We start from the raw sequence: 71,637 nt of genomic DNA on the forward strand, positions 1-71,637 counted from the left end.
TACACCAAATAGAACTCCAAGAAGATCGAGGAGAACTTTGTATTGAGATACAAAGAGAGAGAAGAAGCCATCTAGCTAATAACTATGGACCCGAAGTTCTGTGGTAAACTACTCACACATCATCGGAGAGGCTATGGTGTTGATGTAGAAGCCCTCCGTGATCGATTCCTCCTCCGGCGGAGCGCCGGAAAAGGCCCCAAGATGGGATCTCACGGGTACAGAAGGTTGCCGCGGTGGAAATAGGTTTTCGTGGTGCTCCTGGATGGTTTCGAGGTACGTAGGTATATATAGGAGGAAGAAATAGCTCGATGGAGCCACGAGGGGCCCACGAGGGTAGGGGCGCGCCTCCCTGCCTCGTGGCCTCCTCGTTGATTTCTTGACGTCCACTCCAAGTCCTCTGGATCAAGTTTGTTCCAAAGATCACGCTCGCGAAGGATTTATTCCGTTTGGACTCTGTTTAATATTCCTTTTCTGCGAAACACTGAAATAGGCAAAAAAACAGCAATTTGCACTGGGTCTTGGGTTAATAGGTTAGTCCCAAAAATAGTTTAAAAGTGTATAATAAAGTCCATTAAACATCCAAAACAGAATATATAATAGCATGGAGCAATAAAAAATTATAGATACGTTGGAGACGTATCAGGGGTGCGCGTCGACTCGATGCGGGTACACGGGAAGTTTTCGATCGGGGAGGGGACGCAGGTGTGTTTCCCTTGTCACATTGTGCTAGTAGACAGGGCGCTGGGTTCCGAGGCGGAGGCGAGGCACGACGCGCAGATCGAGGCGGAGGAGGAGAGGAAGCGTCGGGAATGGAGGAGGATTAAAGCTGCGGCGCGGTGCGGTGCAGCCATTCCCTCCCCTCTCGACGAGATCTACTCCCCTCCTCTCCCACAAGCGAGCGATCCGTCAGAGGATAACCATGGAGCCCTGGAAGCTGAGACTCGAGGCGAGGGCTCGGGTGTTTGCAGACGGGGACGAATCGAAGTTGTCGAAGCTGATGGAGATCAACTCCAGGTTCTCGACGGAGAGAAATCAGAAGGAGGCAGCGGGGGTGGCCTACAGGAAGCTCACCGAGGCGGAAGACTGGCGCCTCACACCGACGGCCGAGCCGGTGGGGACGCTCAGGATGCTGCTGTGGGCGATGGAGGAGGCGGAATCGGACGACGCAATGCAAGCAATGAAGTGGGTGTCGTTCCGCTCACGCCGCCGTGCTCCGGCGGGCCCATCGGGATTCGTGGTTGGTGCGGTGATGGGCCTCCCTGCACCGGTGCCTGCGGTGGCCATGGCGGCGAGGCCTGCTTCTCCGGTGGCGGTGGAGGCGCGGGCAGATCTGGGGATCGGCAAGGGCGAGGGAGGAACGAAGCCTGGTTCGAAGAACAAGAAGCTGAAGATGCCGGTGATTCTGAGGAGGTCGTCGCGCTTCCCCCGCCGCTCACCACGCCTGCTCAGTCTCACTCGCACCCAGGGTCGGGGGTAGGGATCTCACCGGCGGGCAGTCGCTTCTGGCTGCTCGCTGGAGAGGATTCCGACGAGGAGACTGGGCTCCCGCTGGAATCTCAAGGTACAATTTCCCCCAATTCCAAATATTCTATTGAACCTACATCAATAGGGGGGACAGAAGAATCAAAAACAAAAAAAGCGGCTGATAGCTGCAAAAAATAGGGATAAATTTGAGGATAAATATGGTGATGACTCTGGCTATGAGAGAGGGGATGAAATTGAAATTACACCAAACCAAGCTCTGCTTGGTAAAATTATCATAGATAAGATGAGCAAAAAGCAATATGCCCTAATTCCAGATTTCTGGTCTAATGAGGATAGGGTAAAAGTTTTATTGATGAAATGGAAATTGAGATGGGTCTGGGATGTTCTGGTGAGGGTAATACTGTCATGAAAGAAGGAATCATTGATGGAGAGGAAAAGGGGCAAAAGTGGAAATGTGGGGAGACGTCTTCTACAAATACGCTTTCTAAAAGTTTTAATAATATAACTAGCGAACCTCTTTCCCTGTGGGGAGGAGAGTGTGATCCCCTCGAGGATTTAGGGTTTCCCCCCTCCCGCCGCCACTAGAAACAGAGGAAGTAGACAAGATGAACAGGTGCTTCGGTGGGAACCGGGGTGGAGGAAGATCGAATCAAGGAGGAAGAGATGGGTTCCACTACAGAAAGAAAGAGGAAGAGATTGACAAATTCAAAGGGGATCCTCAACAGTTTAGCAGGGCTTCCGATGGGTTTGGACCCAGATCCGCACCTGGCTCTTCAAATTATCAGGAAAGTGGAGGAGAGGAGATGATATCAGAAACAAAGGGAGCTACTGGAGACAAAGGGAGAGAGAGAGGGGGGAACAGAAAAGAGGTTGGTCGTGTTGGATCTGAAGACAAAGGTAAAGATCCTGTCCAATTGTTCAACCCCTCTTTTGAATTTCTTCAGCAACAATAGTGGTTTGGGGCACTCCTTGCCCAGATGGCACAGCAGGGGGCAGGTGCAGCTACTGGAATAGGAAATCAGGCCGATGGGGGGAAAACCTGAGGGTGACAGTGAAAAAGGAAATTACACTCATAACAGAGAGAATATCAAAGGAGGAGAGACTGATGCCGGGTCAAGATTCAGACAAAACCAGAACAACTGGGGGGGGGGGTGCTGGAAGAATGACACAGAGAGAGGGGGCTGATCTGAATAAGGGTGGTAACAATTTTAGAATAATGTGCAACAAATGCAAAGACTTCAGACACCACACTAGGGATTGTAAACTACCAAACTGCATAATATGTGGGAAAAATTCTCACATCATTGAGGATTGCAACTGGCTGAAGCAAATAAAGCCTTTGCCTAAATATGTTGGGTATGCAGCCAGAGGACTGGGAGTGCTGCTGATACAAAATTCTAAGGAAGTGGTGAGTAGTGAGCAGATTAACCCAATGGCAATCGTCACTATTGCTTCTGGGGAGATTAATGAGACACAATTTCTTGAGGGATTCAACTACATGTTCAAGTGGGACTGGCAATGGGGATGCAAAAAACATGGAGACAGGGCTTATCTTATGAGATTTCCAAATAAAAGCAGACTGATTAAACTACACAAGTTTGGGAATTTCAATCTCTTAGGGACAAAGGCTATTATTAATGTTGACAGTTGGACCTATGACACTCAAGCTATTGGGAAGCTACACACTGTGTGGGTGAAAATTGGCAAGATGCCTGAATGCTTCAGACATTTTTTTGGTGCTTGTGAGGTGGCTGCTACCATTGGTCCAGTGTTGGAGACTGACATGACAACCATCCTGCAAGAGAAAATTAGAGCCAAGGTGGGGGTGAGAGACTTTGAAAAAATCCCTAAGCATACTGAGGTGACTGACAAGGATCTCATGATACAGAGTGGCTTTGGAGCTTGAAAGGGTGATGGAGCAGGGCTGGTATGAGGACAAAAGGAACCATGATGTTCTTGAGACAAGTAAGGAGGTTGACCTAGATGACATGAGAAAGAAGATTAAAATTGGTGGAGCTGATGCAGAGGGGAACAAATAAAACATATCTTTTGGAAGTATAGGGCTGAACCAATTTGAAGAAATGAAGAAGAGAAATGATGAAATTCTGATCACTTAGAAAGAATATCTGGCTGAGGTTGGAATGAGGAAAAAGGTGGAGGCTGATCTGGATAGAGTGCTACATAAACTGCAGGAAATGGAGGAGAACAAATACAAACAAGAGGCCTGGAGAGCAGTGGATGAGAAAAAACACATTTCTTGGGAAGAAGAGAAAAGCAGGATGGTAGAGATGATAAAAAAACAACAAGAACTGATAGATAGATGTATGGAAAAGGTGGATTTGTGGGATGAAAAAGAAATTTCTGAAGAGGACCTGGGAGAGAAGAATGACCCTGACAAAGATATTCCACAGGACCCACTAACTAAAGATAATTACACAGAAACTGTGGACTATAATGCTAGTCACGACTCTGTGGAGTCTCTGGGGTCAAAACTGGGGATTTCTGCCAAAGATGATAAAGACAAGGACAAGGATGGACCAACTAGAAGAAGTGATAGGAACTTGGACAAAAAAGATGCTAAGATTGAAGATTTGGCCAAAGAAAGAGCTGCTGAAAGACAATTATGGTAATTTTGCATCTACTTCTGAAGAAATAATTTCCTTATTTGAGATGGCAAATAAAGTGGGTGTTGAGCTAGGATGTACTATTGATTTGGTTAACCAAAACCTAGACCTGATTTCCAATATGGAACAGGCTAGAAGATATCTATATCTTCAGAATATCAAAAATCAAGAAGAGAAAGAAAAATCAAAAAGCTCTCCAGATCTTATTGATATTGCTGATGCTACATTAGAAGATTTATGCTCAGGGGATGATCACTCTGATGCAGAGTGTGAACTAGAATACTATGATAGATTGAAGAAAATATTTTCTAGTAGTAGGAAAATTAAGATTGGCACCTCAGCTACTAGTGCTGGGAAGCATGTCACATCAATTGGGGAGGGGGGGGAAGAGAAAAAAGAAAAAGAAACAATGAAAGGGATGTTCTGGAATGTGAGAGGGATTAGACAGGATATTACAAGAAATTTTATTAGGGAAACCATTGTAGATAAACACTTGGATATTTTCTTTGGGAATGGATTGCCCCTAGAGGAAAATCTGGGGGGATTTTAATTGGGATTAATAATGATACCTTTGATTTGTTGCAAGTTGAAAAGGGCACATACTTTGTCAGGACACTTCTCTTTGACAAAAAAGCTAAATTTAGCTGGAATTTGGTGACTGTTTATGGTGATTCTCAAAAAGAAGGAAAAGCAACTTTTCTAGCTGAATTATCCAAGATTTATCAAGATAACCCCCTTCCCTGTGTCATTGGGGGAGACTTCAACATTATCAGAAATAGTGCTGAAAAAATAAACCTGGAGGGGTTGATCACTTTAGTTTTGTTTTTAATGCGATAATTGAACATGCTGGGTTGAGAGACATTCCCATTAGTGGAAGGAAATATACCTGGGCAAATAATCTGCCAGAACCCACTTATGAGAAACTGGACAGAGTACTTATATGCCCAGATTGGGAAGACAAAAATCCCATGACCTTGGTTACTGCATTAGAGAGAGAGAGAGATTTCTGATCATACCCCTCTACTGTTAGACTCAGGGGAATAGAAAACTTCCTCACCTATATTCAAATTTGAGAATGCCTGGATGCACATGGAGGGCTTTAATGTATTTGTTGAAAAAAATTGGGAGGTGAAATGTAATGGGTCCAGCTTGGACACCTGACAAAAGAAGCTTAGGAATATTAGACAGAAAATAAAAGGCTAGATTTTAAATGCAAATGCTATATACAGGAAGAGGAAAAAGGAATTATTAAACATGCTTGATATTATGGACAAAAATGCACGCCCAGGAAAGAATTATGGAAAAATAATTGAGGAGAGAGTTGAAAGAGATCCTCAAACTAGAAGAAACCAAGTGGCTGCAAAGATATAAGGATAAAGAAATTAAAGAATGAGATTCTAATACCAGATACTATCATGCTAAAGTGAATGGTAGAAGAAGAAAAAACAGAATCATCAAATTGGAACAAGATGGGGAAGTGATTGAAGGAGAAAAAGAACTAATGGACTACATTACCACATTTTATAAAAACCTCTTTGGTCAAGCTGAGACTTCTAGTATAAACCTTAATATACAAGGGGCTACAGAAATTTCCCCTCAAACTCAAGAGGAATTGATTAAAAACTTCTCTATGGAGGAGATCAAGGAGGTAGTCTTATCTATGGAAAAAAACAAAAGCCCAGGTCCTGATGGATTTGCTATTGAGTTTTATCAAAACTTCTGGGACTTAATTAAAAATGACCTAAAGAATATCTTAGATGATTTTCACAGGGGGGTGGTTGATTTTGCTAGACTAAAATTCAGGCCCATTTGCCTCTTGAATGTTAGCTTCAAAATCATTACTAAAGTCCTAATGAACAGACTCAACAAGGTTGTCAATCCAATTATCTCGCCCTTACAAACTGCCTTTGTTAAGGGCAAATATATCATGGAAGGAGTGGTCATCCTGCATGAAGCTTTATATTCTATCCATACAAAAAAAACAGAATGCTATGCTGTTTAAAGTTGATTTTGAAAAAGCATATGATAAAATTAAATGGCCTTTTGTCCATAAAATTCTTAAATTGAAAAACTTCCGTGATAAATGGTGTGACTGGGTTATGCATACCATGAGGGGAGGACAGGTGGGGGTGAAAGTCAAAGACAACATTGGTAAATTCTTCAAAACCTTCAAAGGGCTTAGGCAGGGAGATTCTTTGTCTCCTTTACTTTTTGATTTAGCTGTAGATGCTCTGGCAATAATTATGGATACGGCTAGGACTGAAGGATACATAAAGGGGGTGCTTACTGATAATCATGAAAATGGGGTTAATATGCTACAGTATGCTGATGACACTATTTTTCTGATTCAGGATGATGAGGAATCAGCTAAAAACTTGAAATTCATTCTGACTGTCTTTGAACAAATGTCAGGATTGACCATCAATTTCCATAAAAGTGGCATTTACCTTTTTGGAGAAGCTAGAAACAAGAGTAATCTCTATCAAGAAATCTTCACATGTGCTATGGGGGAAATGCCACTAAAATACTTGGGTTTACCAGTTCATAATAAAAGGATTAGTAATAAGATGTGGAGGAATGTGATTGAAAAAATTGAAAAGAGGTGTGCTTGCTGGCAGGGCAAATTCCTCAATATAGCTGGTAGAGTCACACTAGTACAGTCCTGTCTGACCAACATCCCCATATATATGATGTCATTTTACCTGCTCCCTCCTGGAGTTAGGAAAAAAGTGGACTTCTTCAGAGCTAGATTAGTTTGGCAAACTGAAGAAGATAAGAAGAAATATCACCTAGTTAACTGGAGAACTTGCCGTTTACCAAAACAACAAGGTGGGCTTGGGTTGATTAACCTTGAAAAATTTAATATTGCCTTCCTTGCTAAATGGATTTGGAAGCTGGAGGCTGAGGAAGGGCTCTGGCAAGATATTATTAAATCCAAATATCTTCAGGACAAATGTCTTTCAGGAGCTAAAAAAAGACAGGGGGATTCTCAATAATTGGCCTATCTGATAAAAATTAAAGATTTGGTCTTCCCCCACATCAAGAAGAAACTGGGGGATGGGAGAAACACTAGACTTTGGGAAGACTGGTGGGTAGATGATAAGCCCCTGAAAGAGACTTACCCCTCACTTTAGTCAATAAGTAACGACAGAGAGATTACTGTCAGGGGGTGATAGATAAAGGGTGGGGAGCCATGTCTTTTAGAAGAACAATTTGTGGGGGATATGAAATTCTCTGGGATAGTTTAAAAAGGAGATGTGAAGAAATTATCATGCATGGAGGGAGAGATAAGCCTTTGTGGATGTTGACTGCAAACAGAATATTCTCTGTGAAATCCTTGTACTTACATCTTGTTAAAACTGATCTTCGCTTCCCACATAAATTTTTGTGGAAAGTTAAGGTGCCTGCAAAAATCAAGTTTTTTTTCTCTGGCTCTTGAATAAGAAAAGTATCTTGACAAGAGATAACTTGTTAACAAGAGGATGGAAAGGAGACAGACACTGTATTCTGTGGGAAAGAAGAAAACATTGATCACCTTTTTTTCTCTTGCTCGGTAGCTAGACTTGTTTGGAGCTTGGTAGGATGTGCTTTTGATCTCAATAACATTCCAAAAAATACAGATGATTGTTTTGGGGACTGGTTAAACAAATATAATAAAGAAAACAAGAAAATGGTCCTAAATGGTACCTCTGCCCTCCTTTGGGCGATATGGAATTGTAGAAATGATATTGTGTTTGGCAGAAAAAATATAAACGACCCAATTGGGATCGTCAAAAGAATGTGTAACTGGATCACTGACTAGGCCATTTTGCAGAAAAAGGACCCAGGGGAAAGAATGTTGACGCTGGGGGCAAGGCTCATCGAATAGGTGGCAAGTGAGATCTTCAAAGCTTCGCAGGGATGGCATTTTGGAGTTCCAAGGCTGCAGATGTGAACAAGCTTCGTGAAGCGGCGACCTTTGAACTTACCTACTGTTTCTTTGTGTCATTTGCCTCCTCCCTTTTGCTGTGAAGCTGTGATGTAACCTGGAATTGTTGTCACAGGGGTGCTAGGCTAGCTAAACTCCCCTGCTCTGCTTTATTTTTCTTATTGCTTTTGTGCTTGTATCGAACTGCTAGACTACTACTCGGCTTCGGCCTGGTTTCTCTAATGGAAATCGGAGGGGAAAACCTCTTTTGCTGAAAAAAAAAATAGAACTCAACTTTCTGATGGTGATCCCACCTAAGACAACCATTGGAAAAACAGGAAGGTTGACTCATTTGCAAAGCATAATACACCAGCGCTGTTTCAGAAAGTGTAGACAAAGAAATCAAGTTAAGGCAAACATACTTCTCTACTAATGATATGAGGTTTTCTAGTTCTTCTTTGGATGCTCCAACATCAAGGAAGTCATCAGTAACAAGTACGAGCGCAATAGCTTTCGCACATGCAATGCGAGCATCAGAGAATTCATGAGCGGATATGGTTGCAGCAGCAGAGAGATAACAATTTATCAGACTCCCCTTGCGTAGAAATCTTAGCTGGTGCAGCCTGTTTTGTTTCTCCCACCTGTCAGCACAAAGAGTAATTCAAATAATCTATAGAAACATAAAGAAATCAAAAGTGAAAAAATGATAGTCAAATTACCGCTAGAGGTGGCTGAGTTCATCCTGGTATATAGATTGAGAAATACTGAAATCTTCAATGGCAAAATCTAGAATATCTTGATTAACATGACACAGCCTGATCCAACATTTTTTTTCATTTATTGTGACATATATTGACATGATATCACAGACATTTATTTTTCAGAAAAGAGGGTCTTACAAGTTTTTTGTCTTTAGCTGCTGAGAATCACTTTCTTGCGTACAAACCACATGGAGATTTTGATTCCTAAAGGTACTTTACTCTTCCAAATATTAATTGATTTTGGAATTGGACCGTAGTACATTAGTTTTCTTGGCAGTGTAAAGAGTTAGGTGCTTGTTCTTAGCCCGTTTAATTATTGGGGCTTCTGTGAGTAGCTGCTGATTAAGTTACTCCTTAGTGCAGATATGATTCTGAATAGGTTTAGTTGGTTCACAGTTTTACCGATGCCCTGAATCAGCAGGCAAAAATGTTGTATTCACTTCAAACGTTTATATGTGCCTATTGTAGCGCCTGATAATTGCTTGTGCTTTGAAGCTTCAACCTGCATACTATAGTACAATTCGCCAAAGAAAACTCTACTATGATAAATAGTTGACTCTCCTCTCGCGACCGCGTCGCCCCCCCGCGGGCGACCGGCCGCGCGCCAGGCCTCCTCCCTCCAGGCCCTCCCTCCCTCCTCCCTTCCCGCCGCCGTCGCCGGCGCCCGCGGCCGGCTTGGCCCGGGGCTGCTGGTGGCGGCGGCCTCCTGGCCCTTCCCCTCCCGGTCGCTCTCCGGCGCGGTCGGAGCTGCTCTGGGGGGTGCGTTTAGGCGGCGGCGGTCTGGCGTGGCGGCGGGGTTCTGTGGCGCATGCAGGCGAGCAGCTGGACGGCGGCGCTGCCGTTGGCGGCGGGGCGGCGGGATCTGGCGTCGCCTGCTCGGCCCAGATCTGGGCCCTTCGGGCCCATCTGGGCCTGGGCGGGCCGGCGGCGGGGATGGTCTCCGGCGTGGCTTCTGGAAGGCGGAGGAGATGCGACGAGCGGCTGGGTGCCGGCGACGACGACGCCGGCCTGCTGCATCGCAGCCGGCGGGGCTTAACGGGCCCGCTTCGGGCCTGGCTGGGCCAGGGGTGGCCCGGCATGCCCCTCTGCCGCGTCCGGAAGGCTACCGCGACGGTGCCGGAGGCACGGGCCTCCCGCATGACGGCGGTGGAGGTGGTTCCCTCCCGCTCGACGTCGGTGTTGCTGCTCCCATCGTGGTGAGCTTCTCTCCGGTCCTCTTGGCCTCGTGGTGGTGTTCATAGTGAGGCGGCGTGGGTGGCGGCGGTACTGCGTTGGCGCATGGTGGTGGGCGACGGTTTGGCAGGTCGGTTCCGTCCGGTTGGGCGGTTGGGGTTGGAATGCGGGAGAAATCCCTGCCGGCTTCGGCCCCGACACGGTGACACCTGCGGGCGCCACCATTCCTTCCTGGAGGGTGTCGGTGGTATCCACCCCCCACCTCCCTCCGCGTGCCCGGGGAAACCTGAGGACTCGTCCGGGCAGCAGCATCGTCGGCGTCGCATCCCTTCTTGGAGGTGCTGCTTGGATCGCGGCGGATCGGAGCGTTGGTCTGTGGTGTTTTGTGTCCGGTGGGCGCCGCGGTGGCGGGTCATCCGCGCTTTGCCAAGCTGCCGTGGTTGGCATTTGTTTCTTCTTCTTTTTCTTGGTGTGTTGTGCTGCTCGCCACATCGTTATCTGTACTCGATGTTGGTTGCTTTGGAATACAAAGCGGGGGGGGGGGGGGGGGGGGGGGGGAACCCTTTTTCGGTATAAATAGTTGAAGACTAATAAATTTGTAGCTGTTTCACATCTTCACTGCAAGAGTAATTTTTTAGATAAAAGGCTCAAGCCCAGCTTCGATTGATTGCTACAATAAATTTGCTGGGCATACCAGCTTACAGTACAGAATAAAGTTTTTGACATCACCTCCAGCTGCCTGACCAAGAAGGTTAAGACCACATGACGGAGATCCTTGCTTGAGTTGCTGCCATTTCACTGTCAGCATGCATATCAATCAGGTACCGGTGAGCGATTCATTTGGAAGGCTCATGATTACTGCCGCTTTTACTCTCCTCACTTGGTATATTTCCTTGTCATGCATGTTTTATCAGGAAAATAGCATGAGGAATCCTTGATTATTTCTGGTTGAACATCCAAGGGAGGACTGGTAGTTTGAAGTTTGAGTGGCTCTGTGAATATTGCATTCATTGTCCAGAGCATTTCCTTGGGCGAGGTAAATCCGTCGGTGTGACGGTAGAACAAGTGAGCTGTCCTACAAAACCTCCAGAACAGCTCCTTGCATGGCCTAGGAACAACACGGTCTTCTCTAACAACCATCCTTAGCAGCTCTCTCCGGCATAAGGCTATAGACTCCTGTGTCGCCTGTTGAGCAGCTTCTATGGACATGGAACCTCCACTCTGAAGAACAAGCAGTGAGATGATGTTCGGTTTACCTTCACTTGACTCCCTCTGCAACAAGTAGATCATTTATTAGCAACTACCCAATGCCAAGATTGATCTGAGCGGCAGTGATAACTCACTGCTACAAATATTTTGTTAAAAAAATACCTCAAAGCCTTGAGTATCATTCAGAAGACGGCCACATGTGCTCATTAGTCTAAGCAACTCATTGTACTCTGGGTCTCTGATAATGTGCTCCTCGAGTTTTTGTTCCACAAAGTACAATGGTGCGAGGATAATGGGGCCCATTGCGAACGAGGCAACTGCTTCTGTCATGTATTCGTCAACTGTTGGTACATGTTGACCTTGTTGCCATTCCGCCTCGGTCTTCAAAGATCTCAAGTAATGTAGCCACTGCAAATGAGTAGGGATTTTCTTATTTATTTGTAGCTAACCACATCTGTCATGTGGTTCTTATCAATTTGGAACTCAATATAATGTATCTCGACCAGAAGATCACACACGAAACTCACTGTTTCCACCAGGTGCTTTGTAACATCACAGTTTTGTACAGCAGAAGCCATTTCTCCGATCTGCTTAACTGTAGTATAAATAGTAGAAAATACTACCTCTACTTGCTCAGAACAGAACTCAACTGTGTGATATTGATCCCACCTAAGACAACAGTTGGTAAAGCAGGGAGGATGACTCGTTAGCAAAGCATATCACACCAGCATAACTTCAGAAAGTGTAGATGAAGAATCAAGTTAAAGAGTTGTACCTCTCCACCAATTCAATGAGGTTTTCTTGCTCTTCTTTGGATGCTCCAACGTCAAAGAAGTCATCAGCAACAAGTACGAGTGCAAGAGTTTTCATTGATGCAATGCGAGCATCAGAGAGTTCATGAGCGGATATGGTTGCAGTAGCAGAGAGATAACAACTTATCAGGCTTCCCTTGCGAAGAAATTTAAGCTGGTCCAGCCTGTTTTCTTTCTCCCAACTGTCAGAAAAAAAATCATATAATCTATAGAATCATCATGAAATCATGTGAGAAAATGACAGTTAAATTACCTCTCAAGGTGGCAGAGTTCATCCTGGTATATAGATTGAGACAATCTGAAATCTTCAACGGCAAAATCTAGAAGATCTTGATTGACATGACATGGCCTGATTCACAAATAGTTGCATTTTTTTAAACTTATATCCACATGATACTTGATACAATTTTTTTTTCAGAAAAGAGAGCCTTACAGGTTTTTGGTCTTTAGCTGCTGAGAAACCCTAGAGTCAAAATGTTCAATGTTCCTCTTATGGTCTAGAGCTTCCACAGTTGCATAAAATGGAAATTTAAGAGTATATTCTACCTGAAATTACAAAAGAACAATATTAAATGTAAACAAAAATGCCAAATGAAATGGGGATTTAAATTCGTACACGCTTACCTCTCCAAGAATTGGCGTTCTTTTTATCCCACTACTGCACAACTTTTCTGTCAATAAGCGGCCTGACCAGTTACTTATGTTCTCCAGGATCAATTCATTTTCTGACAAACATAGTTTTGAAGCCTTGTATAACTCTAATAAAGATTTTGTTTGATTTAAATATCCTTCCAGTGAGTCATGGAAAGTGGAGGCTTGAGAAACATGGGACAACTCATCTGTACAAGATTAATTTTTAACTGCGGTGAGTAAAATCAAGGGCAAAAGAGAATGTTTGTTAGGAGACATGGAATTTTGATCAAAGTATCTACCTGACGAAACATCATATCCATTCATCCGTAAAAGGCGAAACGCCATTGCACATGTTTCTACATCTTGGATTATTTCCTCATCTCTCTGTAACCAGGAACTGCAAAGTGAATACAATCAAGTTTACATACTACTAGGAACAGATATCAAGTATTTATTCCCAATTATTACATGTACGCCTTGTCCAGGATACTGTTTATCTCACTGGAAAAGTGCCGAGATATTCCGATCTTTTCGAGCATATCCACCATTGAGAGCTGATAATATATATTCTGTGGGTATACTGTTGGTACTGTAAACGTATAACGACATTAGGTATATAGCAAGAATCTGCACCCTTGGAGATGCTTCAGAAAGAAAATTAGACAAACACGCACCCGTAGTACCAAATATACTGACAATGGAATTGAGGTATTGGAGAGCTTTATCATCATAGCGGTGGACTAATACAGCGGCCGTTGCAGCAGGAGAGTTGAACAACGACCCATTCTTTCTCTGGAAGTTCATAACTTCATTGCGGTCCAGCAGGCTTACCAACCCTTCTTCAGCAACAAAGGCAAGATATGCTTCTTTCCCATTAGATTCCTCACCAGCCAATCTAAATTAAAGCAAGTGTAAATATCTGTATTATGTTACTCATAGGTAATACACAAATTTTGATTGCTAATTTTATTGGTAAGCAAAAGATTCGGCGCCCAGGCCAACTAGACCCGCCCCTGAACAGTAAATTAGAAAAACAAATAGTAAACAAATTTAGAAAAATCTGAAATTTTTAGGCATCTAAGATGCTCAAGTGGGCTAGGCTTGTGCAAATTTTCATGGTCAATGACATCCCTGGAGCTTGTGGCAAATAAAAATTGAGTGTCAAAGAAACTTGAAAAACAAAAACACTATGGAGACCTGATTTTTTTTTCCAACGAGCTCACCGGATGTTATCTGGCCAGGAAAACTTGCATGCTCCTAGAGCACCGAGTATCTTGGATGCCACAAAATTTTCTGAGGGGATTTCCTCAGTCAAACTTGATCGGTCAAAACCATACTAAAGGAAAACATCTTAAAACGCTTCTCCCATTTTTTTTTTGAAAAGAAGAAGGAACACAAATAAAGCAAGGACGAATTTTCCCTTCAAAATAGTTACCAACACATAAGAAATTTTGTAAAGTTGTTCTTAAAAAATAAGTTTTCAAGGAAACAATTTCTTTTAAGCCCTGAACCGTAGAACAATTTTTCTACGTTATTTTTATAAGAACAAGTAGAAAAAAACAGGACTGCTTGCTGGTGAAGGCAAGCGGTGCTAGGTTGCCGGTGAAGGCAGAAACGTACTAGGCCGATGAGCCATGCTACACTAACATGGCAGCATTTTTTCATTACACACCTTCTCAGCTCCATCTCACAAAGGTGAAGTATCCCACTGATATCAGTTTCTCTGACTGGAAATTCCAAACCCATCCTGATAGCATGGTTAAACATACCAGGGAAAATGAGATTGAAGCCTATAGGAGAAACAATCTGCTTATCCATTACAGTGGAGATATTCCTTCCAATAAATTCTAGTCCTGCAAGTATCATTTTATACATGTTAGGATCTTTCAAGCAAGGCCAGGGGTTTCAACCTCCTTTCCGAAAAAACTAAAAAATGCATGGTAAAACAATCTGTATCTATCAATACATACCTCTACTTATGTGGTCGGAGCCAACGTTCCATTTCTTAAGTGCAATGATACAAGCCAACGTTGATAACAGAATATCCTTGTTTGCTAATAAGCCGAATTGGTTGATACCCCAAGAACCACTACAGTGTTGATTTTGCAATATCCATTCAACACACTGAGGGAAGCATGGAGCCTGCCGATCGGTGTCTGGCAATGGCACCATAGCCACCCATGCTGTGTCATATGCAGATGGCGACAATTCAGGTTTTTCCAGATGTTTTTGTATTCTAGCCTTCCGTTCCTAGTTTACATATATCCAGCATTTGATCAGTGACGTGAATAAAATCTTGTCATGACATGGACTTTAAACATCTAGTCGAAACAAGGGTTAGGAGTGATGTTCGTACCGTGTTGCGTGTCCTTATATTTTCTCGTGCCAACATCTCCTCAACATAGGCTGTTCGGCGAAAGGAGAGCAGTATGAAACAAATCAATTAGACGGCCTAATTAACTCTAGAAGTACAAATAGATAAATTAGCAATCCCAAGCACAAGTAGTATAAGTTTTGGGCATTGGTAAACAGAGAACAATTATATGTGCATCCATGCGAATCTGCAAGGAAAGTAGCTTAAGAAAAATAGAAAAGTCCACCCTAGCAAAGCTACGGACTCTTACTCCTTCCTTACCAGACGGAGCAGAGATCAGAGAGAAGCAACAGAGCAACGTACGTGGTTCGGTGGAAGGAAGCCTGGAGGCTGAGCATGTGAAACTGCGGCGAGGAGGCTTTCTTCTTCCATGATGCAGCACGTGCAGCCCACACTTTGACACGAACTGTGGAGCAGCCCAGAGGAGGACGGCCTGTTGAGGTGCCTGCCGTCCAGATACTGGGAGGATGGAAGAGGAACGACCTTGTGTAGGATTTGCCATGGGAAATGGGGCGATCAGCTCATGGAACTGGCTAACAGTGTTGCTCAGTAAGGTGGTTTTGAGCCAACCTGCTGAAAAGACAAGTACAGATGTGTGAACATGCTGAACAGAAGTGCTGCAATTTTTATTTCACCTGACAGTGATGCTCCAGCTATTCGATCAACCACCGTGACAACTTCAGGAACATGATCACCGTTACGCATTTGCCAGCCCTATTAGGCTCGTCATTGGGGTGAAGGTGTGAACCGGTGATGGAACGATCGCTGATGTTTCGACGGCGACTTAGCTTCCCGGGAAAATGCGCCAGCGATGACGCCACCATGAGCTTTGCCTGATGCTGATGGCTTAACCTGTCTCAACGTGTGAGTTAACTGATCAAATTAGAGCAAGCCGATCTTGCTACATCAATCTCTAAGTTTTTCATCTTGATATAACTAGATTGATCAAATTTATCGTGTTGGTCACTTTAGCCAAGACATGATCCAATAAGAAAACTGTGCCATGAGCATCTTGTAGAATAGACAGCTCGTCATGTACTAAATGAGGAATGCGGCTCTACATGTAAGAACCATCCTATGAGCTAACATCTGACACTAGACCAATTCTAAATGCAACTTCTATAGAATTTATGGTAGCCAGATATTTGTGACACCTTTGGTTCTGACATTTAACACTTCATAATGAATCTTGCGAGCAACGACCTGTACGGCTGTACCTTAAAATGGCTAAGGCTGATTTCAGAGAAAATCAAAGACTCTCCCGACTATGTGGCCTCAGAAAGTAAGTCACATACATTTTTGCTACGGTAGATTATGTGGGAGTTTTCCCATGTCTTTAGAAAAATTGAAAATACATATAAATGAAGTCAAACCTGTGATAGAAAGTTGATAAAATACACAAAATAAAATTAATATATTATTCACAAAATGTGCCATCTCCAGTTAAGTTCTGTAATATTCATCCCAAATCTTCAACTTTGTACCACGCATGAGCTCTTTTTCATGTAAACTTTTTCTACACCTTGCTGTAACATTTATAATCATAAATGTGAATTAAAATCATCATTTTTTATGTAATAATATTTGAAGTATTATCTTCAGCTATTTATGGCAAATAAATGAAATGATATTTAAATATTGCCCAAAATTACTAGAAATTTGGTAAGGAGTTCTACTATTGGTATAATATCTTGATAAAAAATCTGAGAAAAATACACATAAGAGAAAGAACATATATGTTCACCAAGTGGACTATCTCCGGTAACATCATGCAAATATCCACATAACACTTTGAAGTGACGATTTTAGCTCATTTCATTTTGATTTTTTTGTGCTTTTGTACACTTTGCTTTAACATTTACAATGACAAATGTAAATTAAATTACGAAGAGAGAGAGAGAGAGAGAGAGAGAGATCTGACCGCACATGAACTGGCGTCTAATGATAGATCTACGGAGACGTTTTCTCTATAAACAATGTGCCAGATGACCGAACATTAGTTAGGTAACTGAAAAAGTCTAATACTGCTTATCATATGCAAACGCTCTCTTTTATACCCCTAAAAAAGACACATGCGACTAACCACCCACTTCAGTCGAACAACAATAGAAGTTGCTAATTAACTTGGCCGGCAGCTGAAATTAGTATACTATGTTGGGTCCTTTTTCTAGTTGGCCAGAGAGACATGCGACTAACCACCCGCTTCGATTGAGCAACAATTATAACAAGATGTTAGAACTTTTTCTTAAAGAAAGAATCAAGTTGTTATGCTTACGTTTCAATTTGTCCGGCAGTTGGAATTAATATGCTTGGGCCTCTGTCAGCCACGCATGTCCAGCTAATTAGACACGCATGCAAGTAACCACCCACCTCTATCAATTGGACAACAAACAGATACCTAGGGTTCGTTTTGTCCGGCAGGTGGAATTAATGTATGGTTTGATGTATACTTAGCGACCCATGTCATGTGTGCCAAAGAAACATGCGACTGACCACCTACTTCAATTGAACAACAAATAGAACAAGTTGCCCAACGGCGATGGCAACTCTAACACCCGTCGGACTCGCTACTGCCTACTCCTTCTACTACTTGTCAATTAACAAGGAAGATATGTAATTATCTCCCTTTTGTCGTATACTTGAACTTTGATCCTCTTTCTCCTCAGCCCTAATATGCCATAGTGGTGATGATACATTTTGTGAACAACAAAGTTTGATCCTCTTCCTTCAATTGAACAACAAACAGGATAAGTTGCCCATTATGGTGATGGCAACTCTAATACCAGTCAGACCCGCCAAGCGCAACATCCGTCGTCGGACGCGCTGCCTCTTCTAATACTTGTGAATTAACAAGGACGATCCGTAATTATCTCCCTTTTGTCGTGTGCTTGAACGTTGATGCCCTTTTCCCTCAGCCTTAATATGCCGTAGATACTGCCAAAAGAACCCGTCCCTCACCCTTCTTTCATAAAGACTTGACCATAGCAGCATGCAGCAGCTCATCACTGAGCCAAAAACCAATTGGTTAACACACACACACAGAGAGAGAGAGAGAGAGAGAGAGAGATGCTGACTTTCACCGCTGCAGTCCGGCATGCTCCAGTGCTCGACCAGACAACAGCCGAGCCATGGCGACGACTCTCCCTGCACTTACACTCTCAGCGTCAACAATGTGGTAATCATGATCTATCAATATCCACACCTGAATGCATGCATGGTTGTCAAAAAACCTGAGTACTCCTGAAATAACATTATTATTTCTGGCTCACGTTCTCATAAAAAAAATGTTTGAACTAGTACAGCGGCTTGCGCAAATGGGCGGGCTCCTCTGTGCTGCATATATATTTTATATAAATTATTTATTGTCATCCAGTGAGCCTGATGTCTAGGGAGACTTTCCATAATATAGAAATTAGGAAGCATATATGTGTCTTTTTTATATTTTAACATGATGTGTTTAAAACTCAAACAACAATATAATTTCTTTATTTAATTGTAAGAATGGAAACATATTGTACGTGACATATATAATTCTGAGGCCAAACATAAATTCTGTCATTAGTAAAAACAATTAGCTTATTCGCATGTGAGTAACAAAGCACATCACATTTTTTATTTCCTTTAATAAGTTTAATATCCAAATTTGTTAATGCAAAACACGTTCTGTGCCAACGAATAAGTAACTGCGAAATTTTGCTTGAACAATGATGTTTTGTTGTTTCTTTACCATGATATTGGTAATCCTAACCTTAGAATGTTTGAGGTTCAAAGTTCTAAATAGCGCGGTATCTCGGTGCTCTAGCGTTTGGAGGAGCGTCATGCTAAGCCGTTTAGCACCATTTAGCATGCTACAGCAAAATCTAGCCGCACTATAGCTCCAATTTAGTGCGCTAATGCTTCTGTCGCTATTTGTCATAGCCCCCTATTTATAACTTTGGAATTATTCACCTACAAAAAGCTACTTTGGAAGCCTCTTTCCTTCTGATTCGATGAATAAACAACGAACAACACTATAAGTATAGGCTACCATCAAACATAAATGATCATGGAGAACAAAATTTGTTGATTACTCCTGACTTGACTAAAGCTCATCAGAATCATGTTGCACATGTATGAGGTATTGTAGGTCTAATAAAGAACATGAGAACTCAAAAACTCAACAAAAGCACTTGACTAAGTATAGTATTAAAACAGGAATTGGACTGACTTGCAGTGCTAATCATTAAATTGTTGTTCTGGACCACTAAAGGATTATAGTCGTTTTTCACTAGGTTTCATGGCAAATGGCTATAGCAACACAAAATGGTTGTCGTTTTCCAATTTATAAAAACACCAATAGGATCTTCCTGATTTTTGCGAGATTTTCTACCCTATTTCCCTCTTCTCTGGTAGCACCTCGAGACTTTTAATATATAATTCTAGCTCTTTCTAATTCTTCAATTACCCCTTTCGGGAATCCAATAACGATATTCGACGATTTTGTTTGTGTTCATGTTGGAATAGGAGCTACAAAACCGTACGCTCCTCTAGGGATGGGGGTAGTCCCAGCCCAGGTTGTGTGGTTAAGGTTGATATTTTCAACAAAAAATAAGAACACTCTTTCACGAACTTCCTATTCTGGAAAGAATGGTAATGTTAGGGATTCAGTCTGCCCAGAGAACATAGTAATCACAAAATGGTATTAGTTTCACTTCACAAATAATATTAGTACATTATTAAAACCAATGTTGAGGATATCGCTTATCGTTAGCATTTCGGTTGGCCGCGATTAGAGATTAACTGGAAATCAGACGATTAATCGATATTATCGGTCGACTAATAATAGACCATTTTTGGCAAATCCCAGGTTCCCAGCACTAAAATATAATATATTGTACACAGAAACAATATTGGACATAATCCTTACCTTGATTACTTTCCTTTGAATCCTTGTACAATGACAAACAAAATTGGACAACAACACATATTACATAAACAATGTCCGAAAAACACAAATAAACATAGTTCTTGCACACACAGTGCTAGGAATAGGGATGATTTATCGGTAGATTTCCGATAAATCACATGTCATAGTGATAAATCGGCTCAAACGATAAATGATGATGATAAGGCATAATCTTATCGGGCACCCCCCGAGTAGTGATAAATCGGATGATAAATTGCTGAATCGGAAGATTTTTTGAACAGTGATTTTAAAACAAAAGGTAATTGGCAAGTAGAAACCCGATCCATTAATCATGTTGTGGGTTCAAATTATATGGACGTGATTAAACTTAATGCAAAAGAAACACATACACCAATGGGTAATTGGCAAGTAGGGAACTCAATCCAGAGCAGCCCACATTGTTTACATGCTATGACATCATACATAGATTCTTCTATGAATCTTTTCTCCTGTCCACCTAACATTTCCATTGATGTTGATCTAGATGTTTTAGTTGGCTGGAATATTTTTCATACAGCATATAATAGTGATAATGTGCATGAGTTCAACTTTCTTCTAAGCCCTATGTATTTTCCTATTAATATAAAGTAAATTACATATGTACAGACAGAAAGGAAAAATAAATAAATAAAGCCTATCCAATGACTGTTTTGGGAAACATAATAACTAACTGATAAAAAGACGTTGTGTCAACAACATGATAGATGTGTTGCAATCCAATTCTGAAGAAGTGCAGTGTACTTGTGCTTCACTAGATGCCCCAAAAGTATTAGATTTTGCTTCAGGAGAAATTTCCAGGTGTTAACACTGGGCACTTCATTTTAAAAAGATTTTTCTGTTCCTTAGATTCTAAATATTCCAGCAGCCTAAATTGATTATGTCCGTGGAAATTCTAAAGAGGTAAAAATGATTTTATCATAGGTTGATATACCCCTCTTTTTATTCTCTACAATCTCATACCAACATGCTTGAGCAAAGATGCAGTCCCAGTACAGATGTATTGAAGTTTCCTCGAAGCTTTTAATTAGTGCTAAAAATACAATCATAATAATAGAATGTTTGCCTTTTTGGTAGTTTTTTTATGAACCCTGTCATGAAGATGTAGCCAGAAAAATATTTTTTGTTTAAGTCTGTTGGCACTGTTCTAGAGCCATTTAAACATGATATGAGTCATTTGTTGTCCTTTCATCCATCTATACATTTTGAGGAATGTCCTGCTCTAGACACAGGGAAAATCCATTAATCCATGCCCTGGGTATTGCATTTTTGGAGTATTAAATCTCTTAGTTCATTATATTGATTGAAGGTGTGAGTAGAAACTGGAATCTAAAAGTTATCTGCCAGGTTCTCATAAATGAGTTCAAAATGTTAACAGGGTATAAATTTCATATGACTTACATGTTCTTTTCCACTTCTCATGCCTGGCATTTAGTACTCATGCTAAGTAGCAAATCCCCATCATATCTGGAGGCAGAATTGCGTGAATGGAGAAGACACAAGGTGAGCATATATGCATATGAATTAACTCATATTGAGCAGAACAATAACTATTGCACATGAGCTGGCAAACATACATATTAAACCCTGACAAAAAATCAAAATCTTCCTAAAGGATGAACCGAGCGAGATGGAACAGATGATCGATGCCATTAGAACCACACTAGGGTCATTGGGTGATGATGAGACGTCAATAAATGTTTCAGCCTATGATACGGCGTTGGTTGCTCTTGTCAAGAACCTTGACGGAGGCGATCGACCGCAATTCCCCTCGTGCATCGACTGGATTGTTCAAAATCAACTACCAGATGGTTCGTGGGGTGATCCCGCTTTCTTTATGGTCCAAGATCGGATGATCAGCACCCTCGCATGTGTGGTGGCTGTGAAGTCTTGGAACATTGACAATGACAACTTGTGCGACAGAGGTAAATTGATTGATTGCTTCATTCTTTATTTTATTCAACGATATACCTTTTTTTACTTCCAAGGAAGGATCATGTATCTAATGTAGAGTGGACCTTTTCTGGTGTAGGTGTGTTATTTATCAAAGAAAATATGAGCAGGTTGCTAGAAGAGGAACAAGACTGGATGCCATGCGGCTTCGAGATTAACTTCCCAACACTCCTAGAGAAGGCAAAGGACCTGGACTTGGACATCCCTTACAATCACCCTGTTTTGAAAGAGATATATGCCAAGAGGAATCTGAAGCTCTCTAAGTATGTATACCTAGCTGCATGCATGTGATAAATCTGGATTTGTACATTGAACTCAATAGTCTATGTATAATTAGTTAAGCAATAATTAATCCGGCTCTCAAATTGTAGGATACCTCTGGATGTGCTACACGCCGTACCAACGACCCTACTTTTCAGCGTGGAGGGAATGGTAGACTTACCATTGGACTGGGAAAAGCTACTCAGGTTGCGCTGTCCAGACGGCTCCTTCCATTCCTCGCCTGCTGCCACAGCTGCTGCCCTTAGTTACACCGGGGACAAGGAATGCCTAGCGTTTCTAGATAGGCTTGTCAAAAAGTTCAAGGGCGGAGGTAAAATCGCTACCACTTATAGTTCTTGTACAACCAACATGAATGCACTCTTAGGTAGGACAGCCCCTTGTATGTTCGTCAATACAAACATCGCCATTCACGTAAATTACTTGTTTTCTCAGTGCCATGTAGCCACTCTATGGATACTTTTGAGCAGTTATGGGTGGTCGACCGGCTCATGCGTCTTGGGATATCAAGGCACTTCACAAGTGAAATTCAGCGGTGCTTAGAGTTTATTTACAGGTAACATAAACTACTTTAATTTAATTGGAAATACAATATGCCCTAAAAGTCTAAATGTTAATTATATATTTTTAAATGGAGTAGTACCAGAGTAGTGTTTTTTCTTTAAGACTAGTAGACCAGATTCAGAGGAATGTATACACTTTGAACAGGCGCTGGACTCAGAAGGGACTGGCTCATAACGCGTACTGCCCAGTCGTTGATATTGATGACACGTCCATGGGTTTCCGTCTCCTCCGTCAGCATGGCTACGACGTTACTCCATGTAACTAATAAGTAGTAGCGCTTTGGCATGCATGGCTACTATATATGCTATGCTGGATCGAGTTTGATAGACTAACGCGCATCGATCTACAATGCAGCCGTGTTTAAGCACTTTGAGACCAAGGATGGCAACTTCTTCTGTTTCCCCATGGAGACCAACCACGCATCTGTCACCCCGATGTACAACACTTACCGTGCTTCGCAGTTCATGTTCCCCGGTGACGACGATGTCCTAGCACGGGCCGGGCGCTATTGCCGTGCATTCCTCCAAGAGAGACAAGCCTCCAACAAACTGCACGACAAGTGGATCATTACCAAGGACCTGCCGGGCGAGGTAGTATGTTCCAACAAATTCCAGTTAATTATATATATAAGTATGCGTCAGTCGGGATACTATTCTAATGTCCTTAGTTCACAACAGAGTAATGAGCCATTCCTCCTGTAAAATCAGGTCGAGTACACACTGAACTTCCCCTGGAAAGCAAGTTTGCCACGAATTGAAACAAGGATGTATCTGGATCAGTACGGAGGCAACACAGATGTCTGGATTGCTAAGGTCCTCTACAGGTAAAAATAATTAATAATGAAACTTTTATCACCACCATACTCTGCATCATAAGACAAACCTTATTACATTGTTTATTACAAAGAGATCGGACTTTGATCTGGCCAAAAGAAGGAATGATAGAAACATATGGACCAACTAAGATTAACATGCTGAACAAGACCACTCTAAACACTCAACGGCCTATCACTTGCACGCCATCCAAACCAGGATATAAACTCCGTGGTAGTAGCTTCTTTACGCTAACCTCAATCGGGTCACTGTGATGCATGTTATGTAATGATGTGCATAACCGCAGCCAATTGGTACACGATAGTAGCATCTCCATAACCTCAGTCAAAAACGACATCATTTTTACATAGTCAGATAGACAAAAACAGTGTTGTTGTCCCGACCAAAATAAAAATACCTTAGAGATTTAACACCCCCCCCCCCCCCATCCCGTCCCGCCTCTCACACACACACCCACACATGATCCAAAAATATGTGAAATACTACATGGACCCGTTCATGTATGTCTACTAGGCAATTTTGCTGAGGTGGCATAGAGCTAAATGATAAAAGAAAGGGTCGAGTATCATATCATAATAAATGATGTGCTACTATTTATATGCATGACAATAAATGAGGTCGTCAAAATACTAACATATGATACTATGCACCACGGAGATAGTATCATATACTAGTAACATATGCATGATAATAATGTATCATCACTACAAGCAGCTTAAGGGTCTGTTCTGAAACTGCCCAGCTTCCCCAAAACTTTCTAGATTCAGCTTCTTGTACCGCTTCTCACTTCAGTTGGCGATTTGGAAAGCGTTCGTATTGAATTCATGCTCCAGCCAACTCATCCAAAAGTCCGAACTGATGAAGGGAGGTGGGCAATATATTTCAACAGTTCGGAACGCAACTTCGGCTTCTGTCGTTAGGCACAACGCTGCCAGCCCATTTGGCAGGATTAGGCACGGGGCTGCGGCCTAGTTGGGGCCCAAAGCAAATGGGCAACATGAGAGAGAGAGAGGGTGAGAGAGAGAGAGTTTGGGAAAGAAAATCAAACCGGTACGTGAAACTCACTTGGCGGTGGCAATCCATCGTAATTAGCCTCAACTCCAACTTCTTGGTTTCTACGGATCTGGAAAAGGGCAGCTTCCTCAACTCCTTCCTTTTTGCACTAAAACGGGTCACCAGCTTCTTGATTCCAGCTTCCTGGAGTTAGAGCGTTCGGCTCAGCTTCATGCGTGGAGTTAACGAAGCTGAGAGCTGGAGCGTTGCCGAACAGGCCCTAAGAGAGCTATGTTCGATCTACCCATTTTATCGGATTCTAATTGATCCGTCATGCACCACACTAAAAGATACAAATCAAACAAAAGTAGCCTTCAAATTTATAAGGCCCTTGCAAAGGTGGGAGTATTAGTTTGGCTTTCATAATCCTAAGTATTTTGCTCCAAATGCTAAAAGAGAGACTCCCAAACTACATCCAAGGTTTTTTTTTCATATTTATCATTATATTATTCAATAGTGTCAGACGAAACAAATACATGGATCTAACGCAAAGCCACCTTCCTGGCAACCTCTATGGCTACATCTAAAACTTGATGATGTGCCTTGACATCACACCAACACATACCATCTAATTTGGTGGCCTTGCAAAACCGCCCACAGTGAGCCGAGAGCACCAACCGGTTTAGCAAACCCTAAGAGCGCAGCGCACCTGCACGTTCTAGAATTTGCCTCCGCCATCTTCCGCGGATCAACGCATTGACCTTGACAGGCTCAACTAACGTCGACGTCACAACGACGCCAAACATTGCCCCGCCCTCCAGACCCCTTTAGCCAGCACTTGCTTCAAGAACGATGCCCCCATGAGGGTGAGCGGCTCCAGACACCTCCATTGCTCGATTCGGAAGACCGAGATCAAGGGTTTCCCCCGAAGCAGACGCACCTTCCATCCGAGTCCACGTGGTGGTCTAACACTACCACGCCTCCAAGCTCCCAGCGTCCGAAGCTCCAAAACAGTGTGACTAAGGAGATAAACAACGCCACAGGCCACCATTGTCTGGTCTGGCAAACCAAACTTGAGGCTTCCCTCAGAGCTCCATAGGACCACCACCTTCACAATGCCCTCAAAAGAAGTTAGTGGCGCCTGCAGACGTCGCTGCAGCATCCGCAACGGCAGATCCGTCCCGCCAACCAGGGCATAGGCACACGTCAGAGAAGCCCACCAACGCAGGAGGAAGGACCGCATCGGGCTAGATAAATCCAGGCACATAACCCAGGTTTGTCCAACCCATAGTTTTAAATAGCCGGCTATAGCCACGCTATAGCTCCGCTATATCTGTTTGAGCATGTTGCCGCTAAATGATTTCTTGTACAATTTGCCGCTATAGCCTCGCTATAGCCCGCTATAACCCAGTTATAGCTGTTTTTAAGGGTCGCCGCTATATGTCATAGCCCGCTATTTAAAACATTGGTCCAACCCGACCCAACCCAAGGTGTCGTCGCTAGCTGGAAGAAGATTCGGGGGTGCCTGCCATGGATCCACTGCCACCACCCACGGCCCGTCAATGCCGACACACGTCGCCCACTACCCTTGCCATGAGAGGCCGCCGTCCACCGGATCTGGCCGGAGCCATCCCGCCGTCCCAGAGCCGTGCCCGCGAGAACCACCCACCACTACGCCTGTTGACACACTATTGCGATGCATGCAAGCCAATGCACATAAGGGAGACGAGGGGAGGGTTGGCGGCGTTGATTTAGAATTCTTCCTCGTGGGCGCGCAGGGGCGACGTGGGTGAGACGTCCACTTGCGCATGGCCTAGCAATATTTTATGGCATCCTCGCTTAGTAGCTTATACATCCACTTACTCGAAGGCATTCTTATGGAAGTTATTTAACCGACAGGGCTGGTCAAACACTCTAGAATTCGCTTCATATTGATGGCTTTAGCCAAGTCATGCTGCATCGAAAATAATTGTCTCATGAACATGCATCTTGTGGACTAGACAGCTCGTCATATACTAATTGAGGAATGAGGATTCACCGGGCTTTTTTTAACACACTATAGACGTAGACGCTCATATATAGTATAGACGCAGACGTTCATATATACGCGCGTACACTCATCCCATATAAATACACGCACGCACATCCTATCTCTATGAGCGCCAGGGCCGGGCCGGTAAAATTTGAGGCCCTGTGCTAAACTTTAAAAAGGGGCCTTCCAATCCAAAATAATAATAGAATTATAATAATCTGTAGGCAAAAAGGAAAGATTGAGTTAAATCCTACATTTTTTGTTGTTTCTATGCTTTTGGAAATCAGAAATATTTTCTAGACTGATTTATATCTTGAAATACTAAATGACGTCTAGACCAGTTGATGCATATACAAAAGATAAAAAGAACAAAAATTAAAAGTACCAACAGCTAGACATACCAACAAGCAATTTGCAGCTCAGAGGAATAAACCAGTGCAAGGTACGGAGTCAGAGCGACTGTAGAGAAATGACACTGTACGCATGCTGCATACACGATTGCTAACCTGCCCGGTCCATGGAGAAGGGGCCCTAGCGGCGGGGTCGTTGGAGCTAGGGCAGAGGTGGAACCAGGATTTCCGAAAGCCTAGGGCTAAAACTAAGTTGCTATAAATAACGTCAAATACCACACATACAAATTCAATGCTATAAGCATGAAACATGTATTCTAATGCTATAAGAGCAAATTTGATAAAACATATAAACGATTTACAAGGATGCATCATTGCAAATGTAGGTACCAAATTAATGAAGACGTAAAGTAGTAAATATAAAACTGAGTATTTGGAATCAAGACACTTACTAAGTCAAATTCTTAATACAAAATTTTGCCAAATAAGAATATAATATACCATTATCACGAAGGCATGACGTAGACACGTAGTAGCCCCTTGCATTTCCTCATTTTGTGATAGCATAGTATAATCTTTATATCGTCAATGCTTAGATGTAGACTGGTTGGACGTTGCTTGAGAAAAGATGTAATTGCTCAAGTCCACTTGATCTTTGGTTTATAATCCCCGTTGATAATATAATTGAGTGGCGTTACACAGTTTGACATTATTAAATAATTGATTTATACTGATACATAAAAAATAAGGAAGAAAATTAGATCACACGCGACAGAAATTACCTGTCCAGCCGGTTTGGTAGTGTAAGGCTGGGAATAGAGCAGTAGATGGCAAAGCAGATCTGAACTGGGACAAAAATTAGACGACGCAGCCATGAGCGAGGGCTTGGCGCAGATTCTGTCCGTAGGAGACGAGGGCAAGCGGCGCAGCCATGAGCGAAGGCTTTTTTTCGATTGGGTGAGATTTTTGCCGATCAGCCGAGCTGACCGAATCGCTCAGCGATTCATTTGCTTTTACCGATTGGTTTTCAGTCTTAGGTGCAGCCGTGCAGGTGGAGAGCTTTTTCTTTTGAGAAACAGTTGAAGAGCTTAGACTAGCCACAATGGGTAGTAACATAGAGTAGTAACATTGCCCATGTTACTACTGTATGTTACTACTTCTATAGTAGGGAGTAACATATGTGTTATAACATGCAACACTTCATTTATTAGGTTATAGACTCATCTTGCGTTGATGTGTCTGATGTTACTCATACCTAGTAGTAACTAGCTATGTTACCACATGCATCTCTTTCTTCATTTATTGCTTGCCACATTATCTATTTTATCTAGATATGTATGATGTTACTACCTATGTTACTCCCACTGTGGGTAGTCTTAGTAGGCTGAGAAACATAGAGATCTATGGGCTGAAGCCTGCGGATGGGTATACATGCCTGGGGCTGGGCCTTTAAAAGGTTAAAATTCTGAACAAAATTTAATAAGGCTATAGGTACTAGTTGGGCCACGCCTGGGGCTATAGCCCCAGTTCCCAATTTCGCCCGTGAGCTATGGGCGGCATTGCGGCACCATGGTTCGGCAACAGGGAGTAATCTTCACAGCGGGGAGTAGTCTTCTGGCGAGCAGAGGGCGGAGGACGACATGGCATTGCCGGAGCTCCATCTCAACGACGGTGGGCTGCGTGGCGGCCCTCAATCCGGTGGGAAGAGAGAAAGAGGGAACCAGGATCGAGTCAGGAGAAGCATCTGAGTGGATCGATCGGACGGACCAGGTATGGAGAGATCATCCGTCGGCCTGCTCTCCGCTGGATAAATGGGCCTATTTTCTGGATGACCTAAGGAAAAGTAGTGGCTGCACCCACCTTCGGTGCACCCACATAAGAAAACATATCAAAATATTTAAAAAAATTCAAAACTTTGGGGAAATGGTTATCAACAAATATTATGGGAGCTTGCAAAATTTGGTGGTCAAATAACATTCGAGGAGCTCTGTACAAAAAAGACAAAATTACAAAGTCTGCTCAAACAGTGCACTTACATTTTGACTAATTTTTAGTGATTTTGTCTTTTTTGTACAGAGCTCCTTGAATGTTATTTTACTCCCAAACTTTGCAAGCACCCATAACATTTGTTGATGATCATTCTCACAAAGTTTTAGAATTTTTTTGAAATGTTTTGCTATGTTTTCTTGCGTGGGTGCACCGAAGGTGGGTGCAGAAAAACCACTCTCATGACCTAAACTAAGCGGTAAAAATTAGGGGCCTGTGGAAACTGGGGCTCTGTGCCGATTGCCCAGGTTGCATACCATGGGCCCGGTCGTGATGAGCACCTCCGAGAGACTGAGTCGGTATACCATTTTGAGATTGATGAAGTCGTCATAGTCGACAGGAACATCTCCTTCACTGGACGCACATCATTGAAAGGCCTGAAATAAATCTAGAAATATGTTGCCAGCAATGCCAAGTTTAGAATTTGAGCCCTGGTAGGTTGGTTCCACCAAAAGGAACCTAACCGTATGAGTTACTCTCGGTTCGCTAATGAGGATCCACAGTTAGTAACCATCCTAGGTAGTATTCATCTTACACGTGACACTAGACCTATTCTTCCTTGCTACTTCTAGAAAAAATTACTGTTCCTAGTGATGCAGATGACGGATGTGTGTCCGTTCATTGGTTTTGTATCGCTTGATGCATCAATTTAAGTCAATAAAGCACCCTTAATTAAAAAATAGAGATTTCTGGTAGCCAAATAGTTATCACACCCTTAGTTCTGACCTATACCATTTCAGAATGAATCTTGTGAGCAACGACATGTACCTTAAAATGGCAAAAGCTGATTTCAGAGAATATCAAAGACTCTCCCGACTTGAGTGGAATGGCCTCAGAAAGTACGTCACATAAATTTTTGCTACCTCTCTATTCCAAGTGCAATCAATAAGCTAGTAAAGATTGCTATATTCTTACTTGAGAGGATGCACAGGTGGTATTTCAGGAACCATCTGCAGAGGTATGGTGGGACTCGTAAGAGCGCGCTCATGGCTTACTTCTTAGCTTCAGCAAATATCTTTGAACCTAGCCGAGCAGCAGAGCGTCTAGTATGGGCTCGCGTGGCCGTGCTTGCTGAGGCGGTTACAACTCACTTCCGACACATTGGGTGTGTATGCAGCTTGCAGCATAAAAGTTTTCCCTCTTCGGAATCTTCTTTTAGTGATGATCGATGCAAAATATGTGTGCAATTCATTGCAGGGGTCCATGCTATTCAACAGAGAATCTTGAAGAGCTAATCAACCTTGTTTCATTTGACGATGTTTCTGGCGGTCTTCGTGAAGCTGTAAAATTGAACAAACCATTCCACTTAGATATAGTTGTTGATATGATATTGAACTTTTACCAGATATGAACCGGCCAAACCTCTATTTTCTTTGGTAACTACAGTGGAAACAGTGGCTCATGGCATGGACTGCAAAGGATAGCCATGGATCCATTGATGGAGATACAGCTATATTGTTCGTTCGCACCATCGAGATCGTCTCAGGAAGGGTTGTTTCAGCCGAGCAAACACTGAACCGTTGGGATTATTCCCAGCTGGAGCAGCTCACCTCTTCCATCTGCCACAAGCTTGCCACAATAGGTCTTGCTCAGGTGCGTGTGTACATGCATTGCATTCATATATCCATGTACCTCCGTTTGAGTTGTATGTGATCTGTCAAACTATAACCAAAAAATGTTCAATGGGGGGAAAACAGAATGGGGCAAGTATGGAGAACACAGAGGGCTTACACCGGCAAGTGGATTTGGAGATGCAAGAACTATCTTGGCTTGTTCATCAGGGTTGCCATGGCATCAACAGAGAGACCAGACAGACATTTCTCAACGTGGTGAAAAGCTTCTATTACTCGGCTCATTGCTCACCTGAAACAGTTGATAGCCACATCGCAAAGGTCATATTTCAGGATGTGATTTAGGAAGAACCCTCTTCAGTCCTTGTTGCAATTATTAAGCACGTTTTGTGCTGGGTTCCGTCATGTTACATGTCTAAGAACCTGCAAGGACTGCACGTGAATACTTAGATAGAATGGAAACAAGGTTCCGAACGACATGATACATGCCTAAGTGGCTAAGTTGTATAGGAGTTGGCTGCTATAAATATATACATGTACATGCCCCGGTAACCTAACGCGGGAAAATGCAAAGAACATAACTGGCACTAGCTAGTGCACAAATGTTTACACACATCTTAATTGATGGTGCGACACTTTCAATTCACGTCATCATTATCTTTTCGAAATACTAATGGTGTGGGAAAGAAAACGTACGTCGCCACTATGGCATTACCACTACTGGAAAAATCATCATTACCGAATTCTTTGTTGTTTGCCGAGTACCGGAACACGGGATGACGGTAAAAGACAATGTAAGCCGAGTGTGGCTCTCGGCTGACAGTAGGACACAACACACGCCGGCAGTAGCCAAGTTCCTGGTAAAGTGTGCTCGGCAAAAAAAAAACGCTCGGTTTATGTGATATATGCCGAGATCGTCTGGTATGGCACCCGGCAAACAAGTGCCAGGTCCGTTTGCGCTTGATGGCTCCATCACGTCTAGTCGCGTGGGCCCAACAGCCTACCCAGTCGCAAACATTATTAGTGGTGTACCAAAAACTCCACACGCCACTGGTCACGTATCTAGTTGTGGCGTGGGCTAAATGGACACGCTATTGGTCTATTTTTGATACTTGTTTCTCGTTTTTGGTTACCAATATTTGTTTCTCGTTTTCAGGCCTGAATATTTGTGGTGTGGGCTGAGTCAGACGCCACTACTTGGGCCTTTTTTTTTACTTTGGTAGAAACATAGCACATACTTTTTCAATCTCCACTCAACCCATCTCCCTCCCAAGACTAGCCGCTGCTGCTGGACCCTACCGAATAAGGCCGCCCCCTTGTCGCCACCATCGGAGCTCACCGCTCATTGCCACGAAAGGTTCGATCCCTGCCTCTCCTTCTTCTCGCGCTTTGCTCCATTGCATCCAGCCGGCCTCTCTTGTCGCTGGCTGCACCAAATTTGTTGTGTTGTTATAATGGATGGATTGATTGATATATAGTCTAGAAAATGATATGCTTAGGGTGAAATCCATGGATTTACACTGGTAGAAAATGGGCCTATTGTCCCAGTTCGTAAGGGCCTTTTGTCCCGGTTCTTGAACCGGGACTAAAGGGTCGTTACTAATACCCTGACCCTTTAGTCCCGGTTCTAACCAGAACCGGGACAGATGGGCCTTCACGTGGCCTGTGCACTGAGCCCAGGCAGGAGGGCCTTTGGTCCCGGTTGGTGGAACCAACCAGGACTAATAGGCATCCACGCGTCAGCATTTCTGTGGCTGGGGTTTTTTTTTGAAAGGGGGGTGAGGGTTTTTGGGGGTTAATTTAGGTATTTCATATATTGTGTTAGCTAGCTAATTAATAGAGAGAAGTGTCCTCTATTATGTCCGTGCTTGGTCGACGCTATGTACTATACATACGTATAGAGAGGACTAGACACGCTAGCTAGCTAGTAAGCAAACGAAGGAAACAGAAGATCGTCATGAACATATATGCATACAGAGAGAAGTGATATCGACCACCTCTCCTTCTCCGAGAGATTGGTCGAACAACAAGTTCTCGTATATCTATCCGACACTACCGGCTACATATATACAATAATTATCTCTTACAAATATAATCTCCTAAACTACGGACGCATGGTCCACATAGTATTCTCCGTTTTCAGTGATCACGTGGTCAAGAAAGAATGCCGCCAATTCCTCTTGAATTGCTCGCATGCGATCTGGTGCTAGGAGTTCATCCCGCATCCGAAACATCTAATTTGAAGAAGGGGGTCAATACATATATATATGAATGAATGAAACTCAACACAAATGATGGTAATAAAATAAAATTGTGAATATTGTTATTTACGCACTTCATATTATTCGTTAGAGTAGCCCCGCTCACATGTCGTGTGGCGGATGGACTCGCAAACGTAGTATCCACAGAAATCATTCCCTTGTTCCTGCCACAACCACTTTACAAGAAATAGAGGTCAATCAAACTGATAAGTAAGAATGCCAAATGGTATTGATGAAACTAGCGCTTGAATCACTAGGAGATGCGCGGAACATGCTACTATAGTACTTACTTTCGGGTGTCTAAATTCCAGCTTCTTCGGCAGTCCCGGAGCTTTTCTGGTGAATTTTCTCCAAACCCTGCCAGACAAAGAAAACAATTACTTGATATCAGAAATGAACAAAGTTGTTGATATGGTGGATAATGATCGATTTAACTTACTTCTCGAGCATTTGAGTCATGTCCGCATACTCCTGGGGATTTTTTCGTTTAGAGTCCAAGACAGTTACTACTCCCTCCTCAAGCTTAATCTCTAGGAGAATATAGTGGTACCTGCGCACGCATGCATAACTCATCAATTACATTACTATAACCTTGACTAATATATAAGGGAAACCGAATATGCACAAGATAGTAACACTCACTTGAAGTTGTAAGGAAAGAGTATTATATCTTTGTTTTCATTTATTACCAACGATCGTAGCAAGTTGGCCTCGGTATCTGTGGCATGAAATTTAACCTCAGTTGCATCTATGAGATATGTGTTAATGAACCCAATATCATCGACTTCTCTTTTCTTCAATTCGACGATCTTCAATCTGCATAATATAGTGAGGATAATTATAAATACATGCAATGAAAGAGCTGAGCTATATAGAGAGACTTAATGACAGAACTAGTACTACTTACAGACAACAGTTGCTTTATCGAGGGCCAATTGATTGAAAAACTGATAGAACTCCTCAAATGGAATAGGCAACAGTTCAATTCCAACGAGGTCATGCTCCTTTTTAACTCTCACATACAAAGTATTCCTCCCCCCAGACTCTCTGCAGATTTTCAAGTACCAATCATGCAATCTTCGCATCATCGTTGATAGAGATCTTTCATCTTTGACGAGAGGCTTCCCGTACTCGCATCTGTGTATCTGCACCTCCATGAAATCATAAAGTACATCGTCAGGCAGGTAATCTCCAAGATTGCTATAACCGGGCACCATCCTCGGATCGACGATGTCGCTAGGCACCTTGAGCGGGGGGCACGATTGATTCCCTTGTTCGCCGAGCTAGGCAATTTGTTTCCCAGCTCGTCGTTCTTTCATCCTTTGATCACTGACTGTACTTCCCGACCGCTCCGCTTCGACAAATGCCTTTCCAATAATGCGCTCATAGTTGCCTTTCGGCGGAGACTTGGGTGGTTTTGCCAGGGCAGCCAGAGTGCGCTTCGCTTTCACCGGATCTACCTTCACCTCCGGAGGTGGATGTCTCTGTGCTTTCAACCCTTGAAACCAGTCCTTCACTTAGATTCACGTGATCTTCGCGTTCTCCTCCGGGGTCATCTCGTATGGTAACTTCTCCGGAGTCTTCAGAGAAGGACCGAATCTGTATGTCCTCCCGCCTCTGGCTGTACTGCTAGACGCTGGCAGAGCAGACGGAACGGCTGTCTTCTTTACTTGCTTACGAGGCAGAGGAGAATGACTACGATGCACCAGAGCAGCCGGAGCAGTGGCGGGTCTCTTCCGCCCTTGCTGACGAGGCAGAGAAGGAGGAGGCTGGCTGCTCAGGCGCGCCGGCGTAGGCGGAGAAGGAGGCGGAGTGCCGCCACGCGCCGGAGAAGGAGCCGGCCAAGTGCCCTGATCGTCACTCGCTGGAGGAGGAGGCGGAGTGCCCTGACTCGTCGTCGTCGGAGGAGGAGACGGAGGCGTCCAGTTCGGAAGGTTGATGAGCTCCTTCCGCCATAAGCATGGAGTCTTCAGAGTAGAACCCAGCCGAGTCTCCCCTTCACCGGTAGGGTGGTCAAAATGGAGGTCCTCAAATCCCTCCGTTATTTCATCCACCATCACCCTAGCATATCCTTCTGGAATCGGCCGGCAGTGAAAAGTTGCGCCGGGTTCAGTAGGAAAAACAGAGCCAACAGCCGCCTTGACCTTCATATTAATCCATTGCGTCACAAGGTGGCAATTTTCAGACTCCATGATAGCATCCACAGGATAGCTGGCAGGAGCCGTCAAGACATGCTCCGGCTGAAGCAGCTCGGTGGAAGCCACGCTGCTTCTCCACTGAGATGGCGGGGTAGCTTCGGGGGAAGCTTCGGCAGTTCGTTTGCTGCGATTTGCTTCTCGTTCCTCTATCGCTTGTACCCTAGCGTGCAGCGCCTGCAGTTGGGTCTGCTCCACTTTCTTCCTCCTCTCGTGGCATTTGTAACCGCCTGCATCCGGAAACCCAGCCTTCCACGGAATGGAGCCTGGCGTGTGAGGGAGTCCTGGATTAGGGGGTGTCCGGATGGCCGGACTATACCTTCAGCCGGACTCCAGGACTATGAAGATACAAGATTGAAGACTCCGTCCCGTGTCCGGAAGGGACTTTCCTTGGCGTGGAAGGCAAGCTTGGCGATACGGATGTTCAGATCTCCTACCATTGTAACCGACTCTATGTAACCCTAACCCTCTCCGGTGTCTATATAAACCGGAGGGTTTTAGTCCATAGGACAACATACACATCAACAATCATACCATAGGCTAGCTTCTAGGGTTTAGCCTCTCTGATCTCGTGGTAGATCTACTCTTGTACTACCCATATCATCAATATTAATTAAGAAGGACGTAGGGTTTTACCTCCATCGAGAGGGCCCGAACCTGGGTAAAACTTTGTGTCCCTTGCCTCCTGTTACCATCCGGCCTAGACGCACAGTTCGGGACCCCCTACCCGAGATCCGCCGGTTTTGACACCGACATTGGTGCTTTCATTGAGAGTTCCTCTGTGTCGTCGCCATCAGGAAGGATGCCTCGCCCCGTCTTTAAAGACGGCTCCGTTGCTAAGGGAGCTTTGGCTGTCGGCCAAACCCTCCGGCTAGGTGGTTTTCTTATGACTGCCTGTTCGGCTTCTGCGCCGACGATGACCTCTCGAGCCATCGAAAACAATCTTCATGTCAGTTCGGAACTCGCCGAGCAGTTAGATCCAATGGAGCTTTCCTCCATAAACGAGCTCTTGGATCGCTTCGCCGCCCTGGGAGTCGCTACGGATTACGAACAGATTGGGCCTAAAACCGATCTGAGAGAGATCAACTCTCCCCAAGTCACCCATCACGTTGCCGTGGTAGAGGGACAGTGCGGCGACCCTTCGTCTATCTTAAGGACTCGCTACGTCCAAATTCCCGACCCCTCCAAGCCGGATACACGCGGAGGGGAGGATATCACTCAAGACCTGAACTTAGAGTCAGGCGACAGGCTGGATTCATTAGACAACACCCAGGGATCCAAATTTTCGAGTTTAGAAATTCCTCGGCCTCTGAGCCTCAGACGGGGTGAGGCTTCGGATTTAACTCCACCCACCCACCCCAACATAAGCGATCTATCCAAAATCAAGCAAGAGCCCGACGAAACAGTACATCATTACTGGGTTAGATTCCCCCTGGTTAAGAACAGGCTAAGGGACTGCCGCGAGGAAGACGCAATCTTAATCTTCTGCAATAATTGTACGGACAAGGGAATACTCAACGCCATAAGTCGCCGTGATATCACACGCTTCGCTGACTTGGCGTCCATTGTACAAAAGTATTGTGCGATGGAAAGCGCCTGGAAGACCAAAATAAAATTTTGGGACAATCCGGCCCTAAATACAAACCCAGTCCGAAATAAAAGGGTGCAACATAACCAGACACCCAGGTCAAATACCAAAAAGCAAAAACCCTCTATAGGGCATGGAACCGTACTGGAAGGATGGCTTAACGGACCCTGTAAAATTCACAGTACAGAGGACGCCACACCAACTCACAGCCTTAGAGCATGTTGGATACTCCGGCAGGTGGCCAAAATTGGCGAAAACCTCCTAATTCCGGAGGCCCCAGAAAGCCACCCCAGAGACACCCATACGGTACTAACAGTCTTCGAGACTTTCGCATCAAATAATATGCGAGAAAGGACACTCCGCAGCCTTGCCGAAGTCTACCAAGTAGCAACAATAAACCCATGGACTGACACGACTATTACCTTTAACGCCCGTGATGAACCTAAATTCCGAACAGCCCGAGCACCAGCCGCATTGGTCCTCAGCCCAATAGTGGACGGCTTTTGTCTTACCAAGGTACTCATGGACGGTGGCAGCGGATTGAACCTCATTTACGAGGAAACCCTTCGAAAAATGGAAATAGACTGGAACCGCATTGAGCGAAGCAGCACAGCCTTTAGAGGAATAATCCCCAGTCGGGAAGCGCGCTGTACAGGAAAAATCACACTAGATGTGGTGTTCGGCACGCCGGATAATTACAGGTCCGAAGAGATCACGTTCCATGTGGCTCCGTTTAGCAGCGGTTATCACGCTCTGCTAGGGCGGGAAGCGTTTACAATCTTCCAAGCAATACCCCATTACGGGTACATGAAGCTCAAAATGCCCGGGCCTAACGGGATCATCACTATCGCTAGTGATCGGGACATAGCACTCCGCGCCGAAAACAAGACAGCCGCACTGGCCCTCGAGGCACTATCCGAAGCCCTAGCGGCTGAGGAACTAACTGCGCTGCGCTCTACGGTGAATAGGGACGATGTGGTACTCGACAAAAGATCCAAGTCCACCTCCTTTAAACCGGCGGACGAAATAGTCAAATTCCAAGTCCATCCAACGGACCCAAATAAAATAGCTTCCATCGGGGCACAGTTAAACCCTAATGTAGACGCCGCACTGCGAGAGTTCCTACGAGAAAACTGGGACATTTTCGCCTGGCACCCTTCAGACATGCCAGGAATCCCACGCAGGCTGGCCGAGCACAGCTTAAATATCCAAACAGGATTCAAACCTGTCAAACAGGCTCTTCGGCGTTTTTCCGAACCTAAGAGACAGGCTATGGGAGAGGAGCTAGAAAAGCTATTGGAGGCCGGATTCATCAGAGATATAAAACATCCGGACTGGCTAGCAAACCTGGTGATGGTACCAAAGAAGGACATATCCTGGCGCCAGTGCGTTGATTTTAAAGACCTTAACAAGGCTTGCCCAAAGGATCCCTTCCCCCTCCCCCGCATCGATCAAATTATCGACGCTACCGCAGGACATGATTCGTTGTGTTTCCTCGACGCATATTCCGGCTACCATCAAATCAAGATGGTAGAATCTGACCAATCCGCAACGGCATTTATCACACCATACGGCCCATTCTGCTTCAACACAATGCCCTTCGGGCTCAAAAACGCCGGCGCAACATATCAACGCATGATTCAGACATGTCTGGCAAGCCAGATCGGCAAAACAGTGGAGGCATATGTAGATGATGTGGTCGTCAAAACAAGACATGTCGAATCTCTAGTAGACGACTTGAGGCTCACATTTGATAACCTCCGAACATACAACATCAAGCTCAACCCGAAAAAATGCGTTTTCGGCGTTCCAGCCGGAAAGCTCTTGGGCTTCATTGTACCCGGTAGAGGAATCGAAGCAAATCCAGCCAAGATCCAAGCTCTGTCGCAACTGGATATCCCAAAGGACCTTAAACAAATACAAAAGTTAACCGGATGCGTGGCGGCTCTAAGTCGCTTTATCTCCCACTTGGGAGAAAAGGCCCTACCCCTTTACCGCCTCCTTCGGCGCACCGAACACTTCGAATGGACGGATGCAGCCACGGCCGGACTCGAGGAGATAAAAGCCATACTTGCAACAAACCCAGTCCTGGCCGCGCCAAATATTGGCGAACCAATGCTATTATACATTGCAGCAACACATCAGGTTGTAAGCGCAGTGCTCGTCGTCGAACGAGAAGCGGACGGACACAGATTCCCCCTTCAAAAGCCGGTCTATTATGTGTCCATTGTCCTCACTCCTTGCAGATCACGATACCCGCATTATCAAAAGACCGCGTACGCGGTATTCATGGCATCCCGGAAGCTACGACACTACTTTCAAGAGAGTTCAATAACAGTAGCCTCGGAAGTACCACTTAACGATATTATAAACAACCGTGACGTAATGGGCCGGATTGCAAAATGGGCCATTGAGCTCCTCCCATTCGACATAACTTATAAGCCACGGCGAGCCATCAAGTCACAAGTCTTGGCCGACTTCGTCGCAGAATGGACGGAGGCCGAACTCCCTAAAGTGTACGGCACATATTCAAATTGGATCATGCATTTCGACGGCTCCAAGATGTTGGCCGGACTGGGGGCTGGCGTCGTTTTGACGTCCCCCACAGGAGACATAGTTCAATACGTACTCCAGATTATGTACACGGACTCCAACAACGCAGCCGAATATGAGGCCCTTTTACATGGTCTCCAGATGGCAGTATCCATGGGCATTCAACGCCTAGAGGTGCGCGGGGACTCGAACCTCGCAATATCCCAAATAAATGGAGACTTCATGCCAAGGATCCAAAAATGGCAGCTTACCGCAACGCCGTCCTAAAAATGTCAGCTCGGTTCGAGGGGCTTGATTTCACCATATAGCTCGGGAAAATAATCAGGCGGCAGATGTCCTGGCACGCATCGGCGCAAAACGTGATGTAGCCCCCCCCCAACATCTTCTTGGAAAGGCTGTTCAAGCCATCCGTAGTATGGGAAGGGGAGCCGAACAATAACACCCCGGACCCAACCGCACTGCCCGACACCGAACATTCTGACACAACCGGAGGCTCTGCCAATGAAACAACACCTTCAGCCCACGTAATAATGGCCGTCATCGCCCCGTGGACAGAACCATTCCTCGCCTACCTCACTAGGCAGGAACTCCCCGAGGACCAAAATGAGGCACGCTGCATAGCGGCGATCCAAAGCCTACAGAGTCCACGAGGGAGAGCTTTATAAGAAAAGCACTACCGGAGTTCTTCAAAGGTGCATCTCCGAAGAGGAGGGGCAGAACCTCCTGGCTGAAATTCATGCCGGACTGGGCGGTCATCACGCTGCAGCTCGGTCCCTTGTAAGCAAGGCCTTCCGTACAGGCTTTTATTGGCCGACGGCCCGGGCAGACGCTCAGGACTTAGTCCAACGATGCACCGGTTGCCAGCTCTTTGCAAACCAAAGCCATACGCCACCCACCGCCCTCCGAACTATCCCCATTACTTGGCCCTTCGCGGTCTGGGGGCTTGACATGGTTGGACCCCTTAAAGGCGGAACCCACAAGCAAAAATACTTACTGGTCATGGTGGATAAATTCACCAAATGGATAGAAGCCAAGCCTGTTAAGACGGCCGAATCCGGACCGGTGATAGACTTTATATCCGGGGTCGTATACGGCATTCCCCACAGCATCATCACTGATAACGGCACGAACTTCACGGCCGACGAGGTAAAACTCTGGTGCAAAAACATGGGCAGCAAGCTCGACTATGCTTCCGTCTATCACCCACAAACTAACGGCCAGGTCGAACGTGCAAATGGTCTTATCATGAGCGGCATTAAACCCAGATTAGTGCGGTCCCTCAAGGAATCTAACACGCACTGGGTAGAGGAGCTCGACTCCGTACTCTGGGGGCTGCGGACCACGCCAAATCGCACCACCGGATACACACCATTCTTTATGGTGTACGGCGCAGAGGCAGTTTTGCCCTGCGACATAATTCATGACTCACCTCGAGTGCGCATGTACGAAGAAAGAGAAGCCGAGTTCGATCGGCAGGACAGCTTAGACGCATTGGAGGAGGAGCGTGACGTGGCAAAAGCCCGTTCCGCATTCTATCAACAGCAGGCTCGAAGATACCAAAGCAGAGAAGTACGGGCCAAAAATTACAACGTTGGCGAATTAGTTCTACGACTACCAGACAAGAAAAAGGACAAACTCAAGCCCAAGTGGGAAGGTCCCTTCATAATTGACCAAGTCCTGACTGGTGGAGCGTACCGCCTGCGAGATGCATCGGATAACCGACTCGAGCCGAAGCCATGGAACGCAGCCCGTCTCCGAAGATTCTATGCCTAGCGTCGGACTCTATGTTCGTCTCCTTCCTCTGTCCATTTTTTATATATTTTCTTTCTTGCATTTCTCTTCTTCTCTCTCTCTCTCTCTCTCTCTCTCTCTCTCTCTCTCTCTTATAGCCCTTAAAGGCTCATAAAGTGACGCGCCATCCGCGCTCATTAAACCTGGGGGCTTCTTTCAACAGAAGCTTATTCATACGGGCTTCATGCCCAACACATGCGTCACACTTCCGCACGTACCTTTTATTCACCATTATATGCATCGATATGACTTAAGTTTTGGCCAAGTTGGGTTGCCTGGCTCCTGTGCTTACCCCTACGTTCCCGATTGTTCGGCTAGGTGGTAAAGGGAGCACCTCTGCGATTGTTACTGCTGGGTCAGCCGGACGTGTACCTCAGACTGGGTGAAGCCGAAAGCTAGAGTTCTTAAGGAAATATTCGGTCGGTGAACTAAAGATGATCTTTTTATTTTTATCTATATGCCCCCAGATGTTTTTCCTGCGTTTCTTTTCGCAGCATGGACATGCACCTTAGGGCATGCCTCCCAGGGAAAGGAACCCCTAACGGAACTATTCTCCATGGAAGATGTTTCTTACTAACCATGTAATATAACATAACTAGTCAGGCACTTGTCTGTTTATGCACTAATGACCCCTACGCCTGGTCTCCATGCATTCCCCGGTTCCTATATAACCGCATGGGAATTCGGACACACTCCGGACCATCAGGTCCCGAGGCTGAAGCGAAAAGGTCGGCCATGATAAATGATCTACAATCCGGCTAGAAGGCATTATAAATGTCAATTAAATTACATAGTCATTTTGACTGATCGTATTCCTCTTCAATACCATCTAACAGGCTGTCTAATTTACAGTCCTGCTGGGAATACTTTGCGGCCAACTCTACTTGGCCGTATACTAAGCTTACATGGATCTCCTTCCCATCGGGCCCTATAGGACCGACCTCGGCCATGTGGTTGGGGTCAGCCTTTGCGTACCGCGTCTTCACCATGGCCCAGGCCTCCCTAGCGCCTTGACGGCAGGCTGATATCTTCCACAATCGGAAGCGCCGCCATGCTCCTTTTAGCTTCTCCACAAGCTCTCCAAGACCTTCGGGCATGGAGAAGGATGGCCACAGGGCCTGGGCGACGCCTCGCATCGCCTGCCGAACTCGATCGAGCAGTTGCGAGAGCTCGGGAAGAAGGTCACCCGTAGAACCGGGCATCTCCTCTGCAGGACGGCCTGTCAGCACATCTACAGACATTGCTCTGTTAGTCGACTTCCCCACCGAACTTTCTTTCAAAAGGTTCGTTCAAGCACTTACTAAATATGTCGCGCCGAAGCCGCTGATTCTCCTTCACGGAGTCTGACAGCTGGGCACGAACATCTTTCAGCTCGACACCCAGCTTGGTGTTGGCATCTCGGAGATCGTTCTTCTCCCCCATCACCTTCAACAACACCCTCTCACCAGCCTTTAGCTAGCATAGGAGGTGTTACCTTTCCGGATCCAATCCGGCGCCATCTGCAATTTCATTTGTCAAATTCGCACCAAAGCCGTGCTTCGCAAAATACTTATCTTTCGAAGTGTATATTACCAGAGGGGGCCTCCTTAGGCTCCCCTGCCGCAGCTAGTGCGGCCTCAAGTTGGGCTTTGCACTCTTCCAGCTCCTTGGACAGTAGGGAATTCTTTTCTGTAAGAACCTGCATAACAAATGATCCTTAAATCAGTTATTTTAACTGTTTCAAGTCTCGGGGGCTACTGGTATATATATATAATTACCAAAATTTTCTTACCCGTATGTCTTTTACATATTGCTCCGTGGCTCTGGTTAGACCATTTTGAGCGGCACGGAGGTACGCATCTCCTGACTTAAAGGCATCTAATGCCTCTTGGGAGAAACAAGCGTCGCGAAGAATTGTCCGGCGACGCCTGTGGTTCATGGCACTCTCCACCTCAGAGTTGGTGGCAGACAACCTATCCACATCCTCCGTCGGAGGAGCGTCCGGTGCGCGCCTTGTGTTCGGCCCCGCTTCCGGGCCAGGCTTTGGAGCCTGGCTGGTGGAGGCGCGATTGATGGTCTCTCCGAATATAGTTCGGCGAGGTCTCTTTGTCCTGAAGAGGGCACAAGTGTTAATATGCCCTGAAGGTACGACACCTGGGATAAGGGGGTGCGCCATACCTTTGCGCTGACGCCCCGGTCTGGACTGCACCTCTTTTCTGCCCACGGGGCCCTGCGGCCCCTCGTTGGCTTGTCGCCGCAGGTTTGGCCTCCCGTTTCTGGGAGGCCGGGATTAGCCCTGGATAATCGGCCGTAATGCCACCAGGGCATTGTCCTTGCTCAATTGATGGAACACTCCATCAATCAGATCCATCGAAAGCTCCGGATCCTCTTGCGAGTCCGGGTCGAGGGACCGTCCTGGGTCCTCGGGTTGTGGAGGAGGGTTGTTTATTTCTTTAACAGCCTGGCGAAGTTCCTGCGTCGAAATCACTAAGATTAAATACTTAACAATGGGGATATAAAACGGATGGGCAAGATGTGATCACTCACCCAGCTTGGAGGATTGTACATGGAAAATCCACCCTTTGGGTCAACGCGGAGAAAATCCTCCTCTTCTCCCTTGTACAAAGTGGACAAGGTCTTTATTAGAGCTGCAGGCGAATTCGGCCCCTTACGGCCTTAGCGGGTGGTGTCGTCCTCCCCGTTGAATCCCACATGGGGTGGCCTCTGTACTGTAGCGGCTGCACCCCTCGTATGATGCATGCGGCCATGACCCCGATCATGGTTAGTCCGGAATGCGCTAACAATCTTATCCGGCCCATCAGGTAAACAACGCCCCTGTCACTTTCCCTCCGAGGGCTCCGTGGGCGCCAGCTTAGGCGCTTCTTTAAGGGAGCATTGTTGAATTCAGGGAGTCCGATCCGGACAGGATCCGGCAGCGGGATGTCTTCTATGTAAAACCATTCCGAGGGCCAGTCTACGGACGCCTTCTTTGGGGTTCCGGATAGATAGCCGGTCCCGGCGATGTGCCATACTTCGGCTCCGCCCACGTGATACATAGACCCCTTCTTGGAACGGGGCTCGAGGCAAAATAGCTCCCTCCACAGTCCGAAATGAGCTTCAACACCCAAGAACAGCTCGCAGAGGGCTACAAAGCCCGCGATATGCAATACTGAGGCAGGCGTGAGATGATGTAGCTGGAGGCCGTAGAACTCCAGCAGCCCCCGGAGGAATGGATGGATTGGAAATCTGAGCCCCATTATTAAATAAGGGACGAGGCACACCCGCTCTCCTTTGGAGGGATTAGGGCGCTCTCCGCTTGCTCTCCGCCATTATAGACGGCAAGACCGTCTCGAACCAGGATCATATAGGCCAGGGGGAGAAATCCCTTGGTCTGGAGCATCACTAACTCGCTATGCGGGATGGAGCATCTTTCCCAATATCCAGGCTTAGGGCTGGAAGGGCGGGAGGAGGAGTCGCGACGGCTGGCCATGGTGGAATGGATCTTTGTCGAATGCGCTCTGATGAACACTCGCAAAGGGGGAAGGTGTGGTTTGGATCTAAATCCTCGTCTCCTTAAATAAGTTAGCTTGTTTACGCGGCTAGGGGTGTGAATGTAAAAACACTCAGACCTTTCATATCCGTTTGACACGTGGGGAGCGGCCATTATTGGGCGCAAAAGCCAAGGAGCACAACATCTACAAGAAACCGGACTTTATTCAACAGGTACATGGAATTTGGAGGAGAACCCGCCTTGCAATGCCGAAGACAATCTGCGCGCCGGACTCATCGTCATTGAAGCCTGGTTCGGGGGCTACTGAGGGAGTCCTGGATTAGGGGGTGTCCGGATGGCCGGACTATACCTTCAGCCGGACTCCAGGACTATGAAGATACAAGATTGAAGACTCCGTCCCGTGTCCGGAATGGACTTTCCTTGGCGTGGAAGGCAAGCTTGGCGATACGGATGTTCAGATCTCCTACCATTGTAACCATCTCTATGTAACCCTAACCCTCTCCGTTGTCTATATAAACCGGAGGGTTTTAGTCCGTAGGACAACATACACATCAACAATCATACCATAGGCTAGCTTCTAGGGTTTAGCCTCTCTGATCTCGTGGTAGGTCTACTCTTGTACTACCCATATCATCAATATTAATCAAGCAGGACGTAGGGTTTTACCTCCATCGAGAGGGCCCGAACCTGGGTAAAACTTCGTGTCCCTTGCCTCCTGTTACCATCCGGCCTAGACGCACACTTCGGGACCCCCTACCCGAGATCCGCCGGTTTTGACACCGACAGTGTGCCTCATGTCCGTCCAGGGTGCTCAGGATTCCCGAGGGCCATTGTGAGCTCGTCGTTCTCTCTGTATGGAACGAACGTCCCTTGCTGCGCTGCTTCGATATAGTGCTGAAGCCTCGTGACTGGTATTTCCAATTGCTCGTCCGTCCAAATGCACTTCCCTGTTACAGGGTCCAAGGTTCCGCCAGCCCCAAAGAACCAAGTCCGGCAACGGTCTGGCCAGTTCATTGTCTCTGGTTCGATCCCTTTATCAACCAGATCATTCTCAGCCTTGGCCTACTTAGGCCGGGCTACGAGGTAGCCACCTGACCCCGTGCGATGGTGAAGCTTCTTCTTCGCAGCATTTTTCTTGTTTGTCGCAAACATCTTCTTACTCTTTTCCGATGTCTTGTGGGCCACAAATGCGGGCCAGTGATCTTTGATCTTCTCATATCTGCCCTTGAATTCTGGTGTCTCTTTTTTATCGACAAACCTATTCAGCACTTTCTTCCACCTCCTGAATAGGTCTGCCATCCTCTTAAGATCAAAAGACTTGATTAATTCCTCTTTAACTGGCTTCTCCGGATCATCCTCTGGCGGTAGGGTGAAATTTGACTTCACCTCATTCCAAAGATTATTTTTCTGCATATCATTGACATAAGACACCTCAGGGTCTTCTGTAGCCGGCTTTAACCATTGTTGGATGCTGATCGGGATCTTGTCCCTAACTAGAACCCCGCACTGAGCAACAAATGTGTTCTTTGTCCGGATGGGTTCAATTTGTTGGCCGTCGGGCGCGATTGCTATGATCTCAAACCTTTCATCCGTGCTCAACTTTTTCTTCGGGCCTCGTCTCTTTACCGAAGTTGTGCTCAATCCGGAGGGCTAGAAAAAAGAACAAAGACTTAATTAATATGTGTACATACCAAAACAATGAATGCATCAATTAGCGAGTCAGCACAGGCTTAACTAATATATATACCTGGCCGGACTCGGTTCGGTCACCGGTGCCGTCATCACGGTCTCCTTCTTGCACCGACATTGGGTCACCGGAGCCGTCCTCACGGTCTCCTTCTTGCACCTGCATTGGGTCACCGGAGCCAACATAATCATAGCCAACTGCTTCTTCACCCTCTCCTTCCAGACCATCGGTGTCGTTGAGAAACAACGAGCAGACGGCATCACTTCCTTGTGCGATTATGTCCCTCAAAAACACTTCTTTTGCTTCATCTCGGGCGGTGTCCATAGTTTCTACAAATATTTACAACATGGCAATTATTATTCAAACATCACAGATGGATATATTAGTGGCAAACATAGAACTAGCTAGCTAATCACAGTAAGGAATCATATTAATTAGTGGCCTCGACGCTGCTTCTCTAGGGTTTCGGGTGGCCTCGACAACGCTTCAAGGGTTAGGGGTGGCCTCGAGAACGCTTCAAGGAGGGGGAAATATCGACAACGACGAGATACATACACGGGAAAATAACATCGGGGAGGGGGTATATCGACCCCCCCACGTGTTGAAGTTATCGGGAGGGTGTATATCGACCCCCCCCACGTGTTGAAGTTATCGGGAGGGGGTATATCGACCCCCCCTCATGTTGAAGTTATCGGTAGGGGGTATATCGACCCCCCCCCACGTGTTGAAGTTATCGAGAGTTTACATCGACACGACATACGTACATGCATGAGAAAATAATATATATTATCGGGGAGGGGGTATATCGACCCCTCCCCCCCCCACGTGTTGAAGTTATCGGGAGAGGGTACATCGACCCACCCCCCACGTGTTGAAGTTATCGGGAGTTTATATCGACACAACATACGTACATGGGAAAATAATATTATCGGGGAGGGGGTATCCACCGCCCCCTCGTGTTGAAGTTATTGGGAGGGGTTTATCGACGATGACAGACCCGATAAAACATAAGAAAACAAAGAAGAAATAAAAAGAGGAGAAGAAGAAAGGAATAGCTAGAGGAGAAGATCGAAGAAAAAAAGAAGGAAAAAAAGAGGAGGAGGAGAAAGGAATAGAGGAGAAGAAGAAAAAATAGAATATATTCTATTTTCTCTCTTCTTCTTCACTATTTCTTTCTTCTTCTCCTCTTCTTTTTCTTCTTTTTTCTTCTTATTTATTTCTCCTCTTCTTCCTCTCCACTTCTTCTTTCTTTCCTCTTCTTATTTTCTTCTTTCCTATCCTTCTTTTCCTTCCTTCTTAATATCACTTAGCAAATTTTGCAACGATAGGGAGGGGCGCTCCCGTGGTCTAAAATCCATCTATGCACGATAGAAAATTCTGAAAAAATACATCTATGATCCCTCAACGTTCCCGCCTCTCTCATGAATAAAAAAAAATCTGTGAATTAAAAAAACATCATGTTCTATGAACAAAAAAACATCATATTTTATCCACATTCGTGCATACATCATATATGTGATCATCTATGAAAAAAACATCATATTCTATAAAAAAATCGTTACATATATATAAAAAACAAGCATATATATATATATATATAAAACAAGCATATATATGAAAAAAATTGCAAAGGGAGGGCGCCGGCGGCCGGACCAAGCTGAGGAGAGGACCGCGCGCGCGCGGGGTCGGCGGCGAGGATGGCGTCGGGGCAGGGGCGCGGGCGACGGCGAGCGACGGCGAGGGCGCGGGCGACGACGACAACGGGCACGGGCGAGGCGACGGCGACGGCGGGGCAGCCTGGCGGCGTCGGCGTCGGGGCGGCAACTGCGAGAGATGAGAGTGAAAATTTCATAAGTGTGAACTTATATAGCAAAGCCTTTAGTCCCGGTTCGTGGCACAAACCGGGACTAATGGTGGGCATTAGTCCCGGTTGGTGGCACCAACCGGGACCAAAGGCCTTTTTCAGCAGCCCAAAGGGCGGGAAGCGGCGGCCTTTGGTCCCGGTTGGTGCCACCAACTGGGACCAATGGCCTTGCGCTGGCGCGGTGGTGGGAGTTTAGTCCCACCTCGCTAGTTGAGAGCAGCCACACTACAAGAAATATGTCAACTTGTGACCACCACTATTGGTCACTGAAAGGTCACAAATTTCCATTTGTGACCTTTTTGTGACCAAAAACAGAAGGTCAAAAGCTGGCGATCGTAAACTGACTATAGCGACCTTTCTTCTGGAATGGTCGAAGACGTTTACGACCAAAATATTCCTACTGTGGCGTTTTGGTCACTAGCAACCTCCCCAGGCCACGTAGGCATCTAGCGTGGCAAGCTGATGTGGCACAAGATTCAGCCCGGTCTAATTCGGTTTTCTACATGGGCCTAGCCCAACAATTTGGCCTTTTTACTGTATATTTTCTCTATTAATTTTCTCTAGCTACATGGGCCTGGCCCAACAATTCAGCCTTATTGATTTCTTTGTGTGGCCCTTTTAACAGCATATTTTCTTTTTGATCATGTATTTTTCTGGGCCATTTCTTTGCTGGGCCTCTCATTATTTTCCCTCAAAAATAATTGTCCAATATAACTCGGGCCTAGCCCAGTTCCGAAAAAATTGATCCAATCCAAAAAAAGTTATTATGCCATTGACATTACCACACATCACACCACAAGCTATCTTGGGCAACATGCAATGTTATTATATTACAACCATTCATTCCAGCAATACATATCTAAGATATCTTTACATCCCAGAAACAGTAACTGCCAAACAAAACTATTCTACAACAAAGAAAATTAAAACAAAAATTTAGATGCTAAGACATAACAGAAGTTCATATTGTCCTCCTCCTTCCAACATTTGAAAACCTCATTCACCTGCAGGAGATCAATCATGAGTGAGAAACTATATAGCAGAAAAAAATGTTTAAATGATGCAAAAATAACAATCATTACACATGGTATTCGGGTACAGATTCATTAGTCATTCCACATGGTATGGCAGGTACAGATTCATCAGCCACTAGAGTAGATAATAACATCACTGGCAACAATTAATACGGCTTGGATCAAGTCTCAAGCATAATAGAGTACAGATTAGTCCAGTTTATACTCCTCTTTTAGAGGTACAGATTATAGCTAATGGGAGCTGATGTCCAGGAGTATTTGCAAATGATACAACATCATGGAGTAGGATAACATGTTTAGCAGTACAGGTTATATAGTAAGCAAGCAAGCAATTTGGCAAGCTATGTTGCAAGATAATTGTTGTGTCGCTAACAATCACCATGTAAGAATGCTTTGTTGTACTAATACATGCACATCAAGCGAGAGTGGTGTTCTATTCTTACCACAGAGGCACAAGTGAGATGATGCCCGATTCGCCCTGCTTCTCCACAAGACTCGACCAGCAGCACAAGAAAGTAGGCTGGTAACAAAATAACAAGCCACACATAAAACTGTTATGCCCTGGACAACTACAGAGAAGAAAGCAAAAGTAACTAGAATAGTAGAGGTGTGGTGATCAAGTATATAAACACTCGTGGCAGCTAATTATATAAGGGCATTGCTCATGATGAAGAGCAAAGTATTTTTATGGGGAGGAAAGGCTCCCAGCTTCACCACCCCCAGGATATGCATTCAAACAAGAATTTATTAATGAAGAACAAAAAGAGCGGCTCCCCTGTTTTTTGCTGGAACTGCAGTAGCCTAGCTCAGCTTCAAACAAGAATAACGAATTTGTAAGACATGTATGTCTGCCATAACCAAGCAAGCAGATTTAGTAGCTACTTAAACAAAATCCTAGTTCTGAATTAATCATACAGTAACGGTGACTAGATGAAGGTTATTGAGTAGTAGTAATATGCATCTACATCCACATAAGTTAGGCCCGGATAATTCCCTTGAAGAAGTTGTATTGACACTCACACATAGATATCTCAAGGCAAATTCTAACTGTATTTGTGGGTTTCAGCTAAAAAGGGCAACAACAACAATGAGCATCAGCGTCATAGAAATACTAATACTCATGCTTGCTTCCTTTCCTGATGATCAGCCGGAGGTTGCTTCTCACCACACAAGTACCTGCCGCCATGGCACCTGCCCTGTACCGTGGTCACTCGGAGTTGCCGAACAGCCAAAGCACTTCGTGCTCCCGCTCGTCCCAGAAACTGCAAGATGACTGAAAACAGTGAAATATTAAGATTCTTAATCATTCTGATATATATAACAAATATGTGATGCAAATTTGATAAAAACGTAAGAAATGCTACGTGAACACCGCTAGCGTGGGCTACTCCTATTCCTACTCCACTATTGACCCAAAAACTGGGGGGATACTTTGGAAACGCTGTACTGTTCCTGCTGATATGTTGAGTCGAGTTTTTGAAACTGAATCATGTTTGGTTCATTTGATAAGGAACGAAGTCAAGCCATGTATAATGCCAATGCCTATCTATTCGCATGAACAAGTTAGCTTCCTGTAAAAATAAATAAGTGAATAGCTTCCTATCTAGTATAACAGGAGTAATACAGAAGAAGTAAACCAAGTCACCGATCGAACAACCAACGACCAAACATGATGGAAAGCGTGCATTGATTGCGGGCACAGTGTCGCTACTAGTACCACGTCCGTACTCGATCGGTACTTGCATATAAGAGCAGCATATATAGATGAATCATGAAAGAAATAGTCTATCTACTCTCGATGGACACAATGCACAAGTCCATATACTTTAGGCATGTTATATATTGCGACTACACTTGGAATTCTATAACATAAATCCTAGTCATTCTCAAGGCGCAGGACAAAATGCAACACACATGCTAGAGTAAAATCACATAGAGCAAAGCAACGTCCTTAAACAAACATCATCAGCGATAGTGCAGCAGATGCTAACTTTAGATGCTGCTCGGGTGTGGCCGCGTCCTCCAGGGAGACGGCGCGGAGGTTGGAGGGGTCGTCCAGGAGCATCTTGGCCACCAGGTAGCCCGCCACCAACCACGTCTGGAACTTGCGTGACTGCTTCCCGATGTACCGCCCCGTCTTGCTGTCGTAGTACTCGGGGAAGTCGTCCTTGGCCAGACGCCTCTCCATCAGCTCCACCGCGTTGTGGGCGATGTGGCGCCGCCCCAGCTTCACGCTCACCGCCACCAGGAGCCACAGCAGCACTGCACAGTTTGCGCGCACCATGGAAACAGGACAACAGAGGGTAAGCTCATTGCCATATAGAAATGCAGTACATATATGGAAAGAAGAGCATACAATGCATGGGCACAGATCCAAGGAGCTACTAATACTGAATGAACATAGATGCAGCGATAAACGGCAGCAACATGCATCAAACAACTGAAGCTGTTCACTATAAGATCATCTATATGAGCTAAACTACCAATTTCCTATCCTATGAAGGTTATTTGATTTCAGGACATTCATATATACACCATGGACAGGTATAAAACCAAACAGAAAAGTAAAATACCACCACACAACACAAGTGTGCCCTCAAGTCCAGAAACAGTAAGTAGACTAACCACAGGTATAAAGCAGAACAGCAAAGTGAATACTAACTATCCTGCAAAAAGAAATAAAACGTGAATACTAACGACTAACGCATGTGTGTCCTTAAGTCCAAAACCAGTAACCACGAAGGGGGAAAGGTAAAACAAATTCATGTGTTTTAGGGGGGCATGATAGCAAGGTGTCATAATCAGATTCCTGGAAATACTAATACTGTACACATCCCTTTTCTGAAGATAAATACCTAAAAAAACACCATAATCAGATACTATGCTACATTCAAACACAATATGATTGCCACACAGGTAGAGTAAGAGCTACTGTGTCAAGACTGTAACTTAAACAAGGTTCCCAAAGGAATCATCCATAAATCAATCCTTGATAGCTAAGCTTGACCGAAGAGCTTCTCGCGCCGTCTCCCTGAAGCGCGAGAGGGGATCCGATCGGAACCTCGGCCGGCCGGCCAGGGCGGGAGGAAGGGGTTGAGGGGAGTCCGTACCAGCGAGCAGAGCAGAGCGGAGGAGGCTTCTTCCGTCGCGGCGACACCGTACCACGCCACGTCCTCCTTGGTGTTCACCCCCTCGATCTGCACCAGCGACGTGCTCTCGTACTGGTTCGACTTCGACCTGCAGATCAACCCCCACATCGCCATCAGCGCTCCGCCCAATCTCACCATGAAATGAATCGCTAGATCCGGCGAGAGCATGGCCAAGAACGGGGCTGCTCACCTCTTGAAGCCGAGGATGGTGCCCCGGACGTAGAGCCTGACGCGCTGCCCCGTGCGTCCCTTCACCATGGCACCTGCCGCCGCTTAGGGTTTCGACGGGATGGGGACACGGGAGGGGAGGGGAGGGGAGGGGAGGGGGGAGAAGGTCGGGCGAGGGGGTGCGGGAGGCGATGGGCGGTGCGGCGGCGAGGGGAGGCGAGGCGACGAGGGGAGAGGGAGAGGGGAGGCGAGGCGGCGAGGGGAGAGGGAGAGGGGTGGCGGATCTGGATCTGGAGAGGGAGACGACGCTAGGGTTCGCGTGCGGGAGGGAGTTTCCTTTTTTTCATACAAAGAGGGGGTGAGGGAGAAAGGGCTGCCGTCGGATCTGGAGAGGAGCATCCGACGGCGCTGAAGCCACGATCCGCGTGACATGCTCATCGACCAATCAGAGCCCAGTACACGTTATGACCATCTAAATTGGTCTTAATCAATTAAAAATAAGATGTTGAATCATATAAACAGTTTTATGATATGAGAATTCAAAAAAATAAAAACATTCTCATTGTGTTAGCAAATGTGACCTAGTTTTTTAGGAAAACTAACAAACTTGGAATTGGAATAATACAAATATCTTTAAAAAGTGTTATGAGAAATGAGTTTTTAGGGGGGGAAATCATTTTATATTTTCGGAGTGACAAAATTCTTTTTTTGTGAAGAATCTACCAAATATTTCTTTCAAAATGGCACCACACCATTTTCCAAAACTATAAGACAACATTTTATGTACAATTGACCAAATCTTAAAATTTAAAATGTTTTTGATTCACCTCTCATCAAAAAGACAATTTATGTTTCAAAAAAGAATCCCTGAGCATTCTTTTTTTCTACTTTTTCACATGAAAAATTCAAAAAATGATCTCCTATTGTGCACAAGGGTGCATATTGGAATGGCAAACAATGTTGCCTAAGGAAGGTTTCATTTTCTTTGGACGAAAAAACCATTTTCCATTTTTCGAGTGCCCAAAAGGAGGGTTTTTTGTGAAGGACCTCCCAAATAATTGTTGCAAAATTGTACCAAATCAATTTTATAAAATACTAGGACATATTTAATGCACAATTGACCAAATGGTTGGGTGTCAAAAGTTTTGATCCACCTCTGGTGAAAAAGACAAACTTCCGCCGATTCAGTTGGAAGTGGGTCAAATTTGAACTGTAGCTGCCTTGTAGTTTGCTCTTTATTTTTGCCAAAAATCATTTCTAGGTACATAAGTATCTATTTAATCAGAGAAACACCAAAAAAATTCCAAGATTCAACCACTAGCTAGGAACAGTCATTCCCGCCGTTTTGACCGCATTTTGAAACGGGCATAAAAAATTCAAAAAAATCAAAAATTGGAAATCCTTCGCATTGTGTCATTATATATGACCAAGTTACCAGGAAAAATAATAAACTTGTAATACGGCAATTCTATTAAAAAAGTGTTATCAGAAATGAGCTATCATGCGTGAAGATTCATGGCTTTCAAGCCAAATGATCAATCCTATGCCCACATTCATGGCATAGTTTGTTCAAATGATCTCCTATTGTGCACAAGGGTGCATATTGGAATGGCAAACAATGTTGCCTAAGGAAGTTTTCATTTTCTTTGGACGAAAAAACATTTTTCATTTTCCGAGTGCCCAAAAGGATGGTTTTTTGTGAAGGACATCCCAAATAATTGTTGCAAAATTGGACCAAATCAATTTTATAAAATACCAGGACATATTTAATGCACAATTGACCAAATGGTTGGGTGTCAAAAGTTTTGATCCACCTCTGGTGAAAAAGACAAACTTCCGCCGATTCAGCTGGAAGTGGGTCAAATTTGAACTGTAGCTGCCTTGTAGTTTGCTCTTTGTTTTTTCCAAAAATCATTTCTAGGTACATAAGTATCTATTTAATCAGAGAAACACCAAAAAAATTCCAAGATTCAACCACTAGCTAGGAATGGTCATTCCCGCCGTTTTGACCGCATTTTGAAACGGGCATAAAAAATTCAAGAAAAATCAAAAAATTGGAAAACCTTCGCATTGTGTCATTATATATGACCAAGTTACCAGGAAAAATAATAAACTTGTAATACGGAAATTCTTTTAAAAAAGTGTTATCAGAAATGAGCTATCATGCGTGAAGATTCATGGCTTTCAAGCCAAATGATCAATCCTATGCCCACATTCATGGCATAGTTTGTTCAAATGATCTCCTATTGTGCACAAGGGTGCATATTGGAATGGCAAACAATGTTGCCTAAGGAAGTTTTCATTTTCTTTGGACGAAAAAACCATTTTTCATTTTTTGAGTGCCCAAAAGGAGGGTTTTTTGTGAAGGACATCCCAAATAATTGTTGCAAAATTGGACCAAATCAAATTTATAAAATACTTGGACATATTTAATGCACAATTGACCAAATGGTTGGGTGTCAAAAGTTTTGATCCACCTCTGGTGAAAAAGACAAACTTCCGCCGATTCAGCTGGAAGTGGGTCAAATTTGAACTGTAGCTGCCTTGTAGTTTGCTCTTTATTTTTTCCAAAAATCATTTCTAGGTACATAAGTATCTATTTAATCAGAGAAACACCAAAAAAATTCCAAGATTCAACCACTAGCTAGGAACGGTCATTCCCGCCGTTTTGACCGCATTTTGAAACGGGCATAAAAAATTCAAGAAAAATCAAAAAATTGGAAAACCTTCGCATTGTGTCATTATATATGACCAAGTTACCAGGAAAAATAATAAACTTGTAATACGGAAATTCTTTTAAAAAAGTGTTATCAGAAATGAGCTATCATGCGTGAAGATTCATGGCTTTCAAGCCGAATGATCAATCCTATGCCCACATTCATGGCATAGTTTGTTCAAATGATCTCCTATTGTGCACAAGAGTGCATATTGGAATGGCAAACAATGTTGCCTAAGGAAGTTTTCATTTTCTTTGGACGAAAAAACCATTTTCCGTTCTCCGAGTGCATGAAATGAGTTTTTTTTTGTGAAAGACCTACCATATATTTGTTGCAAAATTGGACCAAATCAATTTTCTAAAATACTAGGCCATATTTAATGCACAATTGAAAAAATGGTTGGGTGTCAAAATTTTTGATCCACCTCTGGTGAAAAAGACAAATTCCCGTCGATTCAGCTGGAAGCGGGTCAAATTTGAACTACAGCTGCGTCATAGTTTGCTCTTTATTTTTTCCAAAATCATTTCTAGGTAAATAAGTATCTATTTAATCAGAAATACATGGTTTGATGGAGATACATCGAGGTTTGGACGGTGGCCGAGGGCCCCAACTCTAGAGCGCGTAAGGTCGCATGCCCGCCGCGTGGTCACCGCGTGACCGTGGCGTTGCCATGTGTTCTGGGCGGCCTAGGCATGTCTAGTGGGTTGGGCACTCCCCAGGTAGGTGCTAGGAAGAAAATCACAACATAAGATTCTCACGAGGAGACCGATCGATGCTCAAACATGAATAAGCAGCCAAGTGTTTGGTTAGCGGTACGGTAAATGCACATGGCCAATGGGCGTGAGTTTTGGCTGAGGATGATCATCTACTAAGGAGAATGTCTTCACAAATTTTTAGATCAAAAGGAGGATCCTAGGTGGTACTTGCTTTGCAAAGTACCACGCTGGACAAAAATATGAATGTTGAAGCTGGGCTCAAAATAATGAATGGATTGAGCTGGCATTTGGTGGAGGATGGTTATTTGGGCATAGGAAAGCACTGTAGAAAATGGATACCATTTGGACATGCCAAAGTGGTACTTCCTTCACAATGCTCTTCTATGGACAGAAACTTGGGAAAACTAGTGAGAGAGATTGGATGAATGAAATGAGCTCAAAATTAGTGTAGGTAAGTTACTTAGGTATGGTCATGCGCTGGTAAATTTTCAGATCATTTGGGTAAGCCTAGCTAGTACTTACTTCACAAAGCTTCTCTCGAGGTAGAAACTTTGGAAATTTCCCAAGAAATATTTACTAGGAAAATTGAGCTTAATATTATCATGTGGCAATGATTTGGGTATGGAAGAGTGCCCGAAAAGTTTGAGGGTAATAGGAGGGGTCTATATAACACTTTCTTTGCAACGTGCCAATTTGGCCATAAAATATAAATTGAACCTAGGCTCACATAGATGATTTGACTGAGCTGCAATTTGGATGAGGGTGATAATTTGGGCATATGAAGGAACTGTATAAATTTCATCTCATTTAGAGATATAAAAAAGGTACTTCCTTCACAATGCTTCTAGGTGGACAAAAACTTTGGAAATTTGCCGAGGAAGATTTGCTAGGCAAATGGAGCTGAATTTTGTCATGCGGTAATGATTTGGATAGGAAAGAGTGCCCAAAAATTCCTAGGGCAATCAAGAATATATAAATAGCACTTCCTTCATAAAGTGTTGTTGTGAACATAATAGGAAAATGAATATTGTTGAATTAGTTTTGAACTAGGCAAGGAGGGATTTTTACATATTTGATGAAGATATGACCCAAAGAATTTATGAGATTTTTTTGGGAATTTTGGGAATGATAGAAATATAGGTTGCTTCACAACCTAGGGCAAAAACTGCCACATGGACATGACACATAGGCAAAACTGATGAGATGGCGCCTAGTCATCACAACCCACCATAATCTACAAGGCTATGACCATCTATATTGGTCATGATCAGCTAGAAATAAGGCAGCGGACTAGCACTGTTTTCTTTGTGACCATTTCGTGTAAGGAAATTACGACCTTTCTGACCAAAATGGTCGCAATGGTTCAGGGTTTGGAGCCCCCTGAACAGCTTTTGACCAATTGGTCTAAAATGGTCATAGATTTATGACCAATTCTTCGAGGGTCACGGACAGAAGGTCATAAGTTGACATATTTCTTGTAGTGCCAGCACCAGTTTATAAGCTCCGCTGCCTCTTCCCTCTCGAAGTCCTTTGAACTGCAGGCTTACGGGCCTAATTGAACACTGCAATGCATGTGGGCCTACTGGGCCTGCTGCGGGCCTGAATCCTGGCCCTTGGTTGGGTTTCTAGTCGTATTCAGGCCGTGCTGGCCCAGTAGGTAGCATTTTTTTCTTTTTTTCTATTAATTTTTTCATTTCTACTTAGAACTAAATACTTATAGTTTTTAGCGATTTCTTTTTTCTTTTAGGTCACAAAAATAAACTTTCTGTTAGTGCCATTAGTTTTAAAATTTGAATAGTTAAATTTGAATTTTTTAAAATTTGTGTGAATCACTAGTTTATGAATAACTTTACTATAAAAATTGATTTTCGAGTCATTCTTTTTCCTGCTATTTAATATTACTCTGTTTTATCATTATACTCAATTTGGTAATTTTAGTTAGTCATAACAAATATTATAGGCATTTTTTTCTTTTTTGCTATTTATTTTTTTCATTTCTACTTAGAACTAAATACTTATAGTTTTTTAGTGATTTCTTTTTTCTTTTAGGTCACAAAAATTATAAACTTTCTGTTAGTGCCATTAGTTTTAAAATTTGAATAGTTTAAATTTGAATTTTTTATAATTTGTGTGAATCACAAGTTTGTGATTAACTTTACTAAAAAAATGAACATAGATGCACCTATAGAGAAAATTTGACCTAAATTGATAATCAATTTCTATGAATTTCAGAGAAATTCATTATGAATTTAGGTCAAATTTCCTGTATAGGGGCATCTATTTTCGCTTTGAGAGGAGCTCAACAAGGCAGAGAGGGACGGGCTTATAAACCGGTGTGGGCGCCCTTCGGTTCGTGAGGTGGGACTAAACTCTGGGCGCAACGAGGACCAACCCTTTAGTCCCGGTTTGTGGCACAAACCGGGACTAATGGTCATGGGCCAGGGGCGAGCCCTATTTTTTCCAGTTTTTTTTGTTTTGTTTTCTGCATTGTTTATTTTCTTTTGTTTTTTGCTTTATTTGTTAATTCCTTTTTCTTTTAGTTTTAGAAAAATTATAAACTTTCTGATAGTGCAATTAGTTTTCAAATTTGAAAACACTTTTTTAGTTTTTTGTTTTCTTTGTTGCTTTATTTATTTTATTTTGTTTCTACTTACAACAAAATACTTATTGTTGCTATTTTTATTTTTTTCCATTTTTTTGTTTTGTTTTCTGTATTGTTTATTTTCTTTTGTTTTTTGCTTTATTTTTTTAATTCTTTTTGCTTTTAGGTCAGCAAAATTATAAACTTTCTGTTAGTGCCATTAGTTTTAGAAAAATGATGAACTTTCTGTTAGTGCCATTAGTTTTCAAATTTGAATAGTTAAAATTTGAATTCTTTGAAATTTGTGTGAATCACAAGTTTGTGATTAACTTCACTAAAAAATGAACATAGATGCACCTATAGAGAAAATTCGACCTAAATTCATAGTTTTCAAATGAACTCTGAAAATGTTGGCATAGCATACTCGTCTGTTACAAAGTTGGCATGGTATCATCATAATAGTTGCGGGAGAAAGTCTTCACTTTTTCTTCGCTTGTGCCATTTGCTTATTGCGCCGTAACCATGGATAATCTTCATCATTTATCAGGATGCTTGGGTCAGCCTTGACATTGAAGGGAGGAATTTCATGAAACTTTTCATAATCTTCAGACATGTCTGTCTTGCCCTCCACTCCCAGGATGTCCCTTTTTCCTGAAAGAACTATGTGGCGCTTTGGCTCATCGTATGATGTATTCACTTCCTTATCTTTTCTTTATCTCGGTCTGGTAGACATGTGCTTCACATAGATAACATGTGCCACATCATTGGCTAGGACGAATGGTTCGTCAGTGTACCCAAGATTTTTCAGATCCACTGTTATCATTCCGTACTGTGGGTCTACCTGTACCCCGCCTCCTGACAGATTGACCCATTTGCATTTAAACAAAGGGACCTTAAAATCTTGTCCGTAGTCAAGTTCCCATATGTCCACTATGTAACCATAATATGTGTCCTTTCCCTTCTTGGTTGTTGCATCAAAGCGGACACCGCTGTTTTGGTTGGTGCTCTTTTGATCTTGGTCAATCGTGTAAAATGTATTCCCATTTATCTCGTATCATTTGTAAATCAATACAATCAAAGATGGTCCCCTGGACAACAAGTACAACTCATCACAAACAGTGTTGTCACCTCTGAGACGTGCTTCCAACCAACTGCTGAAAGTCCTGATGTGTTCACATGTAATCCAGTCGTCGCACTGCTCCGGGTGTTTGGAGCGCAGACTGTTCTTGTGTTCATCGACATACGGGGTCACCAAGGTAGAGTTCTGTAGAACTGTGTAGTGTGCTTGAGACCAAGAATATCCGTCCCTGCATATTATTGAGTCTCTTCCAAGAGTGCCTTTTCCAGTCAGTCTCCCGTCATACCGCGATTTAGGGAGACCTATCTTCTTAAGGCCAGGAATGAAGTCAACACAAAACCCGATGACATCCTCTGTTTGATGGCCCATGGAGATGCTTCCTTCTGGCCTAGCACGGTTACGGACATATTTCTTTAGGACTCCCATGAACCTCTCAAAGGGGAACATATTGTGTAGAAATACGGGCCCCAGAATAACAATCTCGTCGACTAGATGAACTAGGACGTGCGTCATGATATTGAAGAAGGATGGTGGGAACACCAGCTCGACACTGACAAGACATTGCGCCACATCACTCCTTAGCCTTGGTACGATTTCTGGATCGATCACCTTCTGAGAGATTGCATTGAGGAATGCACATAGCTTCACAATGGCTAATCGGACGTTTTCTGGTAGAAGCCCCCTCAATGCAACCGGAAGCAGTTGTGTCATAATCACGTGGCAGTCATGAGACTTTAGGTTCTGGAACTTTTTCTCTGGCATATTTATTATTCCCTTTATATTCGACGAGAAGCCAGCCGAGACCTTCATACTGAGCAGGCATTCAAAGAAGATTTCTTTATCTTCTTTCGTAAGAGCGTAGCTGGTAGGACCTTCATACTGCTTCGGAGGCATGCCGTCTTTTTCGTGCAAACGTTGCAGGTCCTCCCGTGCCTCAGGTGTATCTTTTGTCTTTCCATACATGCCCAAGAAGCCTAGCAGGTTCACGCAAAGGTTCTTCGTCACGTGCATCACGTCGATTGAAGAGCGGACCTCTAGGTCTTTCCAGTAGGGTAGGTCCCAAAATATAGATTTCTTCTTCCACATGGGTGCGTGTCCCTCAGCATCATTCGAAACAGCTAGTGCGCCGGGACCCTTTCCAAAGATTACGTGTAAATCATTGACCAAAGCAAGTACGTGATCACCGGTACGCATGGCAAGCTTCTTCCGGTGATCTGCCTCGCCTTTGAAATGCTTGCCTTTCTTTCGACATTGATGGTTGGTCGGAAGAAATCGACAATGGCCCAAGTACACATTCTTCCTGCATTTGTCCAGGTATATACTTTCAGTGTCATCTAAATAGTGCGTGCATGCGTGGTATTCTTTGTTTGTCTGTCCTGAAAGATTACTGAGAGCGGGCCAATCGTTGATGGTCACGAACAGCAACGCCTTTAGGTTAAATTCCTCTTGTCTGTGCTCATCCCACGTATGTACACCGTTTCCATTCCATAGCTGTAAAAGTTCTTCAACTAATGGCCTTAGGTACACATCAATGTCGTTGCCGGGTTGCTTAGGGCCTTGGATGAGAACTGGCATCATAATGAACTTCCGCTTCATGCACATCCAAGGAGGAAGGTTATACATACATAGAGTCACGGGCCAGGTGCTGTGATTGCTGCTCTGCTCCCCGAAAGGATTAATGCCATCCGCGCTTAAAGAAAACCATACGTTCCTTGGATCCTTTGCAAACTCATCCCAGTACTTTCTCTCGATTTTTCTCCACTGTGACCCGTCAGCGGGTGCTCTCAACTTCCTGTCTTTCTTACGGTCCTCACCGTGCCATCGCATCAACTTGGCATGCTCTCCGTTTCTGAACAGACATTTCAACTGTGGTATTATAGGAGCATACCACATCACCTTCGCAGGAACCCTCTTCCTGGGGGGCTCGTCGTGAACATCACCAGGGTCATCTCGTCTGATCTTATACCGCAATGCACCGCATACCGGGCATGCGTTCAGATCCTTGTATGCACCGCGGTAGAGGATGCAGTCATTAGGGCATGCATGTATCTTCTCCACCTCCAATCCTAGAGGGCATACGACCTTCTTTGCTGCGTATGTACTGTCGGGCAATTCGTTATCCTTTGGAAGCTTCTTCTTCAATATTTTCAGTAGCTTCTCAAATCCTTTGTCAGGCACAGCATTCTCTGCCTTCCACTGCAGCAATTCCAGTACGGTACCGAGCTTTGTGTTGCCATCTTCGCAATTGGGGTACAACCCTTTTTTGTGATCCTCTAACATGCAATCGAACTTCAGCTTCTTCTTTTGACTTTCGCATTGCGTCCTTGCATCGACAATGACCCGGCGGAGATCATCATTATCGGGCACATCGTCTGGTTCCTCTTGATCTTCAGCAGCTTCACCCGTTGCAGCATCATTGGGCACATCGTCTGGTTCCTCTTGATCTTCACCAGCTCCCCCCGTTGTAGCATCACCGTATTCAGGGAGCACATAGTTGTCATCGTACTCTTCTTCTTCGCCGTCTTCCATCATAACCCCTATTTCTCCGTGCCTCGTCCAAACATTATAGTGTGGCATGAAACCCTTGTAAAGCAGGTGGGTGTGAAGGATTTTCCGGTTAGAGTAAGACATCGTATTCCCACATTTAGTGCATGGACAACACATAAAACCATTCTGCTTGTTTGCCTCATCCGCATCGAGAAACTCATGCACGCCCTTAATGTACTCGGAGGTGTGTCTGTCACCGTACATCCATTGCCGGTTCATCTGCGTGCATTATATATAATTAAGTATCCAAATTAATAGAAGTTCATCATCACATTAAAACCAAAGTACATACATAGTTCTCATCTAACAACATATAGCTCTTCAGAGCATCTAATTAATTAAACCATACATTGAAACTATGTAAAACATTTCAATGCGAAAACAAATGCGATCATAATCGCAACCAAGGTAACAATTGATCCAACGGCATAATGATACCAAGCCTCGGTATGAATGGCATATTTTCTAATCTTTCTAATCTTCAAGCGCATTGCATCCATCTTGATCTTGTGATCATCGACGACATCCGCAACATGCAACTCCAATATCATCTTCTCCTCCTCAATTTTTTTATTTTTTCCTTCAACAAATTGTTTTCTTCTTCAACTAAATTTAACCTCTCGACAATAGCTTCGGTTGGCATTTCCGATTCACATACATCCTACATAAATAAAATCTATGTCACGTTGGTCGGCATAATTTTCATAAACAATAAATGAACCAATAGTTATAAAGATAATATATATACCACATCCGAATCATAGACAGGACGAGGGCCGACGGGGGCGGATACCAAAACCATCGCACTATATAAGATGCAATAATAAAAGTAAGAAAAAATACAAGTATCTATGTAAACATACAAGTAAGAATATTTTTCCTTTCAGAAAGAAGATAAGAACAAGAGGCTCACCACGGTGGTGCCGGCGATGAGCTCGGCATCGACGGCGGTGAAGACGGGGACGGGGCGTGATGGACCGCTAAACCTAGACAAATATTAAGGAAAATGGAGCTTGGAGTTCGAGCTTGGAGAGGATAAAGCTTAAGTAGTGTGGCTCGGGCATTCCATCGAACACCTTGTGTGCATGGAGGTGAGCTAGAGCACCACCAAGCCCTCTCCCCCTCGGCCAGAAAAAACAGAGCAGTGTGCTCTGCTCTTGCACGAGGGGGTATATATAGGCACCACCATTGGTCCCGGTTGGTGGCATGAACCGGGACCAAAGGGGTGCCTTTGGTCCCGGTTCATGCCACCAACCGGGGCCAATGGTGGTGGGCCAGGAGCGAGGCCCATTGGTCCCGGTTCGTCCCACCAACCGGGACCAAAGGTCCAGATGAACCGGGACCAATGGCCCACGTGGCACGGCCGGCCCCCTGGGCTCACAAACCGAGTCCAATGCCTTCATTGATCCCGGTTCTGGACTGAACCGGGACTAATGGGCTGACCCGGCCTGGACCTTTGCCCCCTTTTCTACTAGTGTTACATGCTAAGTTATAGGAATTCTATAGGAATGGCCCCGCCTCTGTTGCTGACCGCGACCAATATATGTTGTAGGAATGATAAATTTTAGGGTGAGTAATCAAATTGATTGATGTGCTTAGTGTGGATTGATAATTTTGTAGATTTAGTTCTAGAATGCATGATATATAATGCATTACTATATACCATGCATATTACTTTATATCATGCGGATATACCTGTTTTTAGCTGTCGGATGCAAAATGAACGGCCACCACGTTCATCTTCTTCCCTGAAACTACCACCACGTTCCGTCGACCTGCGCCGCTCACGGCCGGCAGTGCTCCCGCGCCATCTTAGCCGCATCGGCCTCCCCTCAACCGCCGCCCATGGCCATCCCTCTCACCCTGGCAAGGGACAAATCTTTTCGGGGAACCTGCACCCCTCCCACACACCTAAGTTAGAATGCGGGCGAGCCTGCCCCCCTCCCCCTCCCCACCCGTAAAATAGATTGCCGGCATGCCTGCCTAGGATCGATGGACCCAATTCTAAATTCACGCGACATATATATATATGTAGGTATCGTGTAGATGTAAAAGTATGATAAAGTTTAAAAAAAAAAACGTTGGTAAAAACCAACACGTCGCTAACACTGAACTACTAGCATCGTTCTGGTTTATTAGGGTCTCTTTTGATTCAAAGAATTTTCATAGGATTTTTGAAGGGTTAGAATCCTTAAGAATTTTTCCTATGTTGATCGTTTGATTCGTAGGATTGAATTTTGTAGGATTTTTTCCTAAGGATTCATTTGTACTGCATTTCACAGAAATTCTAGCATCCACTCAAACCTCTTGAAAGAAATCCTTTGTTTTTCCCTTGACACAATCAAACAAATTCAAATCTTATAGGGATCCAATGGACATGCCATTTCAATCCTGTGTTTTTGCAATCCTATGAATCAAAGAGGCCCTTAGTTTTCTTTGTATTTTGTGTCAAATTTTGGCTATAGCTTTTACCAACAAAATGTTAATGCATGTCAGCAAAAATTATATCGTTGGATTCGTATTTGAACATAGTTTTCAATGATATACTCTTTTTTATGACATGTATTGACATTTTGTTAGTTAAATCTATGATTAAAATTTTATACTAAACACGAAGGGGGCTAATAAAGGCGGTATCTGACTAGTAGTACGTAGTAACTATCTGACTAGTAGTAGCTGGTACTAGTTAATTGATGAAACAGGGGAGCGGTGACACTGCCGGTTTCTGGTCTGCGTTGTCCCGCCACGCGTCAACTATTGCTGTGCTGTCCACCCCCACCACCCCCGCCTTACCTCGGAAGTGGAGTCGCTCTCACACCACCCAGCACAGCACATCACCACCTCGGCCTCTCCCACATCGCACTCCGAGGAACCCAAAGCAGCCAGCTCCCATGGGCCGCGGCCGTGCCAGGAGGCGCCGTCCGACCCCCTCCGACTCCTCATCGTCGGAGGAGGAGCTCCTGCTGCCGGTCGGCGTGGAGGAGGAGGATGAGGACGAGGCGGACGATGAGTCGGAGGACGACCACGAGGAGCTCATACTACTGCCGGTCGGCGCGGAGGTGGAGGTGCGCAGCGACGACCCGGGCTTCGCCGGCTCCTTCTATGAGGCCACCGTCGCCGGCCACAAGCTCTCCGCCGGCCGCCGCGGGCGCTACACGGTGGAATACACCACGCTCCTGGCCGACGACGGAGACGACGAGCCGCTCAGGGAGACAGCGGCCGCCGCCAACGTGCGGCCGCGGCCACCACCGGTCGAGGAAAGGGAGTTCGCGGTCCACGAGATGGTGGAGGCGTTCCACAACGACGGGTGGTGGGTCGGCGTGGTCTACGCCGTCGTCCCGCCGCCGCTGATGGCCGGGGATCGCCGGCAGCCGAGGGCGTACAGGGTCACGTTCCCCACCTCGCGGGAGACGCTGGAGTTCCAGGAGGCGGATCTGCGGCCGCACCGCGTGTTCGAGGACGGCCGGTGGGTCCCGGCTGCAGAGGTGGTAAGTGGGGTGCCTCCTCTGTTCACAATTCACATAGTACTGCTTTGGGTTGCATTTAGGTGGTTTATTTGATAGATTAATTAGTTTGTCGACTATGGATAAAAACATTTCACTTTCAGTACAACTTTCAGGTGCTTGGAGTGTCCTGTGCGTCTGTCCCCAAATGGATTTGTTGCATGTAGCATGCTCTTTATCAATTTTAGACCATGGATATATTCTGTTTTTGTCAATTATCTGAACTTTTTTGGACGAATCATAGATAAATTTTAAAATCTCTATTTTTTCATACTTTGGAACTTAATTAGGTTACATTTTCTTCAGTCAATTCATGGGAACTAGCTTTTTTTTCTTGTAAATTATATATAATTCATTCAAGAAATGGCAACTAGTTGGTTCAATTCTAAGAAGTATATAAGATCCATGAACACAGTTAATCGTTTTTTCTTTTGGGGAACATGCGGTGAAATCAAACATACTGTAGATTTTCAAATTAATCGCGCTCATATTGAAATTATATTTCAATTTAAAACAGCTCATGTTCTGCTTGTGCAGTTTCTCATTTGAGATTTTCTGCTGTCTTTCTCATCTGAATTAGCTTACCTTCTTGAAGTTACTAATTCCAGCCCACATATTCCTATTTTGGGTTGTGCTCTCAGACCAACCATTACCAGATAAGTGATTAACAAATACTGAAATACTAGCACTACTCCTAGATGTTTATCAAAAATTAATGATGACCATTTGACATTTTAACTTACAAATTTGGGGGCTACCATGCTACACAGCCATGTATATGCACCCTATGGTAATATGCAGCCTTGAGATAAATATAAATATTTTCCAAGGGTGTATTAACATGTGCTGCTAACTTCAAATTAAAAGGATGTGGGTGGATCATTTAAAATGGATAACACTTTTCAACTTCAATGACTAATCTGCACCCATGGTGCAGTTATCTCTTTTGTTATTTCTGATTCTCTTGTTGTTTGCAGGACAATGGAAGTCCTTTGTTCGGTGAGGGAAACCAAGTTGAAGTGAGTGGAAAATCCTTGGGCGCATCCTGGAGTCCAGCTACTGTTCTTAAAGTGATTGGTGCTACAAATTTTCTAGTACAGTATATGCATATTGAAAATGACAGGGAAGTGGCCACTGAGATTGTCGATTCTCAAGATATTCGGCCAGCACGCGCCATCACCCGTATGCACTCCAAGTACAGATTTTCTCCTCCTTCTCAGGTTGAGGTCCACCATGAAGGTAGCTGGTGGCCTGGTGTTATTGTTAAGGTTTTAGGTAGTGGAATCAACAAGAAGTATGTGGTGAAATTGAAGAATCGCAAGACAGACATGGAGGACGAACCTGTGGATGTTTTGACGGTTGAAATTACGCAACTAAGGCCACGGGTTGACTGGGACGGTAAAAAATGGGTACGTTGCGTGAAAGAGGTATAATTACTGCATAATCCATGTTTTGTCTTCTGTCATTCTTTTCTGCTGTTTTTTGTTGTTGTTGCTTGCAACAAGTATATTATACTTAATTTTAGTCTTTTGGATTTCAAAGAAATTTGATAACCTTACCATAGTACTTTGGCTCCTCTTATCACTACTGTTGCAGCATGCTACTCATTTTATACACCTTCATTGTGCATCATTTGCATCAGGACTAAAGACACTTTCCATCTGTTTGTTCTTCAATCCCTTGGGCCCAGTAAACTGTGATAGACTTAGTCCTGTTATGATGGCCACATATTCATCTTGTATGTTTAGGAAAACAAATGCGCACTTGAAAACAGAAGCTTCTGCAAATGAATTAGGAATATGCAAGTTAGTTCATAATTGGAATATTATCCCTACTCTACGTTCCAAACATCAATTATGTTATTCAATGTTGCCTCAAATCTTTATGGTGTACTGATGTGTTATTTTTTCCTATGTGTTAGCTTTCACACCAAAATAATGTCCATGAGGTGCATCCATCTCAGAAATCTTCTAATGAACCTCGATTAACTTCTCGGAAAAGGCTAGTTTCCGCCTTGTATGATGACACTGATAAAATCGGTAATGAACCTGATTCTTGTCGTGACAAAAAGTTGAAGAATGAAGATGTGATATCAGGAAAAATTTCTCCTCTTCCTCTGTCCATTTGCAATGAGAACAATGAAATTACTCATAATCAAGGGAATGCTGTATTGTCATTACGGTCTGAGCTATCACTTGCTTCACTGCCACCAACGGCAGCATTTAAGCAGCTGACTTCATCTTCACTTGCTCCAAGCTGTCATCTGGAACAATCATCTTCTCAGATGATTATCATACCATCTACGCCAGAAAGTCGGCAGTCACGGCCTTTGTTATTTGGAGCGTTTGGACAACCAAGAGCTGACCCACAGGACAGACTATTAGGTATGTGTTCTGATTTCTGAACAGTCTGCAATATGTACTGATTACAGAAATGTCAGCAACATCTCCGTTATATTACTAGCAGTTGTATCATGATACTTTCGATTTCCAGGTTCACAAGAAGGTAGTGGAATAGATCTTCAGGAAGTTCGCTATGTTGGTGAAACTAGTGTTGAGCAGAACTCTGGTGGAGAATGGTGTCAGAGATATTTGGTTATGGCTGATAATGCAAGCATTCTTTTGTTGCCTTCAGCAGAAAGTTGTGAAGCTAATGAGGACAACACAGCCGCTGCGGTGGAGTGTGTGACTGGTTATGTTGCTCCATCTGAGGACTTGTCTCTCATACCTGTGGCTACTTTAGATGGTGTTGTACCTAATCTGTTACCATTAGAGTGGGATTTGGAGGTCAATATAACTGAAGATATGGATGAGGCGAACCATCAAGGGAATGTAGTTGGGTTAGCCAGCAATGGGAATCATAATCAGTATTCTAGCGTTCACTGTCCATTCTCAGCCACATCTTTAACTGCACTTGAGGATGACATGATTACCAATGAAAGTCCAAGCAGAGAGTTCTTATGCAGTAGCCAATCCGTCGAGAAGTCGACAGTAACTCGGTTCTCTTCTGTTGGCATGAACAATTATAGTGTGACAGAACCTTTCGATGATAGCTTGGCCATTACAAATGGTGTGGAGGGTACACCAGTACCCAGGTATGTTGCAAGCAGAACAAATGATTCTGTCTTTCCCTTATCGCCGGAATCTCTAGCTGTGCATGAGAGTACCATGGACACGAACAGCCTGCTTTCAGGATCCTTGGCAGCCCATCATCTTCCATTTGTGAAGACCTCCCCATTGTGGGCACATCTTGAGGCACTGGAAATATTCAGGAAAGCGCCACAGCAGCCACATTTTCGTCAGTTCGAGCAGTGTTGTCCAGAGCTCCGCGAAGGGATGGCATTAGGTTTGATGCTCTCTTTTGCTAATTTAGCAGAAAGCATCAACATGCTGGATGTTCAGGGTGACAAAGAACTACTTGTACAGAAGATGAAAAGCCTTGCTTTGCTCGAGGAGAATGGTTTCGACGTCATGTGCCTGAGATCACGCGTGGAAGCTTTACTCGCCACAGATAATAGTCGCGTCGAAAAGCTGGAGGAGAAGATTGCTCACATAGAAACCTACGACCAAGAACTCGGCATGCAAGTTCGCGCGCTGGCTATGACCGTCCATCATCTCGAACTGCATGCGTATCTCATGCGCAACATGATGCGGTCTGCCATCACACGGAAGATGAGCAATGCTGTGAAGATCTCAAGACTCAAGGCAGAAGCTAACGATCTTGAGAGATCGTATCATTCCAACGCCGCGCCACGGTGAGTTTGGTCTATTGTGGGAGCACGTCAGCACGCTTGTGAATAGGTAGTTACCACACCACCCAGCTAGTTGTTGTGTAGATACTAGTTCGTAATGCTATCCTGCAGATCGCCGTGCGACGGGCGAGTCATTTGTGTATGTTGTTGCTCTGGTATGGTAGTGGTACAGGCAGCTATCTGTGAAGTAGTCCAGGCAGTATACCGTGCAAGCTGAACCTGGACAGTATGTGCGTGGGCTACTGAAGTCACTTTTGGTATTGCGTATATGTCATAGTAGTATGCTGCTCTGTTCTGTGATTCAGTGTCTTCAGCTGCGAACCAGTTTTAGTATTGTAGCTCATAGTGCTAATATGTTGTTAGTCTGAGTCTAGAGTACTGTAGTTGTGCTCAAAACATGCATGTTTCGAATTGAATCGTGTCGTCGTTTGAATACCATTTTGTTGACGACCACAGTGCCATGGTTATGGAGGAAACGTCAGAATACTATTTTGTTGACGACTACGGTGGCATGGTTATGGAGGAAAAGCTACAAATCGACTTCTCCAGGCTGCAATTGTTTTTACTTTCCCCTGCTTTCACTAGCGATCAATGCCAAAGAATCTCAGCCAAAGCATTTCCTATGATAATTTTCTCCATTTCTCAGTGATCTTTCAAAATCCTGCTTTCACTTATGCTTTACTTATACTTAAGACTACTTTTCCAACTAAAAAAAAGACTACTTTTCTGTATGGGCTGATGCCTAGAGAATACTTTTACTGTTCTTCGCCCCGCTTTATATACAAAGCAATGATCCTCAACAACCGGTACAAACACTTGCCAACACTACACACGCACACACCTAAGGCAGGATACATAGGCATTGAGCGCAGCAACAACAACCCTAATGCTATAAGAGCAACCGGGGTCCTCAACCGTAAACACGCCACCGCGAAGAGATGAAGCTACATACGACGAACCGTGGGCTCTAAGGCGGCGCCTTCAGAAAGGAAACGACACCGGAGCGCCACCCGACCTGGGGATCAGAGTTTCCCCTGAAGTAACACGACAAGCAATGAAAGCCGCGACGACGCTTTCAAGAAGGGAACGAGCGTCGCCGCCGCCGGTCCGTCCAAAGATAGAACAGGTTTTCACCACGGCCAACACTCACCGCCACCGAACGCCATACCCCGGCGACCACGCCGCCCCTACACGGCCATGGCCACCTGGCAGCACCTAACCACGGGCTCTACCCAAGAGCACCGCGGAACCACCACCAGGGCCGCCGCCCAGACATCCAAGACCTGGACACCACCTAATTCAAGACCCACCGCTACCCCAACCAAAGATGTGGGCGAAAAGGACCCGCCTTTCGCACCCTTGTGCTACCCCCAATGTCTCCATCGACTCGTCCTGTTGCCGGACGCGAGACGAGGTCGGTCCTACTGCTGGGTGCGAGGCGAGGTCAGTCCTGCTGCCGGGTAAGACGAGCTCGGTCCTGCTGCTGAGCGCGCGACAAGCGATGGACTGAAGCCCGGGGAGGGCCGAACCTTCGAAGACGGTAGCAACCAGACGACGAGGAGAGGTACCAAAGGTCGAAACGGGCCGCCTACAAACGAGCCAACGCTAGAAACCTAGCTGCCGCTGCAGCCGACCCGTTGAACTGCCATGATGTCGGCTCAGCGAATGGAAGCCGCCACGCCCAGAGGGCCGAGCCACCTCACCGCCGCCGCCCATAGTCGGAGCAGCAGCCACCCATGGGCCGCTGCCCCAACCCGCGCCGCCCGCCGGATAAAAGCGTCAGATCTGGCTGGCACACATCCACCACCACCAGCCCCCGACCGAAACCAGAGGAGATGAAGGGCGAGACCCACACCACTCCGCCGCCACCTCCGCCAGCAGACCACCACCACGAAGGCGATTGTCCGCAGCCCAGGCCGCCCGCAGCCCGCACCCATCGCGTCTGGATCCGATAGTCGGCCTTCACCACACCGGCCGTGCACCACTAGGGCGTGCCCCGTCACGCCGCCACGGCACCCACGCGCTACCACCAGCGTTGATGCGATGCCACGCGGTGGAGCCCCACGGAAGCGCTACCACCTGGTTCGGGGCTGTCGGCGTGCGCTGGCCAACACGAACGAAGAGACGAGATGGGCCCCGCCGCCACCGGCGGCGACCGTGCTTTGCCCGGCCCCGCCCTCTGGCAGCGGCGAGGGAGGAGGAGGCGGGAGGAGGGGTGCGATGGCGGCGGTGGTGCGGTCACCCTCCTCGTCGCCCGCGAGAGGGGATAAGGTTGGGGTACTTCTGGCTTGGCTCTTGCAGAACCATTCGAGTGGCCCTAAAGAATACTGTTAGTGTACAATCATATCTTTGAAATAACTGTAACATATTTCCGCAACAACGCATGAGGTATCATCTCTAGTATTTCCCGAGAAAGTAAGTCG

The 71,637-nt window shown here is 44.8% G+C and overlaps 4 protein-coding genes and 1 pseudogene across 5 annotated transcripts; 4 read left to right on the forward strand and 1 right to left on the reverse strand.

Moving 5' to 3' along the window:
- The first annotated feature begins 2,647 nt into the window (after positions 1–2,647).
- LOC147982969 (uncharacterized) lies at positions 2,648–3,524 on the forward strand (annotated as a pseudogene).
- A 78-nt stretch (positions 3,525–3,602) lies between these two features.
- On the forward strand, positions 3,603–4,115 carry LOC147982970 (uncharacterized; the record flags this gene model as incomplete). The annotated part of the gene is made up of 1 exon (XM_087540604.1): positions 3,603–4,115. A coding segment is annotated over one exon (513 nt), but the record flags the coding sequence as incomplete, so codon positions are not given.
- A 6,573-nt stretch (positions 4,116–10,688) lies between these two features.
- LOC125535131 (9-beta-pimara-7,15-diene synthase, chloroplastic) lies at positions 10,689–15,639 on the reverse strand. The gene is made up of 14 exons (XM_048698181.2): positions 15,282–15,639; positions 14,961–15,010; positions 14,575–14,854; positions 14,277–14,457; positions 13,279–13,499; positions 13,073–13,193; positions 12,904–13,001; positions 12,596–12,810; positions 12,405–12,517; positions 12,225–12,320; positions 11,935–12,153; positions 11,687–11,828; positions 11,322–11,567; positions 10,689–11,222 (listed from the first exon to the last, which is right to left on the reverse strand). The coding sequence occupies exons 1-14, from the start codon at positions 15,478–15,480 to the stop codon at positions 10,827–10,829; spliced, it is 2,577 nt and encodes an 858-aa protein (XP_048554138.2). The 5' UTR covers positions 15,481–15,639; the 3' UTR covers positions 10,689–10,826.
- Positions 15,640–18,044: 2,405 nt separating this feature from the next.
- LOC125535132 (syn-copalyl diphosphate synthase-like) lies at positions 18,045–30,886 on the forward strand. Of its 2 annotated transcripts, none has more exons than XM_048698183.2 (14): positions 18,045–18,156; positions 21,359–21,423; positions 21,536–21,845; positions 21,953–22,136; positions 22,245–22,465; positions 22,588–22,708; positions 22,861–22,973; positions 23,071–23,306; positions 23,424–23,539; positions 29,711–29,809; positions 29,902–30,075; positions 30,168–30,252; positions 30,357–30,563; positions 30,668–30,886. In XM_048698183.2, exons 1-14 carry the CDS (start codon positions 18,045–18,047, stop codon positions 30,884–30,886), a joined length of 2,262 nt encoding a protein of 753 aa, XP_048554140.1. The 2 variants fall into 2 exon arrangements, with proteins under 2 accessions (XP_048554140.1, XP_048554139.1); XM_048698182.2 differs by having other exon boundaries at positions 18,045–18,153; positions 21,356–21,423.
- Positions 30,887–64,785: 33,899 nt separating this feature from the next.
- On the forward strand, positions 64,786–69,514 carry LOC125540675 (DUF724 domain-containing protein 7). Its single transcript, XM_048704264.2, has 4 exons — positions 64,786–65,448; positions 66,441–66,890; positions 67,385–67,847; positions 67,957–69,514. Exons 1-4 carry the CDS (start codon positions 64,852–64,854, stop codon positions 69,219–69,221), a joined length of 2,775 nt encoding a protein of 924 aa, XP_048560221.1. The 5' UTR covers positions 64,786–64,851; the 3' UTR covers positions 69,222–69,514.
- The last annotated feature ends 2,123 nt before the right edge of the window (positions 69,515–71,637 follow it).

This window comes from Triticum urartu, chromosome 2A (genome assembly GCF_056163025.1).
Source record: "Triticum urartu cultivar PI428250 chromosome 2A, HENAU_Tu73, whole genome shotgun sequence".
In the NCBI taxonomy this organism is placed as follows: domain Eukaryota; kingdom Viridiplantae; phylum Streptophyta; class Magnoliopsida; order Poales; family Poaceae; genus Triticum; species Triticum urartu.

Bases quoted from the DNA above. Each gene is read 5' to 3' on its own strand.
- LOC125535131 (XM_048698181.2), bottom strand. From the start codon at position 15,480: ATGGCAAATCCTACACAAGGTCGTTCCTCTTCCATCCTCCCAGTATCT. The intron at 12,154-12,224 runs GTAATTTAACTG...TTTTTCTGACAG, and splicing joins GAACTCTGCCACCTTGAGAG to TTGGGAGAAAGAAAACAGGC. The intron at 11,223-11,321 runs GTATTTTTTTAA...TACTTGTTGCAG, and splicing joins ATGATACTCAAGGCTTTGAG to AGGGAGTCAAGTGAAGGTAA.
- LOC125535132 (XM_048698183.2), top strand. From the start codon at position 18,045: ATGCTGACTTTCACCGCTGCAGTCCGGCATGCTCCAGTGCTCGACCAG. The intron at 22,974-23,070 runs GTAACTAATAAG...TCTACAATGCAG, and splicing joins TGGCTACGACGTTACTCCAT to CCGTGTTTAAGCACTTTGAG. The intron at 30,253-30,356 runs GTAAAATTGAAC...TGGTAACTACAG, and splicing joins CTGGCGGTCTTCGTGAAGCT to TGGAAACAGTGGCTCATGGC.
- LOC125540675 (XM_048704264.2), top strand. From the start codon at position 64,852: ATGGGCCGCGGCCGTGCCAGGAGGCGCCGTCCGACCCCCTCCGACTCC. The intron at 65,449-66,440 runs GTAAGTGGGGTG...TGTTGTTTGCAG, and splicing joins GGGTCCCGGCTGCAGAGGTG to GACAATGGAAGTCCTTTGTT. The intron at 67,848-67,956 runs GTATGTGTTCTG...TTCGATTTCCAG, and splicing joins CCCACAGGACAGACTATTAG to GTTCACAAGAAGGTAGTGGA.